Source organism: Gouania willdenowi, chromosome 20 (genome assembly GCF_900634775.1).
Source record: "Gouania willdenowi chromosome 20, fGouWil2.1, whole genome shotgun sequence".
NCBI lineage: Eukaryota > Metazoa > Chordata > Actinopteri > Blenniiformes > Gobiesocidae > Gouania > Gouania willdenowi.
The window spans coordinates 8,251,029-8,318,319 of record NC_041063.1 but is presented as its reverse complement, the minus strand read 5'-3'; the positions used below and the strand labels follow the sequence as shown (position 1 = coordinate 8,318,319).

Below are 67,291 nucleotides of genomic sequence, written 5' to 3'. Positions count from 1 at the left end.
GAAGGATGCTCATCATCCTAATCATACTATAGTATATACTAGACAGTGTATACTAGTTGAGTTTGTAGTTTGTAGTACGTTAATGGGACGTTTACACAGAGATGATTTTCATGTCATCGTTTTTAAAAATATGGTCAACGACGGGAAATGGTGAGTTTCTGTGATTCCTGTAGCTTGTAGGAGGGCAGTACATGAGGTCCTGGGTACGAATCTTTCTGTGTGGAGTTTACAAGTTATCTCCAAGTTGTCCAGCTTCCTCAGAGTTCAGGATGTGGGTGTAACTGTCGTGGTCACATATCTCTGAGTGCAGTAGAAGGAGCTGAATCAGGGTGCGTTTAGACCTCTCTAAGGCATGTACTGTATGTGTATGAGGGGGCGTTGAACCCTGGTCCAGCAGACAGAGGGACACACTGAGGGATGTTTGTGGCGTTTACAGAGCAGACTTCCTCTCTGTGAGTGCAGGCTCCGCCCACTCTGACAGGAAGTGTGTATGAGCTTTAAACGGGATCAACCCCACCAACACATTCTGTACATGGTTTTCATGTTCTCCCTGTCAGCAGTGTTGGGAACGTTACTTTAAAAAATAATTAGTTATAGTTACTCACTACTTGTTCAAAAAAGTAACTGCGTTAGTAACTAAATTACTCTATAATAAAAGTAACTCATTACCAGGAAGGAAAGTAACTATTTGCGTTACTATTAAAAAAAAAAAAGTTGCTCTATGTCAAAGAATTCACATTTTTTAGATGTGTGTGTTGTGAGGTGTTTCATTCAATTTGAGTTGCTTACAACGGATGTGGACAAAGTCTTCTTTCCTGGATATAATGAACACTTCACATACACGTTCTTGCCTTTGACCACAATTAATTTAAAGTAGTGTTTGTATCGTCACCTTAAAAATGACTACTTTTCATCAGACAGGTCCACGCTCACCATCTCTGCTGCTTCATCAAATCTGCTGTGTGTGTGTGTGTGTGTGTGTGTGTGTGTGTCGCATGTGCTGGCACGTCGCCTAAGCCAATCAAAATCACTCACCTTGTTTTTAACCCACCTCCTCACAACAGCTGTGTATGAAGCCGGGGATGCTTTCGGATAAAAGTTTATTCAATCAATGCATGTAACGCACCGCATTTAACGTTCAGTAACAACACTCCCTGTCAGTAATCGGTTTTAACCTGCTCAGCTACTTTCATTCATTTGACCTTTTTTTTTAATCAACCAAAGAAGTCAGATAATTTTTTATGTAATAATAGATAAATATTATATATACTAAAGGAGAAAACGTGTAAACAAACATTTGAAACCAGAATATCAACATTTAACAAAGACATTTACTAAAACAAAGCCAAAATACTGAAAAACCAGGAGTGTCTCTCTTAGTTTAGTTTGTATTGAAGTGTATCAACGTATTTAACATCTTCATTTTATAAAGTTTATTCTCTTTTCAGCTAAGGTGAACTGTTTTCAATACATCACAGTGAAGAGCTTAGAGGCCTTCATTTTTGAGTCAGTGTACCATTGGTATATATTTAAACTTGAGGGTCAAACAACAAGCTCCCTGTTTCACTGATTGATAGGTTGTCTTTTTCTCCAACTATTTCTAGAGCAAGGTAATTCCATATATGGTGATGAGCTAAGGTTAGAGACACGACCCTGTAGGATGCCCCTACCCTTGTCTATATAGGCACTAGCTTGCTGGGAAATGTTTTAGAGTTTGCAGAGATTGCAGTGTTTGCAATGATCTGGCCAGCAGCTCTCAGTAGGTTTTGACACCCTGTTTTTGGACTCAGATTGTACAATAAATGTCATAATATTTGTAATTCAGTTGTCCCAAAGATTCCTTCTACATCACCTTTTGCACCACTAGATGCAACAGTATCCTCCTGCAGCTCATCTTTAATAAACTTCAACTTTTCTATAAATAATGTTTCTGTGCGTCTGTGGGCGTGGTCTAAAGCCAACACCCTCCAAAATGGTGACGTGTTGATAACCTGCTTCATAGTACAGCTGATCTGGGATTGAGGATGTTTGGTTAGGTGAAGCTAACGGAGCGATATCAGGCCTATACTACAAAGCTAGATTTCCTCTTGTTGTGCTAACTTCCAGGATTTAAGACCAATAAATAAATAAATCATTCAGGCTGATCTGTATAAACGCAGCATCAGCTCCACAGACAAGGTAAAAGAGAAACTGAAACTGATCAGTGTCTGTTTATATTCGGTTTATAATTTCACTAATCAGTAACACTCATCAATTCCTGCATTAATTACTTGCTGCTTTTACTGCAGCAACAGTGTTGTTTTTGGTCTGAATTATGGATTTTAATTCTTCATATTTTTAAAAAATTATTCCTCAATTGCTCTACAGTTGCTCTGTGATTGTGATTGGTCTGACGCTGTAATCTCCTTCTCTCTTACAAGAGGCTGAAATCACCTGGTTCACGTGAGTCGCAATCTAGATTCGTAGGACAGCGTCTGTCTGACAGAGAATGTTTGGGTAGGTGAAGCTAACGGAGATAAATCCAGGATATAATTACCTACCTGTGTAGCATAGACCCATCTGGATAAATTAATCCAGGATAAGTTTATCCAGCTTCATAGGTCGAGAGAGATTTCAGTTAGAAGCAGGAAAACAGTTTGGAGTGATTTAAAGAACAAAGTCTGAATACAAACCAAACTAAGGTGTTGATATCCTAAAGTATTCTGATGGGAAAGCTAGTTAAACCCTGGACTTTTACTGACTGACTCACACATGAAGGAGAAAACCACCAACCAACCACCATCCAACCACCATCCAACCACCATCCAACCACCATCCAACCCTGACCAACTCCCTCCTCTGATACTGGTTCCTGGTCCATCCTCCCACTATCAGACCAGGGTCTTTCCAGTATCTAGTCACTACTGATGCTGCTTCAGCAGAGGTGACAAGTAACAAAGTACAAATACTTCATTACTGTACCTAAGTAGTTTTTTCTGGTATCTGTACTTTAAAGTATTTATTGTTTGGGTGACTTTTTACTTTTTACTCCTTACTTTTTTAAACAAATATCTATACTTTCTACTCATTAGATTTGAAAAATTCAAGGATAACCTTCAAAGATAACGTTACAATGTTAAAAAAAAAAAAAAAAGACGCAAACCAAAAACCGCGAAGCTGGAGGAGCTATGTACCAGTTTTCTACAAGTCCCTAAAAAATGTTAAACTCAAAGCTGCTCTGAGTTTTATTGAGAATTTGTTTTTTTTTTTCTTGACACATGTGGAATTTGCTGGTTTAAAAACCCTGTCTTATTTGTACATCTAGTACTTTTTTACTTTTACTCAAGTAAGGGAGCAACTTCAACACTTTCACTTTTACCAGAGTCATTTTTTATTCAAGTATCTACTGTATACTTTTACTTGAGTACAACAGACTGGTACTTTTGCCACCTCTGGATATCAGGATAAATTTATCCAGGATAAGTTTATCCAGCTTTGTAGGTCCAGAGAGATTTCAATTAGGAGCAGGAAAACAGTTTGGAGTGATTTAAAGAACAAAGTCTGAATACAAACCAAATCAAACTAAGGTGGCTTTATTATAAAGTCTATAATATAGGCTTTATTATCAAACCCTGGGCTTTTACTGACTCACGCATGAAGGAGAATACTTGAATAATATTCACTCTAGTAAAAGTGTTGAAGTTGCTCCCTTACTTGAGTAAAAGTTAAAAAGTATATGCTACTAAATGTACTTAAGTAAAAAAGTCAAAAGTAAAACAAGTGTCCCTTCAATAATAAGAGTGACAGGGTTTTCATACCAGCAAATTCCATATCTTTAACCTGTAGAAAACTGGAACATGGAAATAAATTAAATCTGTTACCTTTGAACAGCTGGAGAATTTAGCACTCATTACATTTACAATTTGTAGATAAAATGTGTCAAGAAAAAAATAAATAAGCTCAAATTCTCAATAAAACCCAAAGCAGCTTTGAGTTTATCATTTTTAAAAACCTAAAAATGTTAACTATAAAACTAAGGGACCTGCCTATCAAAAAAAAACATCAAACTACCAACATTTTGCGTCTTTTTACATTGTGACGTCATCTTCTAAGGTCTTAAAGTTAATGAGCTCCTTTTTACAATGTAAGGAGTTGAAAGTACAGATATTTGTTTAAAAAAGTAAAGAGTAAAAGTAAAAAGTTGCCAAAAAACTAAATACAGATACCAGAAAATACTACTTAAGCACAGTAACAAAGTATTTGTACTTTGTTATTTGTCACCTCTGCTAACCAACTCCTCCAATCAACCCTAACCAACCAACGACCTCCTCTGGTTCCTTATTCCCACTATCAGACCAGGATCTTCCCAGTCTCTAGTCATTGTGTGTCAGTCTGAACTGGGATCAGCTTCAGCGTGAGATTCTGGGACAGTTGGACTGGGATCTGATGGACCCTGATGGAGGTGTTCTACTCTGACCCTCACACACAGATCCATTGTGACCCCTGATCTAATCTTACAGGCCCATTGTGCACGGGCATGGGCGTGCACACTCCCTCCTGTCCTGTGCCAATAATGAGTTTCTCAGCAGTGATTCCTGTAAAAACTTGTACTGGAAATATTTGTGGGAATCCTTCCAACATCTTCATCTGTAACACTAAGTGTGTTTATGTTTTGAGAAGTGTTGACAGGATGTTCTATGGTCTGATAAAACACAGTCACCACTGTGGTTTCAGCTCAGACTGGAGAGGATGGGATCTGAGGTGACCTGGGAGTCTGGACGTGCCCAGGAATGTGGAACGCGTCTCCTGGTATGTGTTCACCTGTAGGAACACGACGGCTACGCCCAGGAACGATCTGATACTGACACCTGATTGTAGGGTCAATGATTTACCTGCACGGCCAGGAATTTAGACCTTAGTGCTGTACGTGACCCACACACGGCATTCAAACTTAGCTACATGAAAGGACACGCTGTAGCGTCTGTGCATACCTGTGCAAGGAAACAATGGGAGTCAATGGGAGTCTTAGATTGTTTTTCATTTACTAAATGAATCACAGTTTTAAAGTCTGCTTGTTTTCTAAGTAACGACTGGGAAAGTAACCTTGAAGTGAGGAATGTGTGAAAGACTTGTTGACAGTAGCTTTTAAGGTTCGTAAAGATGACAAACGATGACTATGAAGCAGTAGCAGCTGACTGATGTTCTTTTATCAGTGACGCCATTTTAATAAGACATTAGCTGTGTTTCCATTACCTTTGGAAATGTGCAAAATCTAAATGGTTCAATAAAAACTGGTAATGGAAACACCTGAATTTGTAAAAAAAAAAAAAATCACTCAAATATGCCAAAAAAGTTTTTAGTCTTCCATGAGGAGATTTTTCAGACAATTTGATTCAAATGTGTCGCAAAAGCTCAATGGAGACACTTCCCGTGAATACACGTCACAGGACGTGAGAAAACATTGTGCGGTACGTGTGCACAGACGAGGAGACCCAGACATTTCTTAGCATTGGACTTGATAATGATCAGTGCCACATTAGACGTGAAACAACAAAGGAATACAGCGTCCATCTTCCTGCAGAGAAGTCTCACGGCATGAGATTTCACAACAACCTTCAATGGAAACACCTTCAAAGCGCAAATATACTTTGTCGACATTTAGAAATATCACTTTTATTTTGCGACAATCTGTAATGGAAACCCAGCTTATGACAGTTATAGGATTTTTAGGCCGACTACGCAGTTGCAAAGAGCCCCATCACCCCCTACAGGGGCCCCAAAGCTCAGTGTTCTGCTTTGTCTGAAGGAAACTGTCTTTACCAGTTTGTATTCCTGATGTGCTTCAATAGCAAGTAGGATATGAAATGATATTTATATTAAACATCAGCAAAAATGAGAATCAGATTGTGTTGTCCTGCATCTAAAGTCTCTGAACAAACAGTCCATTCCAGACTCTGTCAGCACTTCTAATAAATGCCTCAGAACAATCAGCAACAATGAGAGAAACTAAGTGTGAGTTTACATCAATGGATCCTAGAGTGTTTAAAACTGATAATGAACACGACCAAGTATGATTAGGATGGTGAGCGTTCCCACTGAAGTATACGTCCAAGTTTCCCAAGATGCATTTGGAACCTACAATGTTAAAAACCTAAAGCACACTGACGCTAAATATCTCTGTTGATTCTTCACCTTTACTTTGAAAGTTCTGAAAACATTTGAAGTGAGAAAGTGACCAAGTAGAATATCAACATGTGCTCATTTGATCCATAAAACTCACGTACACATTTCATTCACACATTTCACACAATTTGGTCTACAGACTAAACTTCCTGTTAACTTCAAAATAAGAGCCCTATTTACAAAAGAGTTAAAAAAAATAATAATAATGGAAGATGAGAATATAGGCTTTTATTTTGAAAAAGGGATGTTATATTTGTAGCTTGAAGCCAGTGCCAGGACCATTTTATATTCAGCTTGTAAAAAAAATAAAATGTAGCGTCCTATCGAGAAGAAAGCAGCTCCGCCCTGATTTGTTAATTCATGATAAAATCTTTCTGCTTCATTTATGCTGCAGTACCTTACATGAGCTGCTGGGTGCAGTGTCACTTCACTATTTACTTTGTGAAGAAGAATTGCACAACAGAAGAAGAACGCCAAAAAATAACTCGTAATTTTAGAAGAACAAATGAATTCATATATATTTTGTACAGTCACCATGTTTTATGGCATTTAAAACATTTGGATTTTATGTACAGTATATTTAGAATTGTATTTTTTTGGATAAATTTGAGAAAACTGTAAAGAAAATGTTTGACCACGGGGGGGGGGGGGCAATGCTGCTGATATGCAGACGTGGAGCTGTGCGGAGGAGATAGAAACTAATCAGTTGAAACTCATCAGAATACGTGGAAATACAGGGAAATCTCTGTTAACGGGAGTATAGCAGCCGTATACCTGCCCGTTCTGATTGGCCGAGTCGTCTGATGGGCACTCATCAGCCAATAGGGTGCAGCCTATGTAATGGATCAGTCTTTGCGTGGATTTTTCTGGGAAATTTGCTAAACAGCGGTGCGTGCTATTACCTGGAAAATACGGTCCTTCCCTTCAGGCATTTCCTACTCTGTACTTTATTGTTCCTATTTCCTTGCATTCCACATTGTTTTTTATCTGAGGTATTTGTTTGCAGGTACCAGTAAAAGCCTTTATCAGGAATGAGCTGAGGATTTACGGCACAGCTTTTCTGCAGCTGTGCTCATAACGCAGAACGAGAATGAGAGATTTAGGCGCTGATCCAGATTTGTACAGAGCTACTGTCCACTGGGCTCAGGAGCTAAAGCTTAGCTTAGCACCATAGAAACAACAAGTGTGAGCTAAAGCAAAGGTTCTTTCTCTCTGAGAAGCGTTGGTGACATGTGAATATTAGATTAGTGGTGTCAAACTCATTTTAGTTCAGGGGCCAAACATGGACCTGTTTAATCTCAATGAGTTGTAGATTATAGGAGAGAAAACAAGACATTTCATCATTATTGTGCCTTAATTTGCACTTCTACATTTAAATAATATGTAATGCACTGATAATATCCAAGCATTAAGTGACATATTACAGTCTCTGCAAGATCTACACCTAGTGTGTAGAAGTACAGTGTTTAGAAGCACAGAAAAGTTCAAATTAGTCTCTTCAGGTGCTCCGTAGATATCTTTATATTCTGTTTTGGTCATATTTTTCAATCTGTTTAGATTTTTCTATTCTCTATTACGTTTTTTGAACTATTACATCACAGTATTTGCAGCAGAACTGCCAAATTAGTACATCTACTCCAGGCCCAACACTTCGAGCAATCCGCCATTTTTATTTCTTGCTTTTATTTTGTAGTCCAAGCTCCAGGATGCAGAAGTTAAGAGAGGATTAGTCAAAATGTTTGGTTGTTGGATGTAGTAACCCACACGCTTCATTACACCATCTCCCAGCATCAGAACCTTTTCAAAGTACCTGGTTGAGTTTTATTTTTCACGGAAATGTACCCACATCTGTGGGTAAGGTCATTTTTGTGTGCGCGAAGCACTTCAAGGATGACGCTAGCGCCAAGCTAACGTCACGAAATGCATTTTAATACAGTCTTTTCGGAGACAAAAACAGCAAAATGAAATGACTAATGAAAACTTTAGACTTAAATTAAACCACGTAGGCCATATCATCAAGGATCTAAAACGAGCACACAGCGCTAACATATGAAGACGGTGCAACTGCTAATGCTAACAAAACAATGACAGGGACGTCTTATCATCACACTTTTTAGCGTTATTTACAGCTTACCGAAGTGCTCTGTTCATCGTCTCCAAAGATAGAAGGAATTGAACCCTCAATCAGACAAAGTCTTTCAGCAAATCCTTCTTTATACTGGCGGAGGTTGCTGAAGCTGCGTTAGCTCGGCACTTGTGTTAGCTCACTTGTTAACATCCATATGAAGACGTTGTTCTGCAGGTTCATCTTCATTTTCATCTCGCTCCGCCGGGTCCGACTCTGGCTCGAACATGTATGGCTGTATGGACAAGTCTTCTGTTGTTGACATTTTGTAAATAACGTGTGAATAAAAAGTTTCTGTGCCGCTACATAATCGTATCTCTTTTATCAAACTACAAAAATGGCCGAACAGGGTGGAGTTGAACCGAGTGTCACCTCTGCAACCTGGTATGAAGTGTCTCATTTGCATTTAAAGAGACCTCATCAGAAAAGGGGTAGAAAAAGGGCCTGTGGAGCGATAATAATGAGGAATTCAGACCCAAGCATTGCAGTTCTGCTTCATATAGACCACAACTGTATGATTTATATGTAAAAAGAAAGGATTTAAAAGCATGATTTGTCTCCTTTAACAAAACAGCAGGAATGGGAGGCTGTCAGCCTGGATTATACGGGTTTGCCCATATATACTGTATACATCATATATGTATGTATGTATGTATAGAGTCCTTACAGGCTAGCGCTATTATATACTGTACATGTAAGCCCTTGGTCATGCAAACACAAACTTATACTGTAACTACAAGCTAAGAAACGGCCGTATATTATTTACATATTGGTTACAAATAGCATTACTAGTTAGCAAAGTCAAACTAATTTAGTTCATTCGGCACAATGATCTGGATCTTTTTTCAGTAGGAAATGGGAGGAGTATGTATGGCGGGTTGCATATACAACGTGAGGCTCCTTTATTGCACTCGTGAATAGGACACCAACATCACAGTAATATAACATGCTCTGTTAAAAGCATATTACTGCAGTGCTTCTCTCTCTCTATGTGCACACACCTCAGCAACAGCAGCAGCAACAACACATGCACCACAGAGTTCTAGTGTAACAATTGCAAAGCAAACATAATGTAAATCAAGCAGCAGTAATTACCTTTCAAGCAGAAAAATCACTAATTCCATCTTCTACTCCTCCAGACCATACACTGTAAAAGAGACGGCGCTACAGCCCCGGGAAAGGGGTGGGGCCTGTGAGCAACAGCTGTCAGACAGTCCATCAAAAACAATCCTCTGATTGGTTCTTTTTGCTCGGTCGCGGTGCATTCTGGCAATCTGCCAAAGGCTGCAGGAGCAGCAGGGGGCGGGGCTCAATGAGCCTGTTTTTTTCACACAAACTACTAGTTTGATGTAAAGCTGTCCTTACATAGTGACAGCTTTAGCAAATATAACAAAAAGTCACTTTTATGAGTTGCAGACTGCACCTTTAATAATAGGTTGTTCCACTACGTTAGTATGACTTTATCGGGCTTTGTTGACAACATGGGTAGTATTGAACTCTGACCCAGAACATATTGACCCAGGTGCCGCGCATGCGTACTGATAAAGCTGACTTTGCTTATTAGTTGGTGATTCCTATCGATCAAATTCGAGAAAAAAAAAACTATTTGACATGCTTTTATCTCTTCTCCTTTAGATTACTGTAACAGCCTTTTTACCAACATTCCATAAACCAACTTAAAATGGTTTTTATTACTGGATGCACCAGCACATACCTTAAGATCCTCAAGCTAAGGTCTGAAAACAAAAGGGGACTTTAGAACCTTTTCAGTCCGGGCCCCAAGACCCTGGAATCATGTGTCCAAAGAGATCAGACCTAATGACTCTGTGACATCATTTAAATCACAGACTTTTATTACAGAGACTTCCCTGATTTTAAGTAACTTCTAACTTGTTTTTATGTAAACAAGTTAGAAGTGTTTTAAGTAGAGTGACACTTGGGTCGACCTCTTCATACACAAAGTACTCCACGTTTTCTTGAATCTATACCTGTAACGGTAAAATACAATGTACTGTAGTTGATAAATAAGTTTAAAAATGAATTTATCCCTGACTGAAGTTCATCATAGCATTATAACAATCTGTTTTATATGCCTTCTTGAAATATTGTAATCATTGAAACAATGAGAAATATTTCCTCATAGAAATTAAGAAATGTTTTTTAATAGAGAAACAAAAAGAAAAACAAAACATCAAGTCTTACAGAACATTAGATTATCATTAAATATACATGTCAATACATAAGTGTGATAGTTTACGTCCCATGGTCCCATGCTGACTCAGCGCTTTATTCTGTCTGTTGTCATGGAGACGGAGGTGAGGAAGTCTAGACCAGATGATGGAAACTTTACCTTAACTTCCTACATTCTAAGTTTCTCCCAGTGGTTCCTTGGTTTTCTAATCCCTCTGTGAACCTCCATGGAGGTTTAATCATCCAGGAGGGTCTTCATGATGATATTTATCTATTATATCCACCAGTATTTGGTCTCTTTCAATCCATCCTGGTCTTTGAGCTCTCTTCTCTTTCAACTTTTCATCAAAACAAAGCTGCATCTTTAATCATTCTGCCACTTGTTAGTAAAATGACCATCATTACATGATACGTGCTATAAAGAGCAGCTTTCAGAAAATGCTTTTATTTTCTGTTGTAGAGCTGCCTTTGGAAAGCACTATAAATAAAGTGTATTGTTATTATTATCTAGAGTGTTTAATGCTGAGAATGGAGTCGGAGTGAGTGAGTCTGTGGGAAACTAAAATAATGAGAGTCTGCAGAACGTAGAGGATTGTGAATCGTATCTGGGCCACAGTGTTCCTGACTGTGATCATTCAGTCCTTCCCGGCAAAGCCTCATTATTATTCAGATCCATAGTAGGAGGGAGGGGGGGGGCATGGCCATGTGCCAGGTAGACTTTCCCAGACTAACTAATGTAAAAAACAGACACACGCTGTCGCATTCAGACACACACACAGAGCGCCTTTTTAGGAATATCCACAGCTCCTCTAGTCAGTGAAGAAGTGAAAAACCTGATGTGAAGCCCAACAGGAGCTCAAAGTAGAACTGAACAACCGTCTCTGGCTGTGGTTCCATTACTCTTGAAAATGCTCAAAATCTACATAATTCAATAAAAACTGGTAATGGAAACACCTGAATTTCTAAAAAATATCGTTCAAAAGTTTTACGCTTTCATGAGGAGGAATTTCAGAAGTTTCGATATTGAAATGTGTCACAAAAGCGCCATGGAAACACTTTTTCCTGCAAATGTGACGTACCTGGTCACATGATCACTTCTCTCTGAGTAAACATGGCATAGTACGTGTAAACAGAAGAGGAGACCCAGACATTTCTTAGCATTAGACTTAATAAGGATTAGTGCCACATTAAAACAACAAAGGAATGCAGAGTGTTCTAAGGAGGTTTGGAGCGTCCATCGTCCTGCAGAGACGTCTCACAGGATGAGATTTCACCAGAGTTACCAGGCTCCACAACAACCTTCAATGGAAACACCTTCAAAGTGTACTTTGTAAACATTTAGAAATTATGCTTATATTGTGTAAATCTGTAGTGGAAACCCAGCTACAGTCAGACCTAAAGAACTTTATGGCATCAGTTTTCCATGAGCAGTCCAAGTGGAACTCTGTGTGTGTGTAAACATAGCACACATCTAAAGACGTGACTCTATTATTAGAGTCTGTTTCACCAGTGTTGCTGAGTCATGCTCTGAGACCCAACACACCGGACCCATTCAGAACCACAGAGCAGTGACATCACACCACAGAGCAGTGTGTGCTCAGCATTCCACCAGCATGCACGTCACCTTTCATCAGTGAGTCCACTACCGTGCACGACCACGACCACGACCACAGACAGACATGAGGGAAGGTTTGGAAAAGATCACTGATGTAGTAACGTAACGACAGAACCAGGAGGAGTGTGTCACTCTACTGTTATATCAACAGTTCATTCATTTATTTTCTCTTTGCTTCTTTTTAGGGTCATTTATACCAGTGGTTCTCAACCTGTTCACCCCAAAAAATAAAGGTCCCAGAGAGCGGGGACCCCCTGTAGCTGAAGGTGGTTGAACACAGACATGGACATTGAAGAACAGTCATGTGGAGACAGGGTCATCTATAAGGGGGAATAAAGGGGAGAGATTTTTCTGTGATAACCACATTTATTTATTCATCTGAATAATATCCACTGTTATCCAGGAAGTTTACTATTATTATACTTATCTTAAAGATGGAAATCCTTGTTTTAATCACAAATAAAATGGGTTAAAAGTGACCAAAAATGGCGGAAAATGCATTTTAAAAACTACAGAAATTGGTTAAAAGTTGCAAATTGTGGGTAATAGAATTTAGAAATGTAGGAAAAATTTGTTTAAACTAGGAAAATGTTGGCACTAAAAATGGTGACTGTGGTTAAAAGTGACAATAATGGGTCAACATATGTGACATTAGGTGGAAAAGTGGTGGAAAGGGTTTATAAGTTCTGAAAATGTGCAGAAAAGGCATTGAAATGTGACGGAAAAGCGGCAGGAAGTTTATTATTATTTGGCTCATAGTATATAGTCATTTTAAGATGGAAATCCTTGTTTTAATCACAAATGAAATGGGTTAAAAGTGACCAAAATTGGTAATAAAGGTGGTGAAATGGGACTTTAAAAACCACAGAAATTAATTGACAGAAAAGGTGGTGAAAAGGGTTTAAAGTGTTCAATATTGTAACTATTAGTTTAAACTGGCAAATAATGGACATGGAAAATGGTAAATATGGCAAAAAAAAAAAACCTGAAATATGGTGAAAAGGTGTTAAAAGTGACAATAATGGGTCAACATATGTGACTTTAGGTGGAAAAGTGGTGGAAAGGGTTTATAAGTGCTGAAAAAGGCTTGAAAGTGTGGAAAAAATGTGCAGAAAAGACATTGAAATGTGATGTAGACGTGTCAGAAATGGGAGTAATGTAAAAAAAAAATGCATTAAAAGGAGCAAAAATATGGCAAGAAAAAGTGATGAAAACAGATTAAAATATGGTGAGTTTGGTGTAGTTGCAGAAAAAGGGTTTAAAAAAAAAAATGGGCTGAAATTGTATATTTTGTGTATTTATGTCATTGTCTTGTGTCTTTCTGGATTCATTTTGTGCAGCAGCTCAAACTTAGACTGCATGTCTACGTTCCAGGAAAGCTTCTTTTTTTTATTAAAGAAATGTGCAAGCAGAGAATCATGATGTAAAACCATCTAGATCTGCCTTTAATAGAGAAATCACTGAGAAACCCAGTCATCTCATGGCAGTGATCTAATTTAAACTCAAATAATCAATGAAGGGGAAAAATAACTCAGTTTCAACAGGAACAGAAGCAGAATAAAAGGAGAAAGCACAGACTGCACAAAGAGGGATTTGGGAAAAATCCTATTTAAAAGAACATGGAGTGAAGAAGACAGACGTGTTTGGTTCACTAAAGGTTCAGAATACGTTTATAAAAGACAACCTTTTGAAAAAAGGCTCATGATAACCTGAGTTTTTAATACTTTACATTCGATCCAACTGTTTGAGGCTTTAGTTTAGTCTTAAAGGTGGAGAAAATGCTTGACTTTCTGTCCTGAAACTCTCATTCTGCTTTTAGACCTTCCAGTAAAATGAGTCGATCTACAGGGAGGGACACGAACCAAGTGTTGAGAACAATCTCAGGCTAAAGGTGGAGAAAACAAAAGAGATTGTTGTTGTTTTTCAGAGAAAGGAACTCTCTCACACACACACACACACACACACACACACACACACACACACTGTGAACCGTGCCTGTAAAAGTTGAGAAAACACCAGCATCATCAGATCATTAAAGATCACTGTGTAACTATTAGGGCTGTACATTACCATGAATCTGACATTATGGTACGATTCACAGTCATATAGATTCAAACAAGTCTTTTTTAATTTTCCAGGCGATATGTAATCCATTCCAGTGGTAGAATTATCAACATCTGTTTAGCTCATTGTCCACTACATAAAGTCCTACAGCTTTTTCAGTTCAGTGCAATCAGACGTTTGACTTGTACTTGTAGTGTTCTATACCCATGTCTATAAGCAACCGTTCACATTTAGTGCATTTGGGATAAATTCCCAAAATAAAAAGCAGGTTCCAGAGTGAAGCCTTTTGAGATGATGTCTTTGAACGTTTGGGTAAGTGCATCCCTAAATGACTTCATTACTCTACATTCTCTATGCAGTGGAACAGTGAACCCTTTTCTTAGTATCTGGAATGTCAGACAAACGTGACATGTTATTTAAATGTGGAAGTGTAAACTAGGGCATATTAATGATGAAATATCTTGTTCTCCAGCCTATGGTCTGTGTCCCATTTCAGGTGAAACTGGTCAGTATTTGGCCCCTGAACTGAAATAAATGTGACACCCCTGATGTAGATAAACCTCATCATATCAGGATCATTACATTAACATGTGCATTAATCATCTTTGTCAGCAAACATGGAAACTAAAACGTTACGGGGGTGAATGTTATGTAACATTATGAAATAAATGCACTTCTCTATTTGTATTATGAGAAATGCAGAAATGGAAGGAAACTGTTTTCCACTCTATAATTTAAAAATGCACTTTACTTTCTAGGTGTCATTTTATTTTGGATTTAGGATTTATTCTCTTATATTTATTAATTTCATTAATTATTTAATTTTTTATTAATTTGTTTCAGTTAGTTTCACGTGTGTGTGTGTGGGTGTGTGTGTGTGTGTCCGCTCACTGACCTCAGCCTGGAGTTTTTCCAGCCTGTGACGTCACCACAGGACGCTCCTTATATGGTCATGTGTGTGAGGCTATAGGCTGAGCTCAGAGAGCAGCGCTCAGAGCACAGGGAGCAGCTGTACTGAACACATCTGGATTCTAACACTTTATTTATTGATGATTATTAGTATTATTATTATTATTATTAACCATCTACTGATAGAGACATGATGGCCTTCATCCTCATCCTCCTCTTCCTCTGCACACACTGTGTAACAGGTCAGTGCTGGTCCTATTATTGATTAATACTGATTGATTAATGTCTTTATTTCAAACATGTCAAAATGATAACAGAAGATTAGGTTAAAAATGATTAATTCCGACAGCAGAAATAAACCATTTATTTAAACACTTAAGCTTCTAATTTTACATGTGCTAAAAGGAGAAAGAACACATATTCACATATAGTCCATAGCTAATAAATATTACTAAAAACAACTGGTTCCATCATTTTATGACACAAACTGACATACGAAAACTTTTCAATGTTGTTCGAACATTTAAAATCTTTACCTTTAACTTTACCCTTATTTTATAAATGCTTCCTCTCTTTCAAAGAACATGAAGAATAATATTTTTCAGTAAAACTATTTAAAAAGCTGACTAAAGTGTAGCTTTTTATTCTTTTTACAAAAGATCACGTTTAACTTTTGCCGAAAATGTAAATGACTCTGTTTTTAATGATACGATCAGTGAGTGGTTTGGCTTTGGTTTAATGATCTCACTGATGTTTAACAGACGCTAGGGCTGGGCAATATATCGAGAAAATGACAGTATCGCCTATATCGATATATAGTTTTAAATACTTGTTTTAGGAGTCGTTTCTTTCTTGATTTAACTGAGCGTGTTCAAACCCAGACCTTCATCTACAGAACTCACTCACACGTGCTGTCCCTTAGAGGAGAAACAGACTAAAGTGGAACATATTGATCAGCTGTTTGTTAACAAATGTGTCTGTGTAGCATTTTACATCAGTACATTTAACCCAGAATTATCTTTATTTGAATTAAAATGATCTAGATTTATATCGTATATCGACATTTAGACGAAAAAATATCAAGGTATGAGTTTTGGTTGATATCGTCCAGCCCTAACGGACACATCGACGAGCTTCTCGAACAGAATCTAGAGTAAAGCCATGACTCCACCTGTGATCAGTAGGTTATTCATCAATTATTAATTACTAATAAGGTTATTAATCACAGAGACAAACTGATCTGCATACAAAGTGAAGAGACTGTTTTTATTCAACACATTTTTATCACAAACATATCTACTCAATTAGAAGTAGTGTTACGTGTTTCATCAAACACTACTCAAAGTAAAAGTTACTAGTTACTTTTGTTTATAATTGGTAATAAATACGGTTTCCTTGCATACAGTAAACATCTCATGTAGAACCGTAAAAAGGAAGAGACACAATCTGCCACAATTGGACCTTAAATTATTTCCCACAAAGGCATCTGTATAAAATAAAAGGTTTGACAAAACGTACAATTATTATTTAAATAAAATAAAGTAACACCAATGACTTCAATTCAAACATAATATAATATAATATAATATAATATAATATAACGTAACGTAACGTAACGTAACGTAACGTAACGTAACATAATATAATATAATATAATATAATATAATATAATATAATATAATATAATATAATTGGTAGAAACCACAACCTGAACCATAGAAAGTGGTTTTGATCAGAAATAACACGACTAACAACATATGGATTATGATCAATGTAAAAGCATGAAACAGAAATAAAAAATGATATTTTACTCAGTAACGGTTGGATGTAGGAATGTAACTAATTAAAGCAACTTAAGTTACAATCAGGACGGATTCATGATTCAACAAGGTTATACACACACACACGCACACACACACACACACACACACACAGAGTATAGGCGTATTATCAAAATAACACTAATAATATATAAAAATAACTCCGTTTCTGTCTTTTTAAATAGTATGTTATGGTTTTTCTTTTATTCAGACGACCTTTTTTTTTCAGAAAATTGAACTGCCAGTTGAAACATTTCAGGAGATTAAAGTAAATTTCTTGAAAAAAGTTTTCTGAATCAGAGAAAAACCTTAATGTAACACAAGAATAAGACATGTTTCATCATTTCAGAAAAAACCCAAACTTTTCTCAGAAACCATCAGGCTGTGATTCTAGAGATGAATAAATCAAAAGTGAAAACGTCCCTGAGGTGGAGGATGTTGTGTGTGTGTGTGTGTGTGTGTGTGGTTTAGGATGCATCACACACTCCAACAGTGTGTGTGAGTAATTTCTCGGTAGTTCTGTCCCGGTGATCAGCAGAGATAATAATGTATTTATCATTAATGTTCAGTTCAGTTTAAAAATGCTGATGTCAGCATTAGTCAAAGGAGAGGGAAACCTTGTGTGTGTGTGTGTGTGTGTGTCACTGTAGTTTGTAACCATGGAGTGAATCAGTCACTTTCTCTTTGGGTTTAACCCAGGAGCATCACCCCCCTCACTTTTTACAGAGGGATTCAGCCAATCACAGCCAGCCGTTTGACAACGGTAAACAATGAGTTAACACTGATGAGTAACAGGTGGCATGAAATGGTCCAAAAATGACAAAACCTAGGCAGGAAAAGAGTGAAAAGTGATTATAATGGGCCAAAAACAGTCAAGGGTGGCCAAAAAATGGGCAAAAAAAGAGGAAACAGGTGGTATGTAATGACTAAAGGTAGCTTAAATTTGTAAAATGTGGCAAACAATAGTGAAAAAGGGCAAAAATGTGGAACAAAAACAGGCAAAATGTATCACAAAAGGAAACAAATGTTATTTATTGGGCCAAAGGTAGTTTATTTAGATGAAAAGTGGCAAAAAATGGTTAAAGAATTGACAAAAAATTGGATAAAAGTGTCAGAAAAACTTGCAAAAATGGACAAAAATGAGGAACAAAAGTTGCAAAATGACAAATGTGTAAAAAGGAGTTAAAAAGTTTCCCCGTTTTAAGATTTTCTGGGGGAATTATAATGAAAATGAAGCCATAAAGAGCCACATGTTGAGAATCACTGATTTAATAACAGCTTTATTATGGTTTTGGTAAATGAATTTAATAAACTAAATAGGGAGTGGACAGTAGCGCTACCCTTAGAACACCCTGACTTTATAAACTACTGCTCCACCACTGGTTTCACCTTTTCCAAAGTGTTTCATTTTGTATTAACTCGTATCAACAGGACTTTACATGTTTCTCAGGGATCTAATTCTCACGTGTCATTTCCTGTATTTCCTCAGGCTCGTATCCTCGTGCACAGAACGTCACGTGGAGGTCCGTCAACTTCAAAACGGTGTTAACGTGGGAACCCAAACCTTCAGAGGAATACTCATACACCGTGGAGTTCTCAGCGTACGTTCAGTCTTGTTTTAGAGTTGGTATCTGGACCTTAGCAGTGCTTTGGAGTGTGGACCCTTTAGTGTAACATGTGACATGTGCATGTTCTCCAGGACTGGTGAGAACAAGCAGAGGAACCATCACTGTATCCGCTCCTCAGCCACGGTGTGTGACCTGTCGTCCTCCCTCACCAGCCTGAGCTCCTGCTACATCGCTGACGTCCTGTCTGAGCCCCCGCTGGGCGTGACCTCTGACCTCATAGAGTTCCCACACAGCAGCTCACCACCATTCTGCCCCTACAAAGACAGTAGGTGTTCCTCCCTAAAGTCAGCAAAAAGATGGTCCATTGTTCTATGAATTTGTGATAACCACATTTATTTATAATATCTACTGTTATCCAGGAAGTTTACGATTATTATAGTCATCTTAAAGATGGAAATCCTTGTTTTAGTCACAAATAAAATGGGTTCAAAGTGACCAAAAATGGTGGAAAAGGTGGTGAAATGGGAATGCAAATTATAGTGGGCAAAAACTGACAGAAAAAGTTTAAACTGGTAAAAATTGGGCATGACAAATGGTGAATGTGGTTAAATTGGCAAAAAAGAGCCTAAAAGTGACAATAATGGGTCAACATATGTGACATTAGGTGGAAAAGTGGTGGAACGGGTTGATAAGTAATGAGCATGTCTTGGAAGTGGAAAAAAATGTGCAGAAAAGGCATTGAAGTGTCAGAAATGGGAGTAATGTTGCAAAAATGTATTAAAAGGAGAAGTTTGGTGTTGTTGCAGAAAAATGGTGAAAAAAAAAAAAAAAAAAAAAAAAAAGCAAAAATGGGCTCAAATTGTTCAGAAAATATTCTTAGTGAGGCTTTTGCAATGTTTTTGACTATTTAGAGGAGCTGTTATGTCCACCAGATAGGATGTATAGCAGATGTTTCTGTATATTCTGAGAGAGTAGGAGGAGCTATATTACTATACCATATTTACCTTCACTATGTGCTGTAGTTCCTGAGACATTGGAAGTTGAACATGGAAGAAAAATATAATAATTGTCTTTGAACAAAGTGCGTGGGATGTCCTGAACACATGGAATAATGTTCCTTTAGTGTTTGCTGTGGGCGGAGCTCAGAGCTTTGTGGAATCATCTGATGATGTTCTCCTTCTCCTCCAGCGATCATCGGTCAGCCAGACTTCCGTCTGCAGGTGAGCGAGGACAAACGGAAAACCACTCTGTTTGTGAGCGACCCACTCACCGCCCTGTTCCAAGATGGCCGCCAGCTCAACATCAGGGACGTGTTTAATGAGCAGCTACAGTACAAGGTCACGTATAGAAGGAACAAGAGCACGGGCACGGTGAGTACCAGGACCAGGACCGGGACCTGGACCAGGACCTGGAGCTCAGTCAGCTGATGGTTCTCTATATGTGGTTCTCAGAAAGTGGTCACCTCTAAGACCAACGTGATAGAGCTGAGGGACCTGGACCGAGGAGAGAGCTACTGTTTCAGCGTCCAGGCCTACATCCCCAGTAGGACCACCTCCCAGCAGCACGGAGTCATGAGCCGAACCCAGTGCTCCAACGACCAGGACCCCTCCATCTTTAAAGGTCAGCACACGGACAGCGCTGTTGGTCACACTAGCACTAGCACATGTTACCCCAGAAATGTTTGAGATACCATTTCTGGTCCATATCACCCAGTCCTAGTACATTGATCAGCTGATTGATCACATCCTGATTATTAGCACAAACGTTTAAAGGTAAACTGAAGTTCCAGGGGCCAAATCGAGCCCTTCAGACCCTTCAATGTGGCCCACAGAATACTTAGTCCCTCCAAATATGAGCATTTAATGAAACTACATGACTTTTGCAGGAGCACAGTGTGATCACATGATAACAGTCATTCTTTACTGCAGTTTTAAATTTGTCTAAAATCCTACAATGTTTACGAATTTACACATCAAGGAAATAAAAATTGCAGTTCTATTTTTTTTTTTTTTTTTAATTGAACAACAAGATACAAAGTGTGGAAGAGGTAATGTCAGTGGAACAACATGAGGAGACAATATATCACAAACCAAAAAAATAAAAGACACAATAAAACAAAAACAACATATTAACACACACAAATCACAAGGCAGAGATAAATAAAAACCAAAAAGAGCTTGACTTTATACATTTAAAACAAAAGTCAGATGTAATTATTTTGGCATGGTCATTTTTCAACAGTTTTAAAGAGGAAATAAACAACTTAAAGTCATTGATAATATGGAGGAACACTATATTCACAGCATCAGACACGTTACTTTCTAAGTCGTCATCAAATTTTTATATGGTTAAAGGTAAAATATCAGGAATTTTTAGACAAAATCAGTCTCTAAATTGGGCAGGTAAATAATAGGTGTTATAAAGTTTATTCTCGGTAATTACAAAAGGCACAGTCTGTTTTTTATCAAATCTGAACCATTTGTTTAGAAAATCAGAAACAGCATAAATATTATTTATGAAATAAATATTTTGAAAAATTAGTGTCTTTGACCTTGGGTGGGACCTGCCATTTCATATACTATACATAATAGGCCTTTTCAATGATATTAGCGTTATTGTTCTATCATAGACATGAAGCAATATAGATTTAAATGCATTAGTTATGACTTTATTTTTATATTCTCTATCTATTGTTTTCGTACTCACCTATGACTAAATTTGGCAGAGCTGGAGTGACATTGGAGTGAAGCAGGATATTTAAAATGAAATGTATCAAGGCTTCATAGCAGCTTTATAGATTTTATAGTAGAACAAAACACTATTACTATCCATCAGGTCTGTGATCTAATGACCTTTATGTACCATTCACATATGAACATTGACTTTCCTTTGAAAAGTATTGATCTGTGATTCTATTAAAAATAGCAGCTCCTGTAGGAACTAATAATAATAATACTTTACAAACTGTAGAGATATTATTTAAATATGGAAGTGAAAACCACAGCTCAATAATGTGGAAATTATTGTTTTTAATCAAAAATCTGTGACCAAACTGCTCCGTATTTGGTCCCTGAACTAAAATGAGTTACAGTAATATGTGAACCTGAGGTTAATATTGAAGAGCATTTATGGTCGATTCTACAAACATTAAACAGACGTTAGTGTTTCTATGATGAAAGTCTGCAGTGTTCCAACGTATGTTCTAATGTGTGCGTTATCAGCAGTGTGAGCTCTGTGATGTAACAGGCCTTTGTTGTGTGTGTGTGTGTGTTACAGTGTACTCTATGGGTGTAATCGCTGGGGCCATCTTCCTCATCCTGCTGCTGATTGGCATCCTCATCGCCATCGTCGTTGTTTGTTGTAAACACAGGAAGAAAGAGGAAAAAGGAGGAAAAGAAGGAGTTCCTCTACACGATGTGTAGACAGTGTGTGTGTGTGTGTGTGTGTGTGTGTGTGTGTGATTGTGTCTCTAGTTTCTGTGAAACTGTCTGCTAGTCTGTCTGAAACACAGAAGGTTTTTATTTTTCTACCAGTTGATTATTTATTGTAGATTAATTATTGATTATTGAGTGTGTAATATTATTGTTTTCTATCTCAGATGAGTGTAAATATTGAAGTCCTAATGCTGTGTCAGTAATAAATGGAACATGTTTCCCTTAATGATGATGAAGTGTGTTTGTCACTTACTTTCTTCTTCTTCTTCTTCTTCTTCTTCTTCTTCTTCTTCTTCTTCTTCTTCTTCTTCTTCTTCTTCTTCTAGTTTTTGTGTACACTAGTTAAAATCGCTGCTCCTCTGTTATTGATTGGTCGGTATATAATCTATGGATGTGTAAGCATTAACACTCAGGGGCCGAAGGGGCCACAAAAGAAAAAAAAAAAACAAAAGTCGATTTCTCACGAAACTAAACGCCGTCACTAGCCTCGCGAGAACTGCACCTGAAATACACACTGCTTTAAAAAGTGTTAAAGAATGTAAAGTGTGTAATAAATGTGTCTAATAAGTCATTAGTGAATACCAGAGAACCACATGAGTGAGCATGAGAATTATCAGAAAATATATAACGAAAATAAAATGTTAATGTCAAACTTAAAGACAAACAATGTGAAATTAACAGTAAATATACAACATGTTGACTTGTTTATAAACTGTAAGTATATTAAATAAACACATGTGCTTCATATACACATTTATGTTTTTATTTAGGCTGTTTTATAATTTAGGAATTAGGGCTGGGCGATATATCGAGATTCAAGATGTATCGAGTTTTATATTTTGGCGATACAGAAAACTATAATATTGCATATATCAATATCAATACATACATACTGTATATAGCTTATTTTGTATCACAATACTATTTTTAGGAGTCGCTGCTTTTACACCTCAGAACAGCATGTAAAGCTCAGTAAGATGGATTAATGAGTGCGTTCTAACCCAGACCTTCCCCATAACAAGCCACACAACAGAACTCACTCACACGTGCTGTCCCTTACAGGTAACTGTCACCTGAAAATTTCCCTTGTTTTCAAATCCAAAACTTGACAGGATATGCATTGCCGGTAATTTCCAAATAAATGTGAACATAGTCGTGTGATACATCGTTTCAAAGGTAATTAAACGTAGATTAGGATTATGCCTCGCACAATTCGAATAAGGGCCCGAGGGGCCCACCTCCTTTTTTTGGCCATTTCCATTGAAGTCATTTTGTCATTTATTTGTGAGTCAAACATTGCGACTGTTGGTGGTACCAAATCATTGACACATACCAATATATGAATGTGGTACTATTTGGCCCGGCCGTAGTTCATCCAAACTTGTTTAATCAGTTCCACATTACTTTCTTTTTTTATTTGTATTTTGATGCCCATTAGTTTAGAGCCATTGCTGGATACAATACAATAGTCTTATTAGTGCAGTAAACAATTACATATAACACATCACACAACAAAGCAACAACAACTAAAAACTATTTACAAAACAAAAACAACATTCACCTAGTTCCAATTAACAATTCTTCCAACATGTGGTTTTTAACATCAGATGATTGTTACGTGGCAATATATATATTTACACTATATTAATATACATTTACAGTTACCTATCAATCTACATATACCCTATATATACATTATATATTAGACACCTAGAGCTGTCTATACATTTTCTTTCATTTTAAAAATCTGAATTTGTTATTTTCTTGATAGAATACGGTAAACCGGTATTTTTCAACCTTGGGTCATGACCCCATATGGGGTCGCCTTGAATTTAAATGTGGTCACCAGAAATGTTTAGTATTTGATGAGAATGTTTACTGATTAAAAATGTTTTTGTTTATTTATTATTATTATTATTATTCCTTTTTAAATCAAAACACAGCACAATAAATAAACAACTGTATTCTATACTTTCACTTTCTCAACTAGAAATCTAGTTTAAATGAAATGCAGCATGAATTTTGCCAATAACATTATGTCTTTTGTTTGGAAAAGGAAACCCTGCACAGGCATGCAAAAATAAAAATCCTCCTCTTCCTCCTCCTCCTCCTCCTCCTCCTCCTCCTCCTCCTCTTCCTCCTCCTCCTCTGCCTCCCTGCATCTACAGTCTCACACTGACCTCTAGTGGCTGTTTCTCTCACTGCAGCTTATTGGAGGCTGGTGCTGTTTTTTTTTTTTTTTAAATGGAAATATGACTTTCAGCAGGACAGAGATCATCATCATCATCATCATCATCATCATCATCATCATCATCATCATCACCATGAGGAAGAGTAATGAACAATAAGGTCACAAGCTTCATATTCTTTATTGCACATGTGTCAAACTCGGGGGCCAATTCCGGTCCTTTATACCAGTGGTTCTCAGTCTTTTTTGGCACTAGTTCTCCTTTCTCTTATTTTTGAATCTAAGTCCCCCCTTTGTTCGACCGATGTTCTAATCAAGATCTTTTCTATCATCATTACGTGTGTGTTTTTCTGTCAATTTGTCTTTTTGGTGTTATTTTGTGTATTTTGTTCTTTATTGTCTGTTGTTTGTCTTATTTTTATGTGTTTTTGTTGTCGTTTTTGTGTGTTTATTGGTATTATTTAAATTATTCTCTCTCAGTTGTTTTTGTGTCGTTTGGTTGTTTCTTATGTCGTTTTCTATGTTTCTCTGTTATTTTAGTGTATTTGTAGAGATCTTGTGTGTTTTTCTCTCATTTAGTGTGTTTTTATTGTCGTTTTGTGTCTTGCTGATAATTTGTGTGTGTTTTTTTGGTTTCATTTGATGTATTTTGTCATTGTTTGTCTGTTCGTTTTGTTATTCAGTACATTTTTCTCTTATTTTGTGTGTTTTCATTGTCATTATGTGATGGTGATATTTAGTCTGACTATAATTTTTAACTAAAAATTAACATTATAAAATCCCATATCTTTAATGCTTTCACTGGTTAATTTTCCCCTCTCTCTCACTTTCTCAAGTACCCCCTGTAGTGCCATTGCGTACCCCTCGGAGTACACGTACCCCCATTTGAGAAACACTGCTTGAGAGCATCCAATTGACCCGCAGGAGAAAGTTAAAAAAACATGAAGAATCAATGTGTAAATCACCAACTAATTCAATTGTAAATATTTCAGTCCCTTAAAATACACAACATCAATGAGATTTTACAATATTTCCCATGTTCATATCACACGATGGCAGTTATTTTTAAAATCAAATTGTTGAAAGAACTCAAACCCAAATTAAACAGAAATGAATCACAAATCCAGGTAAATGTAGGTGTAGATCCTGCAGGGACTGAAATCTGTCACTTTGTGCTTGGATATAATCATAACTTTACATACTTTATATATCATTTAAATGTAGAAGTGCAAACTAGAGCACATTAATGATGACATTACTCGTGTTCCATCCTATAATCTGTGGCCCACATGAGATCAAACTACTCTATGTTTGACCCCAGAACTAAAAAGAGTTTGACACCCCAACTTTATTGGTTCTCACAGTAGTTTTCAAAAGACTAAAAAGGGAAAGTAATTTAATAAAATGATTTTTATTCGTCACATGGCACAAATAAAACAAAGTGCAATCATAGGTTGAGGTCCATCATGGGACAGAGGTGGTCCCTAATCACATATCATCAGTCATCATGGAGGGCCTGAGGGCCTGAGGATCAGAGGTCAGGGTACCTACCCCACCCTAACCCTACGTCTGGGTATGACCCTCTGGTAACCACACTTCCCATTTGTCAGCAGGAAGCTGATGGTCATGTGTGACTCTGACACCTGGAAGAATGTCATCCCCCCCACCTCCAGGGTCTCCTGTGTGGAGTAGAGCTGCCACTCCTCAGGAACACTGTCTTTGTGTTTAGTGGAGGGGTCACTGACCACCCCACTACCACTGACCACATAGCAGCTCCCATCAGACTCCTCTAGGAACTGGTAGAAGAAGAGATAGAGAAGATGTTAGCACCTCACTGACATCAGCACAGCAATAACCAATCAGCAACGACCAATCAGCAACAACCAATCAGCAACGACCAATGAGCAATGAGCAAGAAATGTTGCAGATGTTACAGATGTTACAGATGTCATAGATGTTCCAGATGTTATAGATGTTGCAGATGTTGCAGATGTTACAGATGTTACCGATGTTATTAATGTTACACATTTTACAGATGTTACAGATGTTACAGATGTCAAAGATGTTGCAGATGTTACAAATGTTGCAGATGTTACAGATGTCACTGATGTTGCAGAAGTTACTGATGTTACACATGTTGCAGATGTTACTGATGTTACAGATGTTACAGATGTTATTGATGTTACACATTTTACAGATGTTACAGATCTTGCAGATGTTACTGATATTACAGATGGTACTGATGTTGCAGATGTTACTGAAGTTGCGGATGTTGCAGATGTTACAGATGTCACTGATGTTGCAGAAGTTACTGATGTTGAAGATGTTACAGATGTTACAAATGTTACAGATGTTACTGATGTAACTAATGTTACAGATGTAACAGATGTTGCAGATGTTGCAGATTTTACTGATATTACACATGTTGCAGATGTTACACATATTACAGATGTTATTGATGTTACAGATGTTGATGATGTTACTGTTCTAACAATAAATATAATGTAATAGATTTTAATAATTTCAACTTTGAATAAAATGTATTGATTATGTTTAGTAAATTTAAACAAACTAAAAACTACAAAATACAAACAATGAAATGATTGATATGTAGCGAGTAGTTAATTAAATCCACATGAATAGTAGAATATGAAGTGATGAATTGTGTGGTACCTGCAGGTCGTGGTCGTGGCCACTCACGTAAACACTGACTTTGTGTTTCTTCAGCAAAGGTCTGAGTTCTTTAACCAGACAGGAAGTGGGTCCATGATGACCAGTGGACCACACGGGGAAATGACCCGCTACCACCACGTAGTCGGACCTGAGACACACACACACACACACACGCACACACACACACACACACACACACACACACACACACACACACACACACACACACACACACACACACACACACACACACACACATGTGCATCAGGTTTCTACCTGGAGAAGACAAGATGATTGTTCTCTCAGATTAGCTACCTAGCTAAACCAAGCTAAAAACTAACACCAAATCATTCCTCTCTGTGCATCAACTTTGTATGAGAAGTTTTAAAAAAAATTCAAACTAGAAGAGTGGACACAAGCTAGAATTAACATATGAACATGTTCTTCTTCAATAACATTAGCATGTTTACAGTTTGACTTTTGGAACTCCTCCCATGAGCAAAGAGCAGGTTTGTAGTTCACATTCCAGAACCAAAGAGGATTTGATTCCTGACTTTCCAGGTCTGATTAGTGCCACGTGATGATGACTGTGTTGTATTTGGTGAGGGTGTTGTGCTAATAACTCACTGAGTGTGAGCTAGCCTGGTGCTGATCCAGTCCCACTGCTGATTGGCTGCTGCCACGTCCTCTGGACCTTCAGGTTGGATCTGATCATAGGTGTTTCCACACAGAACCACCGTGTCTATCATCAGTACGCTGAGCGACACGTTGGTGTGAGGAACCACAAACTTTAGCTCATAGTAGAGTGCTGGATAGTTCCTACACACACACACCACCAAACACACACACACAAATTGTGGATTTTTTGACCGTCAGAATTGGTCAAAATTTTGTCCCATTATAGTCGTATAAATTGAGTTGCTATTGGGTTGTCCAACTACGTCCAAACATTTTGACAACTTTTATTAATTAATTAACAAAATTATGTAATCTTGAGTGCATAGTACAAACACACACACACACACACACACACACACACACACACACACACACACACACACACACACATTGATTCACACACAAACCGACAGGAAGTGATAATGTGATCACATGATTTCATCTACCATCGAGTCGACTTGTTGGAGTAGAACATCTGAGCGGAAATGTTTCCTTTGTGGTCGTGGTTCCCACCAACAAGATACCAGGGGACATCCATGAGGGAGGGCTGTGAGAAGACCCCTTCAAAGGTGTGCTGTGGACACAACACAACACATTAATAGGTGACACACACACACACACACACACACAGACACACACACTGACCTTAAACCGTGGATCATCTACGTCCTTCACTCCGTCGTAATAAAAATGATCTCCCAGGCTGAGAACAAAGTCCACGCCCTCAGAACGAACCACGCTGTCCAACAACGCTGCCACAGCTTGCTCATGGGGAGTGTAGTAGGGGTAGACTGGCAACCCGCCCCAGTCAGCCAGCACGGCGAAATGTAGAACATCTGTAGAAGGTCACAACATCTGTTACTAAAGCTCAAACTAACAGGGTAGAGAGAGAAGGTGTTTCTACTCAGAAGGTTTTAGAGTCAGGAGTTATTTAGGAGAGGACAGACACTTAGGAGGTCTTTTAATGCTAGACTAATAGTTCATCCTATCTCCTTTCCTATCCACTTTTCTTTAAGTGGCGGCCATGATAAGGAGCGTTCCAATTCTCTAAAAGTTAAGGAAAGAAGGCTCAATGCTTGCTTTGTAACCTCCTTTAGCCTAGGAAACCCTGATGCATCCTTTACCAAAGGAGACCACATAATGATGACCCACAATTCATTGTGGCGACAACATTTAAAGGGACCCGCTCATCAGAGTGTTCACGGAAACTCACCATGACTAAAAACAGACACTGTGGTTGTAGAAAAATGGATCAGAGACATTTTCATCCATATCATGACATCACTGACTTTCGCCACTGTTGGATTATTATGTCACCTAGTGGAAGTGCGTCTGATTGTCAAAACAACAAGATGGCCTTTCCCTAACTCCTGTAGGAAATCTCCTAACACATTTCCTTAACCCTGTGATGTCATCCACGGTGGATATGAGATGATAGGAGGGAATATTAGGGCACAGCCTTGATGTTACCAATGACCTGGACATCAGTCAATTTCTTTTTTTTGTCACCTCACCCATGAGACTACATTTATTAATGTAATCAATAACCCTGATACATGTGAAGCTACAGCTTCCTTCACAACAGACTGACATGTTTCACTTTGACTCACTTGTCCTTCTGGTACTTTCCACCTACAGCACACACACACACACACACACACACACACACACACACACACACACACACACACACACACACACACACACCACACACACACACACACACACACACACACACACACACACACACACACACACACACACACACACACTTTGTCACTATTTGCTGGTCTTGAGATCTCAAACATTTCTGATTCTGTTCCAAGAATCATTATCTTCACCTCTCGTCGACTCCTTTTTACGATGCTGAGTGTGTCTTTACATATTTACTAAGTGTAGTTCCTCCCATTTATGATTGGACACAAACATTCAGGTTAGAAGCTAACATTCTGACATGAAAAAGCATAGTTTCTAGAATCAGTGTACAGTATCTGACGGTTTGAATCCCACCGTAACCACTGACCACGAGTAGACGCTCAGAGACAAATGCAGCTTTAAATCAAATCAAAGGTTCACTCGTTTTGTTTGTAAATTCTGGGAATTATTCAAAGATGAAAAGGAGTTAAACAATAAGAGTTAAATAGAGAAAAGAGAGGCAGACAGCTGCTGCTGATCATTGTTTGCTATCTTCTCTGGATGCAGAGCTGCTCACTGATTGGCTGAGAGGAATGAGTTGAACACTATCAGTTTAAACATCAGCAGAGAGGCCCTAGTGCATTGTAGTCAGAAACCCCCTAAAGCCCCTAACTCTGGTCCACGTACCGTGTTCCACGCTCAGTAGAAGCTTCCACAGGTTCTGAGAGCAGAGAAGAAATAGCAAAGCCGTAGAACGCATGGCGGAACATTCCTTCCCTCTGTGTGTCAGAGTTACACTGAGACTTTTAACACTTCCTGTTTCAAACAAAGCAATAAAACAGGAAGTAGCTGATCAGTCAGTCTGTGTCAGTCACTGATTGATAGCTCAGATATGACGCACTAGAACAACGACCACACCCAAACTTTCACCAACCTCTGCACGTTCTGCACAGTCTACTCACATATATTACAGTTAGGCACTTGTTCCTTTCCCCAATGTTCCTAAATGTTCTGTCCCTAAAATGCAAATACTACTAACACTTTGTAAACCTGTATTTACATGCACTTTGTTTACAGCAGATATTGGCAACTGGAGGCCCTTAAATGGACAAAAAAGACAGCAACAACAGCAACAAAACACACACTAAATAGAAAACAACAAAATGACTCCAAAAATTTGAAAAACTTCCAGATAAATACACAAAATGAAAACAAAAACACATGAAACACAGAAAGCAACAACAAAAAACCCACAAAATGATAGAAAAAAGACAAAAAAAAATGATAGAAAAGTTCACAAACGACAACAGAAACTCTTAAGGCTGACGAATGTGTAAAAGAATCAGAGCAAAATACACAAAAACAACAACAAAATCAAGGATAATCTTTAGTCTTTATTCTAATGCTGACATGAATGTTGATCATGTGACCCTCAGATGTCTGTGGCCCCGCCCCCTGTGATAAAAGCTCCTCCTCTTTGGTTAACGGTCTCAGAGCTTGTTGAGGCAGCGTTTGTTTGACTGGTTGCTTAGCAACAGCCTGGCTTTGTGTTCCACAGCAGAGATCTGTGTCTGTGCTGAAGAGAAATAATAGAAATGTCTGAGGTGGTAAAACCCAGAGAAAGCGTTTATTCGTGTCTGGTGGAGGAGGAGGGAAGTGAAATCAAGAAAGAAAAGAGGTGAGAAGTGGTTTTTATTTCATTCTCACACAAATGTTTAAAGCTGTTCACATTCTCTAATGCAGCTCTAGTTTTATCTACTTTTCTGTGGCTTTGGTTTGACCTCATCAGTCTATAAAACATTAGATTTTCTGGTTTTGTTAGTATATTTTTGTGTATAAATATTATGTCTTAGTACCTTTGAAATGTTCCTGACTTAATGTTTCCATTTTCTAGTTCATATTTGAGGTAATATTTTCTGTCTTTGTTGACATTTTCCCATTATTTCTTTTAGTTTTTCAGTAATTTGGAGTTTCCTGTCTGTGCTATTATTTGTTCTTCCCACTTCCTGTTTGAACCTAAAACTGTTTAATAATCATGAAACTGCAGCAGGGAATTTAGAAGTAAAATAATAGAAAATTATTAATTACACTACGAATAATGATCTTAAATCTCAGTAACATTAACAGTCTTTGGTAATCTTTCTTTAATTCTTCAGATATAGATGGCTCTGATAATGTTCATAATGAAGATTAAATTGAAAATTAGAAGTTGTACTGTTTTTAAAGTTTGTCCTTGTTCAAAATTAATGTTGAGTTTTTTTTTTTTTACAATTGAAATATAAATGTTCAATAACCTCCCTATTGGGGAATTTACATTACTTTTGACCAGATTTACAGCAATATTTGTGAAATTTGTGATATTTACTTTTCTCGTAAAAATATAGTGTCAATAATAAATCTAAATGTTACATTTAAATGTAAATGTGAGATCTAAATGTTTAATGTAAATCTTAAATGTTAAATCTAAATCTAAATATTACATTTGAATATAAATGTTAAATCTAAATGCTACTAAATGCCTAATGCCTAATGCCTAATGCTAAATGCCTAATGCTAAATGCCTAATGCCTAATGCCTAATGCCTAACGCCTAATGCTAAATGCCTAATGCTAAATGCCTAATGCTAAATGCCTAATGCCTAATGCCTAATGCCTAATGCCTAATGCCTAATGCCTAACGCCTAATGCTAAATGCCTAATGCCTAATGCTAAATGCCTAATGCCTAATGCCTAATGCCTAATGCTAAATGCCTGATGCCTGATGTCTAATGCCTAATGCCTGATGCCTAATGCCTAATGCCTAATGCTGAATGCTGAATGCTGAATGCTAAATGTTAAATCTAAATGCCACGAGTAAAAATATATATTTAGCAAATTCACCAGATGTGCCAAAATAAAAGGTCATTGATGCGAACGAGCGCTACGCACAAACGAGTGCTAAGATTTACATTTAGCATTTAGATTTAGAATTAACATTTAACATTTAGATTTAGATTTCATATTCAACATTTAGATTTAGATTTTATATTCAACATTTAGTTTTAGATTTCATATTCAACATTTAGATTTAGATTTAACATTTAGATTTAACATTGACACTATATTTTTATGAGAAAAATAAATATCACAAAGTTCAAGAATATTGCTGTAAATCTGGTCAAAAATAACAATAAGAAAAATCACAAGTTTTTTAAATGTGGTTTGTTGCTAAACTTTGCTGGTGTTTATTTTAACATGTGCAACTTTACAATGTGAACCACATTTTTCCCTCCACCCAGTAAATTAATAACGCATCGATTGGTAGATTTTCTACAATTGTAATTGTAATAATTGCGTAATAATTGTGTAGTTTCATGTGTGATTGTACGTGTCGTTCTCAGATATGTTTCTAAATACCGACCCATGGTTGTTCAGGAGACAAAGTCAGTGAAAGATTCCAGGAGAACGATGGGAGCCGCTGAAGTAGAAATACCTTCTACTGATAAATACCTGAAGAGACGTTCTAAAGAACCAAAGCTGAGTGAGAGTGAGTTTATTAGTCTTTAATCACAGCGTTCATAATAAACAGTGACTCCTCATGGTTTCTTTTAGTTTCTCAGATCTCTAAAGGCCTCCACAGACACTGCCTCACTGAGAGGAAACCAGCGGTTCCAAAGCGTTCTGAAGCTCCTTTGATGGGGTTCCACAGAGAGAAGAACCTCCTAAAGTCCACCTCAGCTCCTCCTGTGAAGCCTCAGCCTGTGTGTGTCGACTCACACACGGGACACAGAAAAGTGCTGGAGAACTTGGGCCTCGTTCCCAAATACACCCATAAAAAGGTTCAGAATGAGCAGGAGCGTCTCTGTTTGGTGTCAGTCACTCACTCATTCACTCCTCTAGGACTACGGTGAGGTTCCTGAGTATCTGCAGCGTCGTCACGAGGCCCAGCTCAGAGCTCAGGAAGAATACGACAACTTCATACGACAACACAAGGAGGAGATGGCCATGACACACCTGACAGAGGAGGAGAGAAGGGCCACGCTGGAGGTACGGCCATACACGGAGCAGTCAAAAGTTTTCATTACCGTTTTCCCTTTTCTAATATAATTTACATAATATACAAATATTTCAAGTGCCAAAAAACACAGAGACTAGGAAATAAAAAAAACAGCAACATAAAATTTAAAGGTTCACAAAAGTAAAAAAGTGTTCTAGGACCAACAGCTGATGACATGTGACATGTGACCCTCCTGCTTCCTGTAGCATGTACAGGCTGTAATATCACCAAATTGATCATTTTATCAGTTGTTAGAGCTATTATCTTTATCATGGAGCAAATATTGTTTAGCAGAGTTTAATAGGGCTTTATTTACCGGCAAGTAGTTCCTACTGCATAAGTTTATAAATGTTATTTTATTATTGTGCATAGTTCCTGTTGTTAGCATATGCTACATCTGAATGAGGTAATCTATTAAATGATAATAAATAAATAATAAAAAATACAACTGGTTTCCGTGTGTTTTCTAAGCAGTAGGAACTAATCATTGGTAAATAAAGCCCAATAAAACTCTGTTAAACAATAACCAGGAATAGATATGGTAAATATAGTAGCTCTAACAACTGGGACAATGATAAACTCTGTGATATTATTACATGTGTATGCAGTACGGGCGAGGACACATTTACAATGTCTCTGAAATGTTTGAAGGTTTTAGTATCACCCAGTTTTTAATGCCATAATCTACGTTGTTTGGCTTTTAAATACATTTTAATCCCCATGTATCCCTTTATTCTCTCCTACCTGTTACTAACTTATTGATTTACAACTAACAGAAAGACTGTCCCTCTATATTAAAGTGTATTTTCCATATTAAAGCACATGTATTGAGTGTTGTATGATATTTATCATGTAGAACATCATAAATAATTTAATAACACTGCTTAATTTGAGCAACTTTACTCTCTCATTCTTTAAGTTACAGGAGGTGCTGAACAGCTCAAGCTGCATTTTGGATTGCATAATATCAAATAAACAATAATAATATGTTTTTGAGATTGAGTTGTCCAATAACCAAAGGGTTGGGGGTTTGAATCCCATCCTATCCAATGTCGTTGTGTCCTTGGGCAAGGCACTTCACCCACATTGCCTTGTATGAATGTGGTGTGTGAGTGTTGGTGGTGGTGGGAGGGGCCTAAGGTTCACTATGGCAGCCTTGCTTCTGTCAGTCTGCCCCAGGGCAGCTGTGGCTACAATAGTAGCTTACCACCACTTTGTGTGGAATGAAAGAATAATGTACATCAATGTCTATGAAATCCATGCATTATTATTATATTTATTTATTATTTCCTTAATTCATGCTTTTTACATGTATTTATGTATTTATTTTTATATTTCTGATATTCAATATATATATATATAATTGCATTACCACATGTATTTATTTACATATTTCTGTGTCATAAGTTAATTAAGTGGGCGGTCCTTTTTTTTTTTTTTATTTTTTTTTTTATTTTTTTTTTTTTTTTTTTTATTTCATTGCATAATTGTGACCATCACCAGCCCTCCCTAGGGAAGGGTAAGAAATACTTTATTAAAGGGAGGATGTAAAAAAAGAGAGGGCAGTGTTACACCAAGGTGAGGGGTTGGAGAGGGGTGGGGAAGTTAACAGGGAAGAGGAATACAAGATAGGAAATGGAATGGGTGGGGAGTAGTCGATAGATTTCAAGTGATGCGATGTGAAATTGTGGTTGTGTATATTGTGCTTATTGTTGAGTTATCAAGCCAGTTTGGTGACCAGTGTGCGGCTTAGGAATAATGGTGGTGGCTGTGAGCAGAGGAAGAAGTGAGTGGAAATTCCATAGAACAGGTATTTGGGAACAACGTGTCTGTGGTTGAGCCCAGTATGAGTGTTATCCCACAGCCCAAGGCCAGTGCATCTATGACAAATGTATTTCCAAGAACCGCCACTGCAAAACCCACGAGCCGCCCCCGGGCCCCGGAAGCAGCCAGGCCAGCAGCAAGAGCGGGCAACCCGGGGGCCCCCGGCGACCACCACACGGCCAAGCAGCCCCCCGAACGCCCCCAAGATCCCAAACCGAGAGGCAACCATCGCCCCCCCCATACACACCCGAGAAAGCCCCAAGGAGCCAAGGACCCAGCGCACCACGCCACCAATCCAACCCCCAACCCCCAGACCCCCCACCCCATCCCCCCCCACCCCCCCCACACCCCCGCGCCCAACCCCCCGAGGGGAGGGCCCAGAGAGCTCCCCGCCCGAGACCCCAGCGGAGGAGCCAAAGCCCACGCCCAGCAGACGACCAGAGCCACGCCGAACGGGCAGCCGGCGGGCACCCGCCGCCGGGCCCAGAGCCAGCAGGGACCCGACCCCATGCCAGAGGGACCCGGAATGAACGCAGCACCAGGAGCAGCCCGCCCAGGGAGGACGACCACACCCCAAGCCGCATAAGGCACCAGGGGGCCGCCGGGAGTCTCCCCGTCGGCCCCCAGGCACCCCAACCTAGCCCCCCATGGCGCCCCAAATCACCTATTGTTGATGTCGCCCGCGCCACGGGCTTTAGTTTTTTTATTTATTTATTTATTTTATTTTTTAAAAGCCAGGGCCCCCTCCAAGGGCCAAGCCAGACCGCCTTGTGCATCCCCAGCACCCTGCCTCACGGGGCACTGCCCAAGCAGGGGCCGTACCATTAGGTATGCAAGGGCGCGGCACGCGGCACCCGCCCCGAAAGACCCCCGCCAGGACCGGCCCGGCCAGCCAGCCAATCACCCCGGGCCCCAGGAGCACCCCCCGGGACCAGGACCCCCCAAGGGCAAGTCCCCGGGCCAAGCCCCCCGGGACGCACCCCCCACCCCCGCCCAGGACCCGGCCACAGCCCAGCAGGACCGCACAGCCCCGGACAGCCCAAGGCCAGCAGCCCAGGGCCCGCCGCCCCCCGGGCAGCGCCAGCCACGGAGCAGCGCCACCCACCGGCCCGCGAGCAACCGGCGATCCCCACCGCGGGGACGGAGGCACCCCAAAGGCACACATCAAGTGCGGAACCGCAGCCCCGAGCCAAAGATGCCCCGGACCCACCCACCAGTCCGCAGATGGCAGGACAGACCCACCAGGCGGCCGACAGCAACCTCCACCACCGGAACAGCTAGCGCCGCCCCCCAGTAAACAGCATCGCTCCGAGGCACCTAGCAACCCCGCCCCAACCCCGGTGAGGACACCAGCACACCCCCAGCACACCCACCCCCCAAACCGGCGAGGCAGGCCGCCCCAGGCCCGCACACTGCGGGGCCCGCCCCCAAGGCCACCAGCCGACGAAACAAGCACCAAGCCTCACCCAAGGGGAGGAAGCGTCCCCGCGCTCCACCAGGCCGACACCGCCCGGAAAGACCCCGCAAGGAGAGACCCCAGCAAAGCCCCCCCGAGACCCACCGCCACGCCCGACCACACCATCCTGATGTATTTTCACTCTATGTAGTGGCCCAGCCACCAACAGACAGTGGGCGGTCCTAAATAAACTGTAGCAGGATTGGTTACATATGATTCCTCCATACATACCTATGGTGTCACATTAGGTTAAAAAATGTGTGGTTTGTGCACCTAAAAACAACAACCAAGTAATGTATTTATTTTTGCAATTATTTATTTATTAAGTGTATATTCAATTATTTATTCATTTGATTAATCCTTTATTAAAAACGACCAATCAGGGCATTAACACAGGACACAACTACAAACACAAAGTGGTTATATAGCAACAAAGTGTGTGTAATCAAACTGAAAAAACCCATTTTATGCCAAGTTTATCTCTTTATTCTACAGGAAGTTGAACCCATAAACAGGAAGTATCAGCAAATAAAGGTCAATACATTTTATTAAAGTTGTCTGCATACATGTGTCCACCACAGGGGACAAATCTCAGTAGGTTATCTGATCTGAATCCTCAAAGTTCAATTTGTGTCTCTTAAAAAAATAATCCCATCTTAATGGAGTAATTATAAAATAAGAGGCTAATTAATGAGCTATAATCAACATTAGTAACGTATCAATGAAGACTAAACATGTTCTAATGACTGACTGTTCTGTGTGGTGTCCTGGTTTGTTCCAGGGTCTGAAGAAGCAGTGGGGGGGTCTGCTCCAGGAGTACCAGGGCCTCCCACTGGTCATTGACACCATGTCAGAGAAAAATCACAAAGTGAGGCTGGAGGCTGCCATGGACCAGCTGGAGAAGGACATTAACCTCCTGGAGAGGTTCAAAACCATCTATATCCCCAAATATTAGACACACAATGATTGGGAGATATCAGTCAATATATCATATAAATATCTATATCTATTATTGTGACGTGTCCCTAACTTTGATGTTTGTGAAGTGGAAATAAAAGCTGGACTGACTTCCTACAAATATCCGACTTTTTATTCCCATTGGTTTTAGATGCCTTCAAAAAACGAACAATTTTTCTCATCAATTTCAGCCCATTTTTGATTATTTTTACCCTTTTTCTGCAACGACACCAAACTCTCCATATTTTAACCTATTTTCATCACCTTTTATTTCTATATTTTTGCTCCTTTTCATGAATTTTTGCTACATTACTCCCATTTCTGACACTTCTACATCACATTTCAAAGCCTTTTCTGCACGTTTTACACTTTCAAGACGTGTTCAGCACCTACTGTATAAACCCTTTCCACCACTTTTCCACCTAATGTCACATACTGTATGTTGACCCCGTTATTGTCACTTTTAACCTCTTTTCATCATATGTCATGCTTATTTTTGCAAATTTAACCACATTTTCCATTTGTCATGCCCATTATTTGCCAGTTTAAACTAATTGTTCAAATATTAACACTTTGAACCCTTTTTACCACTTTTTAGGCCTGGCTACGGGACTCAAAACGCCACTCACTTTGTTGTTGTTGTTGTTGTGCACACTAGTTCAAATCGCTACTTCTCTGTTGTTCGTGATCGGATCAGGCTGAAATTTGGTATAATCTATGGATGTGCCACGGGGGCCCCTGGGGGCCCCTGGGGCCCCCATTTTTCAAATGACTACTCCTCCGTTAATGCTCTTTGAATCGGGCTGTAGTTTGACATGGATATTCTATGAGCAGATGTTCAGAGCTTCTCTCAGACCTTTTTTTACTCGGTGGAACCGAGTCATATGACTGAATTCTCGGGAACGTGGGACGTGCTATTTGGTGTGGAGAAGTTCCGCGGGTCCGGCCGTAGTTCATCAGAACTTGTTCTGTCTGTTTTTGTCCACTCTAATTTGCAACTTTTAACCAATTTCAGAAGTTTTTAAAATCTCATTTCACCACCTTTTCCACTATTTTTGGTCACTTTGAACCCATTTTGTTTCTGATTAAAACAAGGATTTCCATCTTTAAGATGACTAATAATAAACTACCTGGATAACAGTGGCTATTATTCAGATGAATAAATAAATGTGGTTATCACAGATTCATAGAACAATAGACCATCATAAATGTGTGTTTTAATGTTTTTACTGTGTTTTTTTTTTTTTTTTCAAACTCTTTTTATTTTTACTGTGTTAATAAACACAATGATAGAATGACTTGTGGTTCTCATTGGCCTCTGTCCAGCAACAGCATCACATGAAGCTGATTATTAAATAAAGCCATAATTAGACCTAAAGCACAGCAGGTCTTTGTTTGAGGGTTAATAACTACAGCGTGATCCTCCTTTCCTCCTCCATCGTCCTCCTTTCTTCATTCTCTCAGTCTGTAAGTAGAGATGGACTTAGTTTTTAAAATAAAACATCTATAGATCTGATGATCATTTCACTTCCTGTTCACTCACAGCTTTTATCCTACAGATCACTTTGCAAACATGATGAAAAGAAGAATTGTGGTAAGTGACATCAATTATTACATTTTATTTAATATTTTTATGAATTAACAACATCATTTTTCGCTCTGTTTTCTTTTTTGTATGGATTCTTTTTTTATATTTGAGGTATTTTTTCCACATTTAAGCCTTTTATATTGTTAATAAAATGATAAATATGTTGTCCAAACATGTCCTTTTTTTTAAATAAAGGATAAAAGGGACCTCATTGTCTCAATAGGACTTAAATAAATAAATAAAAACAGGCAATTTAAACTTAAATAAGGAAGGAAGAAATAATTTAGCATTAAAACAATAGTCACTGTGAAGAAATTATCTATTTAAATGTGCTCAAATGTTGTTTTGAGAATACATTTTTAAGACAAACAAGGTAACCCCCCCCTTTTTTTTTTTTAGGGAAATTCCTTTAAAAAATAAAATAAAATAAAAATTAAAAAAGCAAATCTTTTCTGCTCATTTTGTTTTAAGTCATTTAGTGTCTTATTTTCTTCATACATGTATGTCTTGTGTGTTTTGGGAGAAAATGTGTTTTTTAATTGTCCCATTGTGCTTTTTTTTTTCTTTTCATTTTGTACCATTTCTGTGTATTTTTGTGAATGTTTGTGTATGTTTGTTGTTGTTTCATGTATTTTTGTTGTCTTTTTGTATATTTTTATGTTCACGTTGGGCACAATTTACCAAAGGCCACATATAATGTCAACAATTTAAAATAATGTAACTCAGACATGGGCAACTGTTATCACTGGGGGCGGGGCTACAATAATGTAATTGTGTCTGATCTGAGGGTCACATGATCAACATCCATGTCAGCATTAGAATAATGACCAATCAGAGCATTAATACAGGAAACTACAAAGAGTTTGTGTGTTTTTCTCTTGGCAATTATTTTTGTGCTCATTTGGTGAATTTTATTGTAATTTAGCTTATTTTTGAAATCATTTTTTAGAAACTTTCTTACTCATTTTGTGTGTTATTTTCCTAATACATGTAGATGTATTCAGTTGTTCCTTGTGAACAATTTTGAGTTCCAATAATTAGTGCTAAGAGTATTAAAATCAATAAGATGCAAGGGTGCCTAAACTTATGCACATGCCTAATTCTGTTTAAATAATTCTAGCACACTTTCTGTAAATCGAATAAACTTTATTTCACTTCTCAAATATCACTGTGTTTGTCTCCTATATGATAAATTTAACTGGAATTTGTTATCCAAACAACCAATTATTTATTAAGGAAAATCATGAACATTTACAAGGGTGCCCAAACTTTTGCATACCACTGTATATACTGTATACCATTTTTGTGTATGTTTGCTGTTGTTTTGCGTGTTTTTTGGGCATTTTTTGCTCAATTTGTGCAATTTATTCTCATTTCGAGTTATTTTGTACCTTCTTTGCTCATTTTGTGTTTTCTATAAGTAATTTTATGTATTTTTCTGTTTTTTTGCAAATACTTGTAGACTTCTTGTGTGTTTTCGGAGAAAATTTGTGTTTTTTCGTTGTTCCTTTGTGCTATTTTTTAATTCTTTAAAAATCCTTTTTGTGTATTTTTTTTTTTTTGTTTAGTGTAGTTTTGTGTATTTTTGTTGTTGTTTTGTGTATTGGGGGGGGGCACACACAGATGTGGACAACTGTTATCACACAACTAAGGAACTATGTTTTTGTGTATTTCTGTTATTGTTTTGTGTAATTTTCTGTCATTTTTGTGTATATGTATGGAGGACCAACTCTGCAATCATTAAACATAAATAAATAAATGAATAAATACTGTAGTGGTCTATTGTTAGTCATTGTGTGCTGCTAGTTTACTAAGTCTGATCTATACATATTGTGTCTTTTTTGTTGTTGTTGTTGCATTGCATCCATGTTGAGAATAGGAACCAATGAGAACATGTTAATGTGTGAATGTGATTATGTGTATTAAAGTGTTAATGTCTGTGATGTTCTGATCCAATCTCAGATTAAAGACGAGTGGCCTGGACACAGTGTGGACCTGTTCACCTACCCAGAACATTACCATGACGACATAGAGAGTGTTTACATCCCTCATGGAGTCATTATGGACAGGTACACACACCTGTACACACACACACCTGTACACACACACTGAGCTGTGATTGGTTCCTCATCAGGATCGAGTGCCTGGCCTCCTCCATCCAGCAGGACTTTGAGGACCACCTGGTGGTTCTGTGTGTTCTAAAGGGAGGGTACAAGTTCTGTTCAGACCTGGTCGACTTCATCAAAGTTCTGGGTCGTAACTCAGGAAAATACCTGGAGACCAGGGTGGAGTTCATACGCCTCAAGAGTTACCTGGTACGCAACTTTATAGTTTAATAGTGTAATTCTCAGCATGTGGGTCACTACCAAAATATGGGTCATTAACCATAAGAAAATATGGCCTTCATTTATTCTGAAGAGGATTCATTGGATCAATAAATTATGATGATTTATTATTTGGTTTGTTAATTTCAACATAAAGTGATCAAATTTAAAAGAGAAAAATCTAACGTTTTGGTGATTTGTTTTGAGTTTTTGGATTTAAAAAATGTTGAATACAGATTTTACTTCATCCTCATACATTTGAATTTAAAACCATATACTTCCAATGTAAAAGCATTGACTTAAAGTCATTTAAATATGATACATAACATGATAACTTTGACTAGTTAGACAGTAGATAGTAGGTAGCAACAGAACAGAAAGATATAATCTTGAACATGGTATTCGCTTTGGTTTGATTTTTGTGGTTTAACTCTGATTTTTAAGGTATTTTTGTTTCCATTTAAAATTAACATGTTTTTGTTTTTTTAGAAATAGGACATAAAAGAGGGAAATAATGCATTCAAACTAATGATTTGTAAAAAAAAAACAAAAAAAAAAAACCTTTAAACCAAATATAGGTTTGTTACGTCAGCCACATGGTGTCGCTGTTGTTCATGTTTAAAAAGGAAACTCAAGGACGTTTGATGAACTGCAGAGATGGAGCATCAAAGTTTTGACAATGGCAACAGGGTCAAAGTTCATCAAAGTGATATTGTTAGTGAGCTAATGCGTTAATAAGTTTAGTAAAACTGAACCCCACCTGCACTCCCCCCAAAAAAACAATGTAAAAGTCCAGCAGTCAAAAATACAAAAAGGAAATTATTTTTCGTTTATTGTTCCGCTGCATGTGAAGTACATGCAAGTACATTCTGACTTATTTTCCCTCACAATTCTGATTTTAAACTCAAATTTTGCAAATAAACTCATAATACATTACAATGAATTGGCCCTTGTCTGCTTCCGTAGATTTGACTTTATTAGAAAACCTTCAGCTTTTATCACCATATTGTATTTTTAGTTTATTTTCGAAATTTCAACTTTAATCTCAATTTAATCTCGATTTAATCACTCAATAAACCTTTGGGTAAGTTAATGTTGTGTTTTATCTTTTTTTTATTTGTGTCTGTTCAAATTCCTAGATTGTAATCTACGAAAGAGGATTAGGGCCAATTTTGATGGCGAAAATAATTTCGGGTTGAAATGTCAAGATTTAAGTTGAAAAGACGAGATTAAATTTCAAAAATAAACTCAAAATACAATATAATGATGAAAGTCGAAGGTTTGCCAATAAATTCAAATCTATGGAAGCTGACTATAGGGCTAATTTACTGTATTGTATTTAGAGTTTATTTTTGAAATTTCTACTTTCATCTAATTTTTTCGACTTTAATCTCAAAATTGCGACTTTAATCGTGTTTTTTTTTTTTTTTACTTTAATCTCAAAATTGTGACTTTATTGATTTGCCCAAAATTATTTTCTCCATAAAAACTGCCCCTAATCTGCTTCCGTAGGTTCAAATGTATACATTTGAACAGAAACAAATGATAAAAAAGACAAAACACAACATTTGTTCACCCAAAGGTTTATTGAGTGATTAAATCTATAGTTTTCTGCAGGTGGTTCTGGGTAATGTACAGAGTTGTTGTTTGTTATTCTACCAATATTCTGTTTGTTTTTTCTCAGAACGATCGATCTACTGAAGAACTTCACATCATTGGAAGTCCAGATCTGTCGTTTCTACGAGGAAAGGTTTGAGTTTGGAAATGTAGGAGTTTTATTATAATCTAAATATGTGCTGACCAGTGTGTCCTCATCATCAGATTTAGTGAGTGTTAAGCGATGCAGGCGTTAGTAGAATGTGATTAAAATCAACACAACAGCACAGATTAATGAATCCTCCAGAAATATGTACGAACGTTTATTATGTTGAGTCGTAGAAAAAAGCAGACTTTTCAAAGGTTAAAGGGAATAAAAAAGTAAATCTAACAACTCCCTCTACCACTAACATATTTCACTGCTTTTACTATGAAAACCTCCTGTTAACATTTGACGATGATGATGATGAAGCTTAGAGTGAGTCATAATTTTATCACTTCATCACTGATGCTGTTCCTGTTAGAACTCATAATGATGAGAAACGCTGAGTGTCAGAACCCAACATTCATCACCAGTAGAGTCAGATTTAATCTGTTCTTTTAGGAGATAAATGTTTTGTTTATGATCAAAATGAAACTAAACTTTATTTAAATCTAAATAAAACCAAGTTTATAGTTTTAACAAATAAAAAAGAAGAGAATATCTCTGAACATAGAAGGAGTCAATGTTGAAATAGGATCTGAATTTGGTTTTATATACTGTATTGCTTTCTTATTTTGCCACATCTTTGTTATTGTGTGAAAATCTGGGGAAATACGTACATAAGGAACATAAAACAGTTGTTTTTATTCCAGAAAAGAGCAGTTAGAATTATTCATAAGGCAGGTTATAGTGTGTTTATTAAGTCAGGATAAAAGAATTGATCTGCAGACACCACATAATACCATAATAATAATAATAATAATAATAATAAGAATAATAAGAATAATAAGAATAATAAGAATAATAAGAATAAGAATAATAATAATAATAATAATAATAATAATAATAATAATAATAATAATAATAATAATAATAATAATAATAATAATTACAAAAGTTTTTTTAGTTCAGAGAATGGGAATGGAACCATAGAAGGAAAAATATGGAAATATTTATATAACAATGCAAAGAGCAGTTTGAATTTATTTTAGTTTAAAATAATGTACAAAGAGAGACTAATAGGACAATATGCACATAGTGATTAGAGTGTTATTTGTTTTCCTATTTTGATGATGCGAGTAAGCGTATAAGTCCTGGAATTTGTTAATGTATTATTTATACATTTTCTTAAAAAAAATAATGCTGATGTATAATTATCTCGGTTATTGTAAACTTGGCAGATCAATTATTGAATAATTGTGGTTAAATAAGGGGCAACTATGCTCTTTACCATGACAGAAAAAAAAATGGAATGAAAAACTTTTAGAATTATTATCTAATTCTATATTTAATCTTAAACTAAATCCTTGAATAATTCTATGATAATGAATTAGCCTTGATTGAATTCCTGAATAAGATCATTATTAAATATACTTTAGTAACAAATCTGATTACGGGGATGTCCAGCGGAATCGCCTGCTACTTGCTTTCTGGCCGCTGTCTACTCTATTTTATTTTGTTATTATTATTACATATTATTATAATATTACTAACCATAACCAATAAGAAGTTGCGGGTGCAGCAGTGCTGGAACGGTTGCTATGGAAACCACCTCTTTATTGTCACTTTGTTTGACATGTGTTCAGATGCTTGTGTTCTCCTCGTGTGACTCTGTTCTTTCTGTTTTATATGTCGCTGTGCAGAGCGTGCTCATCGTGGAGGTGAGTGCGTGAAAAAGGTCTATAGAGGGTTTTTCGCGGCGCATCATCAACCGCGTCATCAACCCGGAAGTCGCCATTTTGGCGATAAGCACCACCAAAACAATCCAAGTATATCCAACTGCAGCCGCGGTTACAGTGCAGGTGACACCCCTTACAAACCATGCCCACGGAGGTAGCGGTTAGGGTTAGTAAAAAAGAAAGGTAAGTATAGCCAGCAAGTGGAGGCGGTAGAGGTTAGGGTTAGGGTTAGGGGTTAGGTTCAGGGTTAGTAAAAAAGTAAGGTAAGCAGTGACGTGCCGTGACCACTAGGGTTGGGTAGGCACGTTGCAAATCGAGACCACCAATGACAATTTCATATGTTTCTGCTGTCAAGTGTTAATTCAATTCAAATCAACTTTACTTGTATAAAGCAATTTCCAACAAAGTCATCTCAATGCGCTTATCAAAATACAAAATTCATAATAAGAAAGAAAAAACCCAACAAGATCCACATGAACAAGCATTTAGCCATCTAACAAAATCAACATCATAAACAACATTAAAGAAACATAAACAATTATTTAATATAGCCTCCATACTCTCCCAACAAGATATATCTCATGACACGGCAGCACATCCATTGTTTGTGTTGGAAACACAGAAACACAGAGAAAAAGACAACAACAACTCGGAACAGCCTCAGTGAGGAGCATCCACAAAGCCAATCCTTCCTTTTGTTCCATTCACTGTAGAAAGTACAAACAATGTTCTGACCTTACCTTTGCTGAAGGTCTGGTAGCTCAGGTGTTGGTCTCCTATATTTTAAAAGCTGTCTTTTTTCCTCAAAAGAAAGTTTCTCTATCATCTCTAGCACTATCATCATGACTGTAGTGTTATCCCGCCCACTAGCTAGAGAACATAGCAGCAGCGGTCACATGGCATCAATTCACTAATGTACTGTGAACTTACGTAGAGCATTTAGCATAGCGCGGTTATGTCCAAAGGCAGCTCTCTATGTTGCCTTTGGACGTAAATGGTTGTCATCTTGGGGACCTGACTGCGCATGCGCAAACACGTAAAAATACGCAATGGGAACGGAGGCAGAACAGCAATGTGCCTTTGGGAGGGGGCGTGGCCTCCCTCTGCCTTACAGCGGATTGGACTCTGCAGCTGTTCCAGGAAATAGCGCTGTTTAGTCATTTGGGCTATGAAACGCACAAAATGCGGACACTTTCAAACTTATAGGTACTGTAGGCTATTGGAAATGGAAAAATATATAATTTATAATTGTATTATAATTAAAACAAATAATCAAAATATCAATTCACGCTTGGGTAGGCACTGCCTACATTGCCTACCCTGACGGCACGTCACTGATGGTAAGTATAGTCAGGAAGTGGGGCTAGTAGCACTTAGGGTTAGGGTTTGTAAAAATAGAAATTAATTATAGCCAGTGGAGGCGGTAGCGGGTAGGGTTAGGGGCTAGATTTAGGGTTAGTAAAAAAGGAAGGAAAGTATCTGCCACCCATGGTCCTCCATTGGGTGGCAGTAATGAACTAAATCGTAGTTTTCCAACCACCTTAAAACCTCAAAGAAGAAGAAGAATGACTGTATATAGCAAAGCAGAGAGCCCACAGTAATGTTTAGTTGTTCTAATTGTATTAAATAAGCCTGTTCATTGTAACCACGTTGTTTGTTACCCTGATGAAGGTCCTTTGACTGAAAGCTTGGGAAATTAAATTGTTTAATTTGCATTGATCAGAGTGTGCAGATCTATTTTTCACACAAATGTATGTCATCAATAACATATCTCCGATTCTGAAAAACCAGCATTGCATGGAGTCCATTATGAAAAAAAACAGCTACTTCACAAATCCAGTCACAAACAAATTGGTTGTAAGCTTCCAATCCCTTGAAACTTTTTATGTGGTTCATTGTGTATGAGCTCGATGTAACGAGGTAGTTCACAAAGTCAGGATAAGTCACTCTCAGGAAATAAGATACATCTCTATTCCATTTGTCAACAGGAACGTTGTAGGGGTCATTCCTGCCGATCAGTCCCAGTTTCTCCTTGTACCAACTTTTCTCAGCTTCTGGTAGTGTCAACATAATTCGTGGCCTCCGACATATTGAGGCCAAATGAAGACGACCTTCGACAATCGTTTTGCACGTGGGCTTCTTTCAATAAGTCAAAAAATGTACACTATTACTCAAGTAAACACACCCACGCAGGTGCATCCATATAGGGCCGTAATCTTCCAAGATGCGTTAGGGTTAGGGTCAATGTGCCGTGACATCAGTCGAAAGGGTCTATAGAAGAAGAAGAAGGCGGAAGCATTCGAGGTTAGTTGAAATGTATTGGCTCAGGGGGATCAATAGGGCGTATATTGTAAGGGGGTGTGGTTAGTAAGGAGCGTGGTTCATAACGGCTGTGGCTGCAGCTAGACCCTTCTCAAACCAACCGCACGCACACAAGCAAATCCCGAATTTTGAAAGGAAATGGTGAATTATTGCGATGGATAAATCACAGAAAAGCTCCTCAAAAATGCATCATAGATGCAAAGGCATACAAGGAAGGACTTTGTCCACAGGAAAGGGCACGATATTTGGAAAAGGTAGGGTTTATTGGTGGTGCTTATCCATACGAGTCGGCTCCCTTTTCTTGGATCAGTGACAACACGGAGAGTCTTCCGTCTATTATGTATCCTGATTTCATCAACTACCTGGATTTTTCTACGGTGGCTGGGAAGTGTCAGGTGAATGCATTTACAGAAACGAACACAAACGCAAACCGGCCACAACGGAAGTGTTTCCGCAACTGAAGTGTTTTCGACGGACGGGTATTATGATATGATAGTTTGATATGAAAAATATAAGAGTATTTTTAACCCACCAGAACAGAGAAGAACAAGAAGAAGACATCGAAACACGTATGAAAGTAAGTGAAAGTTGATCAGGATACTCATATTTTTCATATCAGGCTATCATATCATAATACCCGTCCGTCGAAAACACTTTCGTTGCGGAAACACTTCCGTTGTGGCCGGTTTGCATTCCTGTTGTGACCTGTATGCATTTGTGTTCATTTTAGCTCTACATTTTAACAACTGTGTTGCTACTGTAGCGGGCTATTAAATATGATTATATTAAGTAAATAATGCGACATGCAATAGCTTGATATTAATTATATTATTATCATCACACTAGAAAATTAGTTAAGAGCAGCCGCAATCAACAATTCACTTAACTGACAAGAAATGGATGTTAGGGTTAGGGTTATTGTTAAAGATTTTTGCCTCGTAGATCCTGGTTTAGCTTCGCTATCCACACGCGCCTCCTTTCCTTTTGACGTTGTTCTCCCTGATTTGTTCTAACTTTTGGCAGTCTATAAAACTCCAAATGTTTTTCACGGTCTGACTGATTAGTACAGCCAAAAACACTGCAATAATTCACCATTTCCTCTCGAAATGTGGGATTTGCTTGTGTGCGTGCACTTTGTTTTGCTGCTATAATATCGCCAAATTGGCGACTTCCAGGTTGATGACCTGCAGTGAAAACCCTCTATTTATACATTTTAGGAAACATTAAAGATTCAGACCTAGAAAATCCTCCACATGTTGTAATCCTAATTCTTCATCACCATCATGTTCTGTCAATAAAGAAACACTTCCATCATCAGTGTGTTATTATATTTCATCCCTCAGGCCATGATCGACACAGGTAAAACCATGACGGCTCTCCTGAAGCATGTGGTGACCTTTGAACCCAAGATGGTGAAAGTGGCAGGGTGAGTGGGTCTGTGGTGTGTTCAAGAACAGTGGGAGTTAAAACGACACAGCAGGAATTGTTGTTTAAGTCATGCATTTCCTCTATTATCAATTTGTGTAGCTCAGATCACTTTAAAAGCATCAAATATCTTCTATTCTAAAGTGATGTGACCAATAATTACAAATAAATATTTTGCCTTTTTTTTAAACTGTTATAGGATTCATGCTTCTTTATTTTTCAACACTGATATTTAGGTTTTTCAGATTCTCTGATGTTCTTCTCTCTCCTCTGCGTCAGGCTGCTGGTGAAGAGAATTCCCAACATGGCAGAGACACTATTAGACTGTGAGTTTAGCATTAACATAAGAGGCTGTATTAATGATTTGTAATTTTTTTCTGTTAAAAAATAATTACAAATATTGTTTTACATTTAAATGCCGGAATGTCGGGAATATCGGGAATGCCACAAATGTTGGGAACACTGGGATGTGGAGAATTATGGGAACATTGGAAAAGCGGGAATGTCAGGGACGTCGGAAATCTTAGGAACATTATATGAATGAATAATAATAATATTGGTTTGAATCGTGCATTACAGAAGTTACAGAAACCATTATTAATTCACACCAGTCATACCGGTGGTGGTAAGCTAGATTGTAGCCACAACTGCCCTGGGGCAGACTGATAAAAGCGTGGCTGCCATTTGGTGCCTGACCTTTCTGACCCCCGCCAATATTCATACCCATTCACACAAACCCCCAACCCTTTTATTACTAGAGGTTATTGGACTACCACTGAGCCACTGTTCCCCAATGTTAGGAACTCCACCAATTTTGGGAGGGTTGGGAATGCCGGGAAAGTTGGAAACATTTGAAACTCTGGGAATGTTGTGTATAGAAGGCTGTAATGTTGAGAACCTTTGGGAATGCCACAGGAACGTTAAATGTTGGGAATGCTGGAAACGTTTGGATTGCCGGGATGTTGGAAAATGTTGTGCCTATTAGGAATATGAGTAACAATGGGAATATTGGAAGTGTTGAGAAGTTTGAGAATTGTGGGGAAGTTTGAAACCTTGGCAATGCTAGGAACTTTGGATTGTCAGGAACACTGGCTATGCCGGAATGTCGAAAACGTTGGGAGCATTAGCAACATCGGCAATGTTGGAAACAGTGGGAATGTTGGGAGCTCTACGATTTTTAGCAATGCTGGGAATGTTGGGAACATTGTATTGTCGGGAATGTTGAATGTCGGGAATGCTGGGAATGTCAGAAAAATTGAGAACATTGGGAATGTCAGCAATGTTGGGAACGCGAGGATTGTTGGGAAGGTTAAAAGATTAAAAACGCCAGTGGTATTGGGAGCTTTGGGAACAGTGGGATTTTCCTTTTGTGACCATTATGGAATGTCGGGAACGCCTTAATGTGGGGAACATTGGAAATGTTGAAAATGCTGGAGGTGAAATGAGGAGAACCAGTGTGAGACCATCACTGTCATATTGTTATCGCTGATCAGTATTTGTGTATTTTATTTTCTAAAGGTATACATTATGTCAGATAATTACCCAGAATCCCTTGCAAACAGCACTTGACGTGTTGATCTGTCAAAGGCTTTTGAAACCTGTGTTTGTAGTTTATTTAACAGTAAACATGGTTGTTATTTACAGCTAAAAGTCAGTCAAACCTAGCTTTTAATAATTATAACCCTGACGCCTGTAGAGGATGCTAACGATGCTAAAGATGCTAAATCCAGGTGCTATCAACACTAGCTGTAACACCCCTAACCATAGTGTCTAGTATATATACAGTAGTTCTTTACAAGTACAAATATGTCTGTCTTTACCTGTGACAGGTGTGTTTGTGTTTTCATCCATAGATGTTGGATTTGAAATCCCAAACCTATTCGTGGTCGGCTACGCCCTGGATTACAATGAATACTTCCGTGACCTGAACGTAAGTCATGACTCAGTAGAAGAGGTGTGTGACTTTTAACAGAGCTAAGAGAAAGGGATGAAATGGACAGAGGAGAGAGAGTAAACTCGCCCACAGCAACTATCCTCCCTGACTCGCCCTCTCCTGTCCTCTGTCCTTTCACTGAGTGTTCACTATTATTCTGACGTTTGACTCCAGTCACATGTGTGTGGTTTCCTTAGGAACAGTTTGGGTTTATTCACAAGTTCATCACAAGATTATCTCACACTGATGCTTTTATTTTGCTTTGGAAAGATGAATCAGGCTTAGATCTACCAGGAACGAATGTAGTTTATACAGTTTATACATATCTATAAAGACGCACAGCTCTGTGTGTGAGTTTAAACGTACGAGTGTGTTTGTGTGTGTTAGTGTGATGTGCAGTAACCTGTGGAATGTAGAGGTTAGCTCCTCATTATTCCATCATGTTCTTATCATTCCTCAGCCTAAATATATCAATCAGACCCTAACGTTAGATTAATGATCACACAAAGCTTTGAAGATTACATCACCTGCTTTTAAAATTACTGCATTTTTTTAATACTTTCAGTAGTTTTTCATCACTTTTTTTTTAAACTTTGCCAATAATTATTCAGTGAAGGTCAGATTTAACTTAGCCGTGAAGGTTCTGGAGCATGTTGGAGGAGCCTGAGAAGTGAAAATATTCATGTTCCTTTACTTTTTTGGTTTAGTTGAGTGGTTCCCGACCTTTTTTAAATCGTGACCCCATTTTAATATAAAGAATTTTGGGTGACCCTAAAGACATTTTTTGTTGTTGATAGAATTTTTTTTTTTTTATCATGTTTGTTATATGTATTACAAATACAGAGTAGCCAGGATTAGTGACAAGTTGTGCCAGTTCAGATATTTTTTTAGCTGCATATTATTATTATTATGAGATACATTGTTCTCGTTGTTCTTTTTTTTCTTACACAACCTGCTTTGTCCTAGAACTCCTCCTAGGCTATTAATGCAGCACTAATGACACGAATGTCATAGCATAGGGACAATGTCAAGGATGATTTGTCAACCTTTTTTGGAGCCAAAATGTCAAGGTCACGGTCAAGGTCGCATCAAGTGTCAAAAAACAAAATTTTCCATATCGCTACCAATATTTATTGTACAAGTTTGATGCTTACATTTATGAAAAGCTCATCTCAAGTGGAGTATTTTAGTGGACCGAAGCTGTACGACCTACCGGTAAAAAGATCGGTAGGGGTCAAAGTTCATGACGTCACAAAAAAAAAACTGAATACATACTTTTTTTCCCTATACCTTGGCCACTGGTACCATTGAACAACATTTCCTTTCAATTCGTGACCTCAAGGTCATATTTAAGGTCAAGAACAAAGTGAGACCTCCACGCCCTCAGGACGCCAAAACTCAGCCAAAACAAAAATGAAATACTTTTTTCCCTATAACTTGGTCACAAATTGAGATACTGTGCTCAGACTGGTACCATTGAACAACATTTCCTTTCAACATGTGACCTTGACCTTCGCTCAATGTCATATTTAAGGTCAAGGTCAGTCTCCTGTTTTTCCTGCTTTATTACTGTCAATTTGATTAGTAAAAAGAACAAACTTGTCCAGATACAGGTTGTCATTTTTGCCATTTTTTTCAATTTTCAATTGCCAAAAGAATGCAGGTCTTGCCTAGTTGCCTCCAGGTGACCCCACATGGCGTTGTCACGCCTAGGTTGAAAAATACTGGCTATTTGTTGTTTGCTGTGAGTGATTAGGCTCCTCCTGTTTCCACTCAGGTGTGCTTCATTCCTATTGATCCTCCCTCATTCTGTATCTGAGTGTTCTGACACAGTTGTTTTCTTTTTGTTGCTTTGAGGTTTACCTCCTGCTTCCTTCTCTACACAAATGTGTGACAGCAATCTAAATAAATATTGTAGTTGACTGCTTGTTTTCTTTCTTTCTTTCAGCACATCTGTGTCATAAGCAGAACGGGAAAGCTCAAGTACAAAGTTTGAGACTGTAAAACTAACACGTGTGTTCCTAAATAACTGTTTGTTTGTTTGTTTGCATTGTGTCATTTCAGTTTATCATATTAAATCACTGATTTTCAATGTTTTTTTACAATAAACAAAAAAAAAAGGTTTTAAGGATTTTCGTGTTTAATTGTTTGTCTTAAATGCAACAGCAACAAATAAGGGTTGAAAACACTGATGAGGGATGGACTGAGCATCATGGGAGGTGTTAGGGACAGATGGAGTGGAGCTCTGGCACGTTGGCAATGATCCTCATGTCCTGATGATGCTCCCTCTGACTCATAGAAAACACACAGACAGTCTGTATTCTCCACATAATGCTGGCTTTTATATTAGTTTTAACCTTCAGTAGTAAACAGGATGCAGTTAATAACTCAACAAAGACAATTCAATTCCACTTTATTTGTTTAGCGCAATTTACAAGTCATCTCAACGTGCATATCAAAATATAAAATTCATAATAAGAAAGAGAAAACCCAACAAGTCCACATGAACAAGCATTTAGCGACAGTGGGAAGAAACAACTCCCTGTTAACAGGAAGAAATCTCCATTAGAACCAGGTTCAGAGGTGGCAGCCATCTGCGTCGACTGGTTGGGGTTAGTGAGCAGAAGGACCAACAGAACAGGATAGAAAGATAGAACATCAGAGTGTCCCAGACTAGTTGAGCCATGAACCACAGATCAGGAACTGCCATCATCAGCTTCACGACACCTGAAACAGAGAAGGCAAGGCAAGGCAAATGTATTTGTATAGTGCATTTCATACACAAGGCAACTCAATGTGCTTCACATGATAAAACAATCAACAACTTAAAATCAATAAGAACATGTCAAATCAATTAAAATCATCAACAAACACATTACATCAACAACATGACCAAAAATCTCCCTCTCAATCATATACGCAGTAGAGAAAAATAGTGCCTTTAACTGTGATTTAAAAATGTTCACATGTGATGCTGACTTCAGCTCTGCTGCAGTTTGTTCCACTTCTTTGCAGCATAACAACTAAAAGCAGCATCACCATGTTTACTGTGAGCTCTGGGCTCCACTATCTGACCTGTGTCCATAGATCTGAGAGACCTGCTGGGTTCATACCTGACTAACATCTCACTGATGTATTCTGGACCAAACCCATTCACACATTTATACACCAGCAGCAGAACTTTAAAGTATATTCTGAGGCTGACTGGGAGCCAGTGTAAAAACTTTAAAACTGGACTAATGTGTTCTGACCTCTTTGTTCTGGTTAAGACCAAAGCTGCAGCGTTCTGAACCTGCTGTAGATGTTTGATGCTCTTTTGGGGGATTCCTGTCAGAAGACCATTACAATAGTCCAGTCTGCTGGATATAAAAGCATGGACCAGTTTCTCCTGATCTTTCTGAGTCATTAAACCTTTCACTCTGGAGATGTTCTTTAGGTGGTAGAAGCTGTTTTTGTGATAGATTTGATCTGACTGCTGAAGACCGAAAAGGGCGAGGAGATGGCACTGACTGCAGAAAAACATGATACAGTATTATCAAGTCAGCCTGCCTTGGCCTTGGGCCTCACTCCCAGTGGACTAGTCAACACTTAACGTAAAGGTGACCAATCTCTTCCCATTTATTGGTAAACTAACAGCGACTCCAAGATCTGTAAATGCGACCGTTCACAGACGAGCCCATGTCTGCTCTAGTGGTTCATGTTATGTTATGATTCAGTCCTGTTTATATGGACTGTAAATCATAACCAGCTACATCAGAATTTGAATCTCTTCCCGTTTATTGAACCAGAAAATGCGACCTTTTACAGATGAGCCCATGTCATCAGATTGTGTTATGATTCAGTCCTGACACTATTAGTGTTGTGCATCAACCTGATGAAATGCAACCTTTTCATTTTTCTCATTCCAATAGCACAAGGTGTTGCTAAAAGAAATAATGGAATTACATCATAAGACCAAATAAAGAATTCATTAAGAAGCACATGAGGGAAAAACCATCAGATGCTGGGCAAACTGGGACAGTGATAATAACTACTTAGATAGTGAGGGTAATTCCAACAAAACTGCTGCAAAAAAACTTGAGAATACGCCAACATCATAATGAATCCATAAATTGTGAGAATTTAAAGATTTATCCATCATGCAACAGGAACAGTAAAAACAAGCTGAAGTTGTTCTTTCAAAATATCTGAAAAAATGTTGATCTTATTGTTTATCTTAGGGGTTCTCAACTTTGGGGTCAGGACCCCATTTGGGGTCATGAGACACTGGGACTGGGAGGGGGTCGCCAGATGCCTTGAAGACACATTTTTTTTTTTAAATTTTCTCCAATTAAAGCCCATTTTTGCTTATTTTTTTATTTCACCATATTTTAACCTGTTTTCATCACTTTTTCTTGCCATATTTTGCTTCTTTTAATGCATTTTTGCTACTTTACTCCCATTAGTGACACTTCTACATCACATTTCAATGCTTGTTCTGCACATTTTTTAAACTTTCTAGACATTTTCAGCACTTATAAACCCTTTCCAGCACTTTTCCACCAAATGTCACATATGTTGACCCATTATTGTCACTTTTAACCTCTTTTCACCATATTTCATGATTATTTCTTGCTAATTTAACTACATTCACCATTTGTCATACCCATTATTTGCCAATATAAACTAATTGTTCCAATATTGACAGTTTGAACCCCATTTTCTGTATAATGTTTTTGCCCACTCTAGTTTGCAACTTTTAACTTGTACCCAGCTCCATTCAGACTATTTGACCTGTTAATGTTTTGCTGTTTGGGTTTATCTACAAATAAAATCTTTCTAAGAGGATTATAAACCCTCTCAGGTTTCCTGTACACAACTTTCACTTGTTGAGTCCTCGCTCTCAGTGAGATGATAAACTGTCAGCTTTGTGAGTTCAGAGTGAGATAAGGAAACAGGATTAAGTTAACCAATCCCAGAGGAGCTGGTTTGAAGCTACCTGGGCCACTTTAGACACAAAGAGCTCCTTCTGTATCAGTCAATCAGCTCCATGTATCCATGTATGTATACCCTTATCCTCACACATGGAGGTTAGCTTAGCGCTGAGCTAATGCCCTGGGAACTCTCTCAGCCTTTGTCCTGAACTGGATGGTGAGACAGGACCACATAAAAAGCCTGGCTGAGTCTTTGTTGGAGCCAGAGCTGAGACTGCAGGTAAACTGGAACCACGACAAAGGGAACAAAGGACGAATTGATGATTTCAATGAGAACATATCCCTGTGTTTGACATCTGAAGCCTGAGAGAGGATGGATTTCACCTCAGAATGTTTTAAAGTAGAGGAAACATTCATCTACAACACCTGCTGCTGGACTCCAGTTTAACCATTTACATCTCAGTCTGCTCTGGATGGAGAGAATACTGCAGAACACATGCATGTCCCCACATTTTACATTTAACATTCACGTTTCCTGGGAGCAATATGAACATTTTACATTCCTGGACATTCAAAAAGAAAACCCACATCCATAGAAATGAACTTAAGTAATGAACAATTCATCAGGATTTCAATTTCTTTCTAAATGTGACAGCTCATTAGCATTTGATCTTAGTGTTTGCACGTCACTTTAAACTTTCTTGTGTATTGTTTTGGTCATTTTGTATATTACTTTGTATTTTTGTAGTCTTGTGTGTTTTTGGAGAAATTTTGTGCATTTGTGTTGTCATTTTGAATATTTTTATGTATTTTTGTGTAACTTATAGTCTTGTGTGTGTTTTTTGAGTAATTTTATAATAATAATAATAATAATAATAATAATAATAATAATAATAACAATTATTATTATTATTATATTAAAAATAAATAACAATAATAATAATAATAATAATAATAATAATAATAATAATAATAATAATAATAATAATAATAATAATAATAATACATTTTATTCAAAAGTGCTTGTTAAGAAACTTAAAGACACATTACATGTTAAAACAACAATAGCAAAACAGTGGTATAAAGAAAGAAATATAAATCAGAAGAAAGAAAGGCAACAGGCCTGCCTTTTGTGATATATATTACAAACATTTTTAAGTATTTTTGTGTAATTTGTAGTCTTGTTTGTTTTCTGAGTAATTTTAATGTATTTTTGTTGTAATTTTAAGTATTTTTCTGTACTTTTGTTTTCATTTTGTGTGGTTTTGTTCTCATTCTGTATATTTTTCTGTATTTTTGCATTTTCATCTTGTGTGTTTTTGAGGTAATTCTGTGTATTTTTGTCATTTTTGTGTAATTTTGCCGTTTTGTTCAGTATTTGTCACTTCTGTTCTTTGTATTTACTTTGGGATTTCTATTTTGTATTTTTCTCTTTTATCTTATTTTGTTGGATAGACGTTTGATGTTAATAATCAGTGATGATCTGTAGAGAACATCCTCCTCATGTGTTCTACTCTAGAACTGTGTGTGCGTTGCCAGATCCACTTTACACAACCTGGACCTGGACCAAAGCCTCATCCTCTTAAACCCTCAAAGTTAACTACAGATTAAAAATATCTTTAATGGATGGAAGTCAGGCCTGTTTACTGGGACCAGGGGGACCAGTGGAGCGTTCCATGGTGATGTGCATTATGAATATGATCTGTACCTGTTTCAGAGCTGCACAGCTGGTCTTCATGTGATGATCCTAATCTAATCCATCAAGAGATTATCAACATGTCTGAGTCACTCAGTCTCAGCTTCACTAGAGAGAAATAAACTCAATCCTGGATGTTGGACTCATTTCAGATTAATTCTGAGTACGAGCAGCCAACATTGATAGAACTGCACGACAAATCTTTCTACTTTGGTTCCAAGAGTTTCACTTTTAGTGACTTTGGCCATTTGTGTTCTTAATAGTCTCATCTCGTAATGATTTCATTTAGATTTTATTTCACTCGCAGACAAAAGTAAACTCTCTTTTATCATCCAAAATTTAATTTTCCAGCAAAATTCAGTTTTTAACCCTCCTATTATCCTTGGGGTCAATTTGACTCCATTCAGTTTCCATCAATCAAAAAAAAAAAAAACAGTTGACTTTGTTTTGTTGTTTTTTTTTTTTTTTTTTTTTGCTTCATATTTCATGACTTCTAATTTAATGGGGACGAAAACTGATTAAGCGTAAAATTATCATGACAATATTTTTTCAATGTGCTGAACAGATGTTGCACACATTGGTGTTTTATTTTGATCATGTTAAATGCTGCTGCTGTTGTTGTCTATTGTTTTAAATATTTCAGTATATATCGTTGTATTATGTTATTGTATATTTGTATTTTTTTCTATATATTCTATGTATACTTCTGATGTTTTTCTTTTTTATTTGTTTTTCTATTTGTATTATTGTTTTACAATACTTATTCTTTTACTTATTGGTTATGTACATGTTGTGCACATAATTACAATTAAAAGTCCTTGAATCCTTGAATGTTTCAGATTCATTTCGAGTCACTCACTATAATCTAATGTTTTCAAGCAGAAAAACATTAAAACCAGCAGGACCGCAGTCCTCCAGGATTTATTCACCCAACCTTCCCAGTAATTAGTGAGACCTGTTTTAATTTATTTAATATATAAATGATCACCTAGTTCTGTCAACCCCCACAATGAATATCATAGAGGTCCAGAAGTATTTTATGGAGTTGAATAGAATTATTATTATTTCTTATTTATTTATTTTGCACAATTACAAAATAATAAACATTATCACATAAAAGATGGATAGAAAAGTGTAGAAAAAGGCGGAAAATTACTAATTACTAATCAGTAAAAAACAGACAGAAACAAGACAACTTAAAAAAAATCCTAAGATTAATGGTTAAAATTAATAAATAATAATTAAAAATACAATAAGATTAAAATATCATCAAAAACACAAGTGATTGTAAAAGGTTTGTAAATATCTTATGGTTAAATAATTCACCAGAATATGCATCCAATAATAAAAGCTGAGATTGAAAAAAAATAAAATATACCACAAAGTTCATTAGGCCCAACTAAATTTTTTTTATTTTTTTTTTTATCTATTTAGTTATAACTACTATATTATTGTATGCAGTCAATGAATAAATTGTGCTAAATAGGTCAAATGTAAAACTAAGATGAACAATTTAACAACAAATTTAAGTTGAAACGTAGCTTCTATTCTACAGAAACTCATTGGTTGTTGTGTTTTTTTTTTAGGTTTTGTTGACTAAAGTCTACCAATAGAAGTGGTTTTCCAACCATAATAATAAACATATGGGAACCTAACTAACAAAGAGGGTCTGCTAATGATGCTCAGGTTTAATAAACAACATAACGCAGAGTAGTTCAAGTTTCTCATTGTCTGTGTAGGAGCATCCACGGTGTAGACAATAGCTGGACTCTAAAGTAGGGAACCTATTGTTCTAGAAGCTTTTGTGCTGATGGACTAACACTAACTAACCAATGCAGAGGAGTCTTTGTCTCTGTTCACCGTGCAGCCTGCTTTTATTAACATGGTCACCATGTCCTAATAACTGTCACACACACACACACACACACACACACACACACACACACACACACACACACACACACACACACACACACACACACACACACACACTTTTATATATGTTTCCTCCTCACAATCACCCTCCTGTCATGTTATTTCCCTTTCAACCATTGATTATCTCCTGATTTTGTGTATTTTGTGTCATTATGTCATTATGTTTAACTTCAGTTAGTCAAAAGGTTCTCAACCTTGTGGTCAGGACCCCATTTGGGGTCACGAGACACTAGGAGGGGGTCGCCAGATGCCTTCAAAAAACTAAGAATATAGATATATAATTGAACAATTTGAACCCATTTTTGCATTTTCTCTGCAACTACACCAAGTTCTCTATATTTTAAATTTATTTTCATCATCTTTTCTTGCCATATTTTTGCTCCTTTTAATGTATTATTGCTACTTTCCTCCCATTTCTGACACTTCTCCATCACATTTGAATGCCTTTTCTGCACATTTTTCTTCCCATTTTTAAGACATTTTCAGCACTTATAAACCCTTTCCAGTGCCGTCCATAGCATCTTTGGGGCCCTAGGCGAAATTTTTATTTTGGCGCCCCCTCATATGGCAAGTTTTTTTACACCAAGTAATTGATATTTACATTATTGTTATAATACTATTATTATCAGAATAATTTATAACACTTGTATAGTGTTTTGCACCATACCCATAAAGACAATTTACATAAGGAGAAAACATGAGAAAAATTACTTTTTTGACATGTTTTTTTAATTTTGATAAAAGGGTTTCACATACACATAAAATAACACAAACAGGTAAATAAAAGCCAATTTAAATATACCTCTTAGTTCAAAATGCTAATTATTAGGTCCCTTTCCACCACTTTCCCAACATATAACATATTTATACCATATTTAATTTGAGTTTTTGCCAATTTAACCACATTCACCATTTGCCATGCCCGTTTAAACTAATTGTTCCAATATTGACAGTTTGAACCCCGTTTTCTGTCTGTTTTTGTCCACTCTAATTTGCAACTTTTAACCAATTTCTGTGGTTTTTAAAATCCCATTTCATCACCTTTTCCACCATTTTTGGTCACTTTGAACCCATTTTCTTTTGTGATTAAAACAAGGATTTCCATCTTTAAAATGACTATAACAATAATAAACTTCCTGGATAACAGTGGATATTATTCAGATGAATAAATAATTGTGGTTATCACAGATTCATAAACAATGGACCATCATTTTGCTGACTTTATGGATGGACCCCAAAAATCTCTCCCCTTTATTCCCCCTTATAGATGGTCCTGTCTCCACATGACTGTTCTTCAATGTTCATGTCTGTGTTCAACCACCTTCAGCAATTGAGTCACTATTCTCCATTTTTGTTGTTGTTTTAAATAATACTCTATATTATTGGAGTAATTGTCTTAATTTTTCTCATCAATTTGTGTATTTTTTATTGTTCTTAAGTGTATTTTTCTGTATTGCTTTTATCGTTTTGTGTACTAGTATTTTGTATTTTTGTAGTCTTGTGCATTTTTGTGTATTTTTGTAGTCTTGTGCATTTTTGTGTATTTTTGTAGTCTTGTGCATTTTTGTTGTGATTATAAACATGTGTAACTTGTAGACTTGTGTGTTTTATATATTTTTGTTGTTTTAAATATCTTTTGTATTTTTGTAGTAATTTTATGTCATTTTCTTCGCATCCTGTATATGTTTCTGTATTTTTGCAGTCATCTTGTGTTGTTCTTGTGTTTTAATTTAAAAAAGTAATAATAATTTAAAAATCTGAAATGAACTGTTTTTTTTTTTTTTTTTTAAATCAATTACTAGACATTTCAGGAGACCCCACAGGGGGTCCCGACCCCAAAGTTAAAAAACACAGGCATATTGTTAGACTTTATTCTCCCTCTCTGGTCCAGCTGCTCTCCTCTCCCAGAATAAAAAGCTTCCACTCTTTATAGAGCATGTTATGTAACAACACACCCAATTGGCCCGCATCAAAACTCCAAATTTAAACTCCTCCTCTTATTGGACGGCTGCTGCTGTGGGCGGGGCTTAAGGCAGCGCTGGGACTCTGGTGTGTCTGTGTTCATATTTGTCGCCTCCAGCGGGAGCAGTAGGACTACACGGTACTTTCCCTCTGTTTTTGGTCTGTTTTTATCACCGAGCTGAGGCTGGAGGACATGGGGACGAGATGAGCTCAGAGTAGAGGATGGTAGGATGGATAGAAGAGAGCAGGAATGGCTTTTTCTCCGTGTTTTTCCCTCCGTTTGTTTGCTAACAGGTAGAGGCTGAGCGCGCGCTCGCTCACGGCTAATATCCCGCTTTCTAATCTCATCACGAGCGTTTAAAAAAGACGGCTCTGCACCCCCAGGACGACCCGCTACACACACAAACATGGACTCGGGGTTCTTCAGCCCGTTTCTCCGTCACTCTGTGGATTTATAACAGGTACGTGTTCGTTATTCTAGCAACAACCTGTCGTCCTTATGTCCGCTGCTTCCATTGGTCAGTGGTGTTACCATAGGAACGGCCACACGGGGGCGTGTTAGAGCTCACACATCCCTAAATACATCCACATAGCTTTGATCACATCTGTAGTTATTATGAACACATGCGTTTATATTAGTCTGTTTTTATTAATCTATTCATCTGTTATTTAACCTTTATTCACTTCACATGTAAATAATCTTCAAGTAAACTGATCAGTGCTCGTGCACCTGTCATGGTTATTTAACCATCCACCCTCTCTTGATATCACTTTAACTCCCAGGTTAACATCATACACTAATATAGAGGTATAATAAACCATCTAATGTTGTTGGGTTAATGCAGTGGTCCTCAACCTTTTCAAAATAAAGGTTCCAGAGAGCGGGACCCCCACTGTAGGTGAAGGTGGTTGAACACAGACATGAACATTGAAGAACAGTCATGTAGAGACATGGCTAAAATAAGTATTTTAATACAAAACAAGATTTAAAATAAAAATATATCAATATAGACGATTTTGTCATTTTCCATATCACCAAAATGGAAAACTCGATATACTTTGATTTTCATTATATTGCCCAGCCCTAGTTCAAAGTGTCAATTTTGGAACAATTAGTTTAAACTGGCAAATGATGGGCATAGCAAATCGTAATTGTGGTTAAATTGGCCAAAATAATCATGAAATATGGTAAAAAGAGGTTAAAAGTGACAATAATAGGTCAACATTTGTGACATTAGGTGGAAGAGTGGTGGAAAGGGTTTATATGTGCTGAAAATGTGTGCAGAAAAGACAATGAAATTTGATGTAGAAGTGTCAGAAATGGAGCAAAAATGCATTAAAAAGAGCACAAATATGGCAAGAAAAAGAGATGAAAATAGATAAAATTATGGTAAGTTTGGTGTCGTTGCAGAAAAGTGCTAAAAATAAGCACAAATGGGCTGAAATTGTTAAAAAAAATATTCTCTGTTTTTTTGCATCCCCCTCCCAGTGTCTCGCGACCCTCATGGGGTCCTGACTCAAGATTGAGAACCCCTGCGTTAATAAATAATAATATGTCTGCTTGTCCTGAGCTGACCACACTCACCCTGATGTGATGTGACGTTCACTGACTGCTGTATTTTATGTGACCTTGTTGTTTTGTTTGTTTACAGGTTTCAAACATGAAGAAGGAGGTCGGAGTGGATTAGGAGGGTTTTTCCCTTCATTTTAATTTTAATTTTTAAACACTTTTTGGCTTCGTCCTCCGACATCAATCAATGTGGACTCTACTAGACTTCTCCCCCCTCAGAGGTTTAAAATGAAATGATGGCAGCAGAAGCAGCACATTGGACTGATCCAGCCCAGGAGAATGAAGAACGTAAACAGACACACAGAACTCCACCCTCTAAGGTAGGACACTGGGACAGGGTGTGTGTGCGTGTGTGACGGCTTTGCTGAGTGTGTAGCAGGTATTATTCAGATGGTTGCTGGTGGAACATCTATTTGTGACACAATGTTACCTCTGTTCATAAATCGTCTCTATTCAACATCACCTCTTAGCTTTAACAACACTGCCTCAAAGGTATCTGACTGTAGGAAACTCGTGATTTGCTGCTGGAGGCCGAGGCGTAGGAACTGGGGGGGGTGTCGTATGGACACGCCCCCCTCTATATTAGAAACTGGTGCATTTGTCATTTTGTTAATAATTAGGATAGTGGTTGAGAAACTTCAAGTTGATTTTGAGCTTTTATTCTGAAATTGCAGCTCAGAGTGCCTCTGAGCGGTGTTTAGTTTTGTTTTCAGGTGAATGAGTGTCTCATATGTTCAACCATTGGCTGTATAAAGGCTCCTGATGTTTGTTGACATTGGTGACAGCTATTGTTGAAAAAAGGAAAATCGATTGAGATGAACGACAACGTCAGAGGAGGTTTTAAATGAATTTAAAGGCAGGATTATGCTTCCCCTTCATAGAAATGCATTCATCTCAGCGCATGCTCTAATCTACATCACAACTGTACGTGCTCCACGTTAAAGATCATTACTGGGATAGAATTAAAGCAGCGCGCACAAGAAAGGATGTGAATGTGTCATGAAAACCGCTTTTTTCCACCTCAAAAACATCTCTCGCCTCCGTCCTTCACTTTCCTTCCTCGCCACTGAAACTCTAATTCACGCCTTTATCACCTCCCGCCTTGACTACTGCAATAGCATCCTCTTTGGTACAACCTCCACACTCCTAAATAAACTCCAATACATCCAAAACGCAGCTGCCCGCCTCCTCACCCGTACCCGCTCCCGTGACGACATCACCCCTGTCCTCCAAAACCTCCATTGGCTCCCCGTTCCTCAGCGCATCGAATTCAAACTTCTCCTTCTCACCTATAAAGCCCTTAATAATCAGGCCCCCTCCTACCTCACAGATCTGCTCCATCCCTACACTCCCTCCCGCAGCCCCCGCTCCTCAGATGCAAACCTCCTCACTGTCCCCAGGACCAAGCACAGAACCTGGGGTGACAGAGCTTTCTCTGTAGCTGCCCCCACCCTATGGAATTCCCTACCAAGCCACATCCGCAACTGCACCGACCTCCCATCCTTCAAATCATTTCTCAAAACTCACCTGTTTCACTCAGCTTTTAATGTTTAAACCACCCACCCACTCACACTTCTTTTCTCTGTCATATTTTCTTGTTGTTTTTATGCTGTAAAGTGTCTTTGAGTGTCTTGAAAAGTGCTTTAAATAAAATGTATTATTATTATTTATTGCACTTTGTGTTTTAATGAAATAACTAATAATAATAATTAATTTGACTCTCTTCCAGCAGCTGTGTGGGATAGGTTCAACATTTTATTTTAATTTTTTATATTGTGCATTGTTGGAATGTCGGTGCTAAATAAGTATTTGATTTAAACAATTGCAGTATTTTTCTTTTAGTGGTTAGTACACTTTCAGAGCCAGGAATGCAATGGGAATAATCATTGACATAACACATTCTTTCAGTTTTTTGGTTTTTGTCCTTGATTTCTTTTCCATTTTCGGGTTTTCTGTTTTGGACAATAATTTTCATTTCGGTGCATCCCTACTGTTCATGTTGGATGGTTATTATGGTTTACAAACATCAGGGCAGCTAAGTGGGTGCAGGGGTCCTCAGGGTCAGATTGCCTGTAGTAGATAGACGGTGCAGCTGATGTATGTATTTCTGGGTTTTGCAGATTAAAAAGAGTTAAAACAACCCTACGCTGTTTGAAAGAATGTTTAGGGGCCAACATCACAACGTCGGGGGCCCCTACGCTCAACAGCACTGGAACGAACCCTGGTCTAGTTTATGCTTTGGTCTCTAGGAAGCTTCAGTTGTGATTCGGTATGAGCAGCTGGTCAGTGTTGGAGATAATAAACTACACGTAGCCCTATTACTCCATCAATGATTGGAAGTGGTTACTTCGTGCCCCCCAGTGTTGGCCTGCCTCCTACGCCCCTGGCTGGATCAGTCTCGAAGTGGAAACAACAGAGTGAGGCTGTGACTCTCAGCAACAACAACACATGTGCCAGCGTTGTGGGGTGAAAGGGTTTATTTCCTCTGCTCTGACACTGTTTACTCCACAAAGACCGTTTTATGCTCTAATCTTGCTGGTCCTTTGTGGGCGTGCACGCCAAACGCTGATAAATGGCACATTGTGGAGCTCATCCTCATCCTCTGATGCCCAGTAGCACCCGCGGTTACATCATCATCATCTTCACCAGGCTCCATGCATGTCATAACAGCAGTGGAGCGGTGGCATGTTGTGGATTAACCCATCATCAGAAAATGGCAGAGTGAGTGCGTTAGCATGAGGCTAATCCTCTTAGTGAATCACAACTAGCTGAGGATGGATGATGTAAATCTTTGGGAAGACAGTAACTCAGCATCATTTATTGAAAACAGCATAACACTGAGGTCGCACACACACTCATGGTTTGGCTCAGGAATAGAAAAAAGAAGAGATCAATGGCACATGTGGAGCGTTTAAGATGTTCACTGTGGACACAAAATGCTGTTTCACACGGAAAGTGAGCCAACGCTGAGAAAACAAGACAGCAGCAGCCATGGAGCTACTCTGTGTGTGATGGTAGGGCCTCCAAAAATATGGAACTCACTTCCTGAAACGACAATGTCAATAAGACCTGGAATATAGATTTAAGAATCACCACAATACTTCAAAAACTGTTAAAAACGTATCCCTTTAAACTGACATTTAACCTCCACTAACATCTCACCTTTTCTTTTGTCTGTCTGTGTTAAAGTCTAGGCCTGGGGTCCACAATACAGCCCTTTAGAACATCTAATTCGGCCAGCAGGAGAAAGTAAAATGACAGATAACATGAATTATTGTTTAAATTAACATATAATTCAGTTGTAGGTATTTCAGTCCCTCCAAATTCACAAATTCAATGAAACTTCACATTATTTGCAGAGCTCACAGTTTTGCCATGATTATACCACACGATGGCTGTCATTTTTAGTCTCAAATTGTTGATGACAGATGACATGAATTATTGTGTAATTTACCAAATAATCCAGTTGTAGATATCGCAAATTAACCAATTTAATGAAACTCTGCAATATTTGTAGAGGCTTGCAGTTTTTGATTGCAAATTCTTACAAACAATTCCACAAAATTCCTTGAACAAACATTTGTTACAAAATCAATATTTTTTAAAGTGAAGATCTGACAGGGACTAATATTAAAACTAGGCAACAATGGTGTTAAAATTCTTCTGTTTCCAAACTAAAATCTATGGCCCACTTGAGATCAAACTGGTCCATATTTGGCCCCATGAACTAAAAATGAGTTTGGCATCCCTGGTCTTAAGTGTCTCAGGTGTTTGTTTTCTTCATTCATAGATACTTTTTTTAAAAGCGCTATGGAAATCTGTTATTATACCCAGGCTAATCTACATGTTTTCTGGACAATATCACACATTTACATGATGTTATTCCCTGTAAACAGGTGGTTTAATGCGTAGCAAAGACAGATATGTAAAATCTCATGATACGAATTTCTCCTGAAATAGAAATAAATAGCTTCATAACACCGACTAAACCCTAAACCAGACATGGGCAACTTGCGTCCAATATGCGGCCCTCCCTCTGTCTAATTTTATGCGTACAAAACATACAAAATGACAGAAAAATACACAAAACAAGCAAGAAGACATTAAAAAAAACAGTTTTACATTATTGCAGGAAAATACAGTAAAAGTCAAGGAAAACACAGAAAATACTCCAAAAACACACAAAATGACTACAACATCAAAAATAATCAAAATAACTCAAAAAAATATACAAAATTGCAGAAAATAACAAGTACACAAAAGAAAAAAAGACTAACAAACCCACATTACTAACAAACAAGCAAAACAACCCTCTGGCGCCCCTGTGACATGTCCGGGGTTATGGGCCCCATTTATATATTGGTATGTGTCAATGATTCGGTACCACCAACAGTCGTAATATTTGAATCGAAAATCGGGCTCTGAGCGTCGATGCGTACACATCCATAGATTATACCTACCAAATTTCAGCCCGATCCGTTCACGACTTACAGAGGAGCAGCAATTTTAACTAGTGTACACAACAACAACAAGAAGATCACCATTTAGAGAAAAAATATTGAGACATGAGTTTTGGTCCATATCGCCCAGCCCTAGTAAATTTTTCAGTTCAAAATTTGACAAATTGTATTTCAGATTTTACCCATTTCCACATCACGTCTATGTCACATTGCACTTAGTGATTTTATAGAACAAGCATATAAATTTCAGCTACGTTATTAGCCAGTGATGACATTTAACACAGTAGAGCTGGTGAAACAGAAATAGAACCTAAATGTGAAACTGTGCAGTGGGAAGTCAAAGGCACTAGTTT

General features: G+C 37.8%; 4 protein-coding genes across 5 annotated transcripts; 3 read left to right on the top strand and 1 right to left on the bottom strand.

Annotated features, from left to right (window-relative positions):
* The first annotated feature begins 15,162 nt into the window (after window positions 1-15,162).
* f3a (coagulation factor III, tissue factor a) lies at window positions 15,163-22,119 on the top strand. The gene is made up of 6 exons (XM_028434525.1): window positions 15,163-15,307; window positions 18,375-18,486; window positions 18,585-18,778; window positions 19,642-19,823; window positions 19,905-20,073; window positions 21,730-22,119. The coding sequence occupies exons 1-6, from the start codon at window positions 15,256-15,258 to the stop codon at window positions 21,873-21,875; spliced, it is 855 nt and encodes a 284-aa protein (XP_028290326.1). The 5' UTR covers window positions 15,163-15,255; the 3' UTR covers window positions 21,876-22,119.
* A 3,354-nt stretch (window positions 22,120-25,473) lies between these two features.
* Window positions 25,474-29,903, bottom strand: LOC114454251 (tartrate-resistant acid phosphatase type 5-like). Its single transcript, XM_028434565.1, has 6 exons — window positions 29,749-29,903; window positions 28,072-28,262; window positions 27,873-28,000; window positions 27,376-27,567; window positions 26,749-26,896; window positions 25,474-25,871 (listed from the first exon to the last, which is right to left on the bottom strand). Exons 1-6 carry the CDS (start codon window positions 29,819-29,821, stop codon window positions 25,623-25,625), a joined length of 981 nt encoding a protein of 326 aa, XP_028290366.1. The 5' UTR covers window positions 29,822-29,903; the 3' UTR covers window positions 25,474-25,622.
* Window positions 29,904-30,599: 696 nt separating this feature from the next.
* Window positions 30,600-37,448, top strand: enkur (enkurin, TRPC channel interacting protein). 2 transcript variants are annotated; one of them, XM_028434753.1, is made up of 5 exons: window positions 30,600-30,739; window positions 32,441-32,586; window positions 32,652-32,878; window positions 32,940-33,086; window positions 37,158-37,448. In XM_028434753.1, the coding sequence occupies exons 1-5, from the start codon at window positions 30,657-30,659 to the stop codon at window positions 37,329-37,331; spliced, it is 777 nt and encodes a 258-aa protein (XP_028290554.1). In that variant the 5' UTR covers window positions 30,600-30,656; the 3' UTR covers window positions 37,332-37,448. The 2 variants fall into 2 exon arrangements, with proteins under 2 accessions (XP_028290554.1, XP_028290555.1); XM_028434754.1 differs by having other exon boundaries at window positions 30,609-30,739; window positions 32,475-32,586.
* A 1,356-nt stretch (window positions 37,449-38,804) lies between these two features.
* Window positions 38,805-52,418, top strand: LOC114454221 (phosphoribosyltransferase domain-containing protein 1-like). The gene is made up of 9 exons (XM_028434517.1): window positions 38,805-38,927; window positions 40,884-40,990; window positions 41,056-41,236; window positions 42,930-42,995; window positions 44,687-44,704; window positions 48,388-48,470; window positions 48,749-48,795; window positions 50,323-50,399; window positions 52,351-52,418. The coding sequence occupies exons 1-9, from the start codon at window positions 38,907-38,909 to the stop codon at window positions 52,396-52,398; spliced, it is 648 nt and encodes a 215-aa protein (XP_028290318.1). The 5' UTR covers window positions 38,805-38,906; the 3' UTR covers window positions 52,399-52,418.
* The last annotated feature ends 14,873 nt before the right edge of the window (window positions 52,419-67,291 follow it).

Bases quoted from the DNA above. Each gene is read 5' to 3' on its own strand.
- LOC114454221 (XM_028434517.1), top strand. From the start codon at position 38,907: ATGATGAAAAGAAGAATTGTG. The intron at 38,928-40,883 runs GTAAGTGACATC...ATCCAATCTCAG, and splicing joins TGATGAAAAGAAGAATTGTG to ATTAAAGACGAGTGGCCTGG. The intron at 48,796-50,322 runs GTGAGTTTAGCA...TTTCATCCATAG, and splicing joins GGCAGAGACACTATTAGACT to ATGTTGGATTTGAAATCCCA.
- f3a (XM_028434525.1), top strand. From the start codon at position 15,256: ATGATGGCCTTCATCCTCATCCTCCTCTTCCTCTGCACACACTGTGTA. The intron at 15,308-18,374 runs GTCAGTGCTGGT...GTATTTCCTCAG, and splicing joins CTGCACACACTGTGTAACAG to GCTCGTATCCTCGTGCACAG. The intron at 18,779-19,641 runs GTAGGTGTTCCT...CTTCTCCTCCAG, and splicing joins ATTCTGCCCCTACAAAGACA to CGATCATCGGTCAGCCAGAC.
- enkur (XM_028434753.1), top strand. From the start codon at position 30,657: ATGTCTGAGGTGGTAAAACCCAGAGAAAGCGTTTATTCGTGTCTGGTG. The intron at 30,740-32,440 runs GTGAGAAGTGGT...TGTCGTTCTCAG, and splicing joins GAAATCAAGAAAGAAAAGAG to ATATGTTTCTAAATACCGAC. The intron at 33,087-37,157 runs GTACGGCCATAC...GGTTTGTTCCAG, and splicing joins AGAGAAGGGCCACGCTGGAG to GGTCTGAAGAAGCAGTGGGG.
- LOC114454251 (XM_028434565.1), bottom strand. From the start codon at position 29,821: ATGCGTTCTACGGCTTTGCTATTTCTTCTCTGCTCTCAGAACCTGTGG. The intron at 28,263-29,748 runs GTACGTGGACCA...GACCTTCTACAG, and splicing joins TCTACTGAGCGTGGAACACG to ATGTTCTACATTTCGCCGTG. The intron at 25,872-26,748 runs GTACCACACAAT...TTCTTCTACCAG, and splicing joins GCCACGACCACGACCTGCAG to TTCCTAGAGGAGTCTGATGG.